This window comes from Mobula birostris, chromosome 6 (genome assembly GCF_030028105.1).
Source record: "Mobula birostris isolate sMobBir1 chromosome 6, sMobBir1.hap1, whole genome shotgun sequence".
In the NCBI taxonomy this organism is placed as follows: Eukaryota; Metazoa; Chordata; class Chondrichthyes; order Myliobatiformes; family Myliobatidae; genus Mobula; species Mobula birostris.
Genome location: NC_092375.1, coordinates 115428750 through 115498200, shown reverse-complemented (window position 1 = coordinate 115498200; position 69451 = coordinate 115428750). Strand labels below are relative to the sequence as shown.

General features: G+C 47.4%; 1 protein-coding gene and 2 non-coding genes across 3 annotated transcripts; all 3 read left to right on the top strand.

The window, feature by feature from the left end:
- The first annotated feature begins 9576 nt into the window (after positions 1–9576).
- Positions 9577–43358, top strand: arpc2 (actin related protein 2/3 complex, subunit 2). Its single transcript, XM_072261087.1, has 10 exons — positions 9577–9793; positions 12277–12311; positions 14324–14436; positions 20995–21040; positions 25624–25810; positions 26972–27065; positions 31288–31414; positions 33781–33881; positions 35574–35674; positions 42969–43358. The coding sequence occupies exons 1-10, from the start codon at positions 9720–9722 to the stop codon at positions 42991–42993; spliced, it is 903 nt and encodes a 300-aa protein (XP_072117188.1). The 5' UTR covers positions 9577–9719; the 3' UTR covers positions 42994–43358.
- LOC140199914 (small nucleolar RNA SNORD89) lies at positions 42477–42586 on the top strand. The gene has a single exon (XR_011886528.1). It is a non-coding gene; the product is annotated as a small nucleolar RNA SNORD89 (small nucleolar RNA).
- A 13638-nt stretch (positions 43359–56996) lies between the features above and the next one.
- Positions 56997–57106, top strand: LOC140199915 (small nucleolar RNA SNORD89). The gene has a single exon (XR_011886529.1). It is a non-coding gene; the product is annotated as a small nucleolar RNA SNORD89 (small nucleolar RNA).
- The last annotated feature ends 12345 nt before the right edge of the window (positions 57107–69451 follow it).

The window sequence follows — 69451 nt, the reverse complement described above, 5'->3', positions numbered from 1 at the left end:
GGGCTGCCCTCGAGACGTCCTCTGACTGTGTAGATTGATGCAAATTTTTTTATTTCAATATATACTTTATTCAAAAATAAAAAATTATATACAATAAACCATTCAATGACTCTCAATCCTTTACATACGTTCCCCTTATGGTCTCTACATATCCATACTTTTGGCCACCCAGTGTCACTCCATTGATTCACCTTACCACATCATTGTTGAGGGGTATACTCCCCGCCACCCGACCCCTCCCACTCCCACGGGAGAAGAACCCTAAACCATTGTCCTTCCCCACTGGGCCCTTGCCATGGCTGCACCGAGTTTCAGTTCGTCCCTCAGCACGTACTCCTGCAGCCGAGAATGTGCCAGTTGGCATCATTCTCCCACAGACATCTCCATGTGCTGGTAGATCATTAAGTTTCGGGCTGACCGAAGAGCGTCTTTCACTGAGTTGATGATCTGCCAGCAGCACCGGATGCTGGTCTCCGTGTGCGTCCCCGGGAACAGCCCATAGATCAGAAAGTCCTCTGTTACACAGCTGCTGGGGATGAAATGTGACACTAGCCCGTCCATCCTCCTCCACACCCTCTCTGTGAACTGACAGTGTGCAAAGAGGTGGGTCACAGACCCCCCCACACTGCAGTCCTCCAGAGGGCAGTGGGGTGTGGAGACAATGTTCTGGGCATACAGAAGGATCTGACTGGGAGGGCCCCTCTCACCACCAGGACTGATGCAAATGATGCATGTAACATGGTTTGCTGTACATGTGGTAAATAAAGCTAATCTTTACCTTTCTGTCTCTGAAGCCATATGCCTAGGTCTTTCCCCTCTCACCTTAAACCTATGCCCTCTAGTTTCAGGGGAAAAGACTGAAGAGTGGGAGGTGATGCATTCTGGGAGCACAAGAAAGAATAGGGCCTACACAATGAGGCCTAGGGAGAATTGAGGAACAGTGGGGCCTCAGTGTACACATCCAAGAATCTCTGAAGACTGCAGCACAGATTCAGATTCATTTATTTCTCACAGTGCATCACCGGCACCAACCTACCTGCCATCAAGGAGATATACTGTATACAGAAAGGTGCCAGAAAAAGGCCAGTAACATCATGAAAGACCCCACCCACCCCGCTCACGGACTGTTCATCCCACTCCCATCAGGGAGGGGACTACGTAATCATCCACGCCTGGACCACCAGACTCAAAAACAGTTACTTCCCCCAAGTGGTAAGGCTGATCAACACCTCCACCCACTAACCCTGCACCCCCACACCACTACTACTTTATCATTTCCTGCCAGAGTCAGTTTATATACGCAGGATATTTGTGTACACAGGGCCCTTGGTATTACTAAGCATCACACCCATCCATCCAGCATTCTCCTCTTTCAGTTAGTCCTGACAAAGGGTCTTGGCCCGAAACGTCGACTGTACCTCTTCCTATAGGTGCTGCCTGGCCTGCTGCGTTCCACCAGCATTTTGTATGTGTTGCATCCAGCATCCCCTTTGACTTTCTGCCATTGGGCAGGAGACTCTTAAGCATAAAAACAAGAGTGGTCAGGATGGGAATCAGTTCCTTCCCTCAGGCCACTAGGCATCTGAACTCCACTCGGCATCGCGAAGCGTCCCTGGTTAATCTGTTCTGTACCTTACAATATTTAATTTATGCACTTTAGTTTGTTTCTTTATGTGTAATCTAGCTGTCAATTTCATCCTCACTTCCCTAAATTATTGTGTGTTATGTGTACTACTGTGCTTTACACCCTGGTCTGGAGAAACTTTTCATTTGACGGTGTACATGATTATAGTAAAATGACTCAATATATAAATGCTCCCATGCCTAGCATCACTTTATGTACATACCATCAGATTGTGTATACAAGCTAATCTTATGTATTTATGTATATTGTGTGTTTTTATTATTGCGTTAACCAAGGAGGAGGAGCAGAAGATGGCAGCGTGACGGCAGTGTGTGCAGCCACTTCGGTGGTGATGTCTGTTATCTGTCAAGCAGGGGACCGTGCACAATTCTCATTTGATGGAGAGCACGGAGGAACATCTGGAAAACATCTGAAATGCCCGCTTCGCTGCCGCTGTTACTGTGTGGTAACCAGAATTTCCGGAGCTGAAGGCCCAAATCCTCGGCTTTGCGTGTTTCAGCGGCTGGGGAGAGGTCGAAGGCGCTCGGGAGGCTGTATCGGAGGGGCTGGTCAGAAGCTCAAAGTTTTCAGACGGATGGACTCAGGGTCGGCTGGGGTCGGCTGCTTCCAAGGTATCGGCAAGTTGACGGTGCCTGGAGGTTTACGGCAGGGAGTTTCTCCCTTTTGTCGCCTGCTTTCGGGGACTCGGGAGTCGATCGACTCGGGGACTTTGAGACTATTTTTATCATGCCCATGGTTTGTTCTTTATCAAATTATGGTATTGTTTTGCACTGCTGTAACTATATGTTATAATTATGTGGTTTTGTCAGTGTTAGTCTTTGGTCTGTCCTGTTTTCTGTGATATCACTCCGGAGAAACATTGTATCATTTCTTAATGCATGTACGCATTTCTAAATGACAATAAAAGAGGACCGAGTGTTCTCATAATTTAATCTAATCTAATCTAATCTAATTTTATTGTGCTGCATTGGATCCAAAATAAAAACATTTATTTTGTTCTCCATTACACTTGTGTACTGGAAATGATAGTAAACAATCGTGGATCTTGGATGTATATTGAAACAATACAGCGAAATGTATGTGTGCAGTATACAATCCTGGGATTCGTCTTTCCCACAGACAGCCACGAAACAGAGAAACACGTGGAACCCGTTCAAGGATAACATCAAATACCCAAAACGCAAAAAAAAGAACAAATTGCACAAGCAGCAAAAAACAAGCAAACAACACACAGAATACTAAACACCAAACCGCAGAGTTTTCGAAACAGACTAGGAATGTTCAGCTCAGTTCAGTTCAGTTTAGCGCTGTGTTTTCCTTGACTGCAAGCCACAGACCACTCCGCCCTGTTCAAAATCGCACAAAAGAGCAACAAAAAAGGAATAACCAGAAACACATGACGTGTAGAGTGTTCTAAAACTGAGTCCAATCCACGAATCTTGCCCAAGACCCAAGACTCCTGAAACTTCCTCCGGGAGCAGAGAGCAGAAGGAAGTGGGAGACCGATCAAACGCAGGCAGACAGCACTGTGTGCCCACTCACCCTCTGCTCTTATCCTCATAGATCTCAATCTTACTCAATGCTTTAATTAGTGCTAACAACCAACACAACCTGAGGATGTGCCGGGACCAGCCTGCACGTTCCGGTCACAACATGCGGGAGTCCAAAACTAGGAGGCATAAGTTACTGGAGAAAGATTTAAACAAGTCCTGAGGGGCAACCTTTCACCCTGGAGGAGGTGAGTATATGGAACAAGCTGGCAGAGGCAGTGGTTAAGGTAGGCAGAAGAGTAAATTGGTAAACACAAGAGATTCTGTAGATGCTGGAAGTATTGAGCAACGCACACAAAATGGTGGAGGAACTCAGCAGGTCAGGCAGGATCTATGGAGGGGAATAAACAGTCAACATTTCAGGCAAGGATTGGTAATTTTCTTAAGTTGGCAAATTGGTTTATTATTGTCACATGTACCAAAGTACGGAGAAAAAGCTTTGTTCTGCATACCATCCATACAGATCATTTCATCACATCAGTGCATCAAGGTAGTACAGGCAAAATCAATAGCAATGCAGAATAAAGTGCAACAGTTATGGAGAAAGGGCAGTGCAGGCAGACAATAAGGTGCAAGGTCATAATGAGGTAGTCAATGGTCCATCTTGTAGTATGTACTGTATATATCACATTATACTACCCCGAGATTCATTTTCTTTCAGGCATTCACAGTAGAACAAAGAAATACAATCAAATCAATGAAAAACTTTCCACAAATAACCAATGTGCAAAAGAAGACAAACTTGATGTTTTCCTTGAACGGGTTCCATGTGTTTCTCTGTTTTGTGGCTGTATGCGGGAAGACAAATGTCTGGGTTGTATACTGTCTATATAAAGGAAAGGAAAGGAAATTGCCTTTTAAACTCACGAGAGAGTATAGGCCGTCAACTTTTCTGCTGTTAATGTTTCTGTAGCAGGAAATTTCTTTTTTATGAGGTCGAGTTGCTAGCTCGACACCCAACCCAGCACGGATGGAAAGCATGCCAGTGGGGCTGGCTGGATTCGGACTCAGGAGCCTTCACTCCGCAGTCCGACATTGATGCCACTACACCACCAGCCAGTCAACTGCCTATATACTTAGATAATAACAGAAGACAAAATGTGCAAATACAGAAAACAATAAGTAAATATTTACTCATGTCCTGTAGTTTATCCGCACCAGGCTTTGAGGAGAATGATCCCAAGTTCAAATCCAGCCAGGTCTTTGCATGCTTTCCCTCCGTGCTGGGCTGAGTGTCAAGCTAGCAACTCAGCCTCGTACAAAACAGACAGATGCTAAAGAGTTGTAGAGCCCATGAAAGTGAGTCTGCAGGTTATAGAATCAGTTCAGAGTTGAGGTGAGTGAAGTTATCCACGCTGGTTCAGGAACCTGATGGTTGGAGGGTGATAACTGTTCCTGAACCTGATGGTATGGGACCTAAGGCTCCTGTACTTCCTATTGGAGGATCTCAGCCCAAAACGTCAACTGTTTATTCCTTTCCATAGATGCTGCCTGGCCTGCTGTCTTCCTCCAGCATCTTGCGTGTGTAGCCCCCCCGGTAAGCCTCAGGCTCACTCAACTCGCTGTTGTCTAGGGGAAACAGCCTTCAGCCCCGCCAAACTGGGTAATGAAGTTTGTGTGGATGCTGTGTGATTGTACCCCACCATGCCAAATAACAGCCAATACACCATATATGATTAAATTATTACAATTTATAGATATTACTGGAACTATATAATTAATAGAGATAAAATATAAAAGGAAAGTAAAAGGCGCCAAACTTATTAAAGATCAACCTCTTCGTGCACAAATAGTTGGAGCTCTAGTAATGATCCTCTTTTCACCATTCGATCCTCTCTGACCACCTCGACCCACCACCTGGGACCAACCATGGTGGTCGACCAGAGGCTCCACGAGTCTATCTTCATCTCTTCTCCTCGCCGAAGACCCTGTTCCTCGGACTCTGGCTCGGGGTCCACCCCATCGGCCAGCTCACAGCATCGCGTCCACTCTCTCTCTCCCCATCGCGCCTTCTGCCCAAAAACCCGCACATCGCAATAGCTTACAGACACACAAGAGAGAATAACATCTATCCCAATTGGTTCGTTTCATCCTCTTATCAATAATATAACCTAAACAAGCTGCTAGCGAGAGAACGTTTTCAGCAGTTAACATAACAAAGAAGCCATTTTAATTAGCCTACACAGTAACATAAAAGAAGAAACCCCTTACACGTGTAATTCTGGATTTCCAGCATCTGCAGAAGCTCTTGTGTTCCTGTCCCTTCTTCGTCCTTATCTTAATGTGTGGCAACACTTGCAGCTGCCCCCAGTATATCTTTGGTTGTGTTGGTTGTGAACACAAACGGCGTATTTCACTGAATGTTTCAGTGTACAGAAAAATAATCTAAATCTGAATCTGAGGAAATGACTTGCCATCCAATTTATCTGTGCCTTTCAAAACCTCAACACCTCTCTCAACAATTCCACAAGTTGAATGCTTTGAATAATTCATATTGCTCTTTCCTCCCTCTGCCATTCACCCCACGGAACTCATGGTAACAGTTTGGTTGCTCAGTAACCGCTGGCTGTGTGTCTGTTCCACAGCTGCCTGTTGCTCAACGGCATCTGGTATAGCCTGCATTTTGCCACCTGTCCAGCAGAGGCCACTAAAGAGACATGGCCAGGAAATCCGGATCATGCTAACGTGTATGCGGAGTGTTCAATGCTCTGGGCTTGTACTCGCTAGAGTTTAGAAGAATAAGGACCGGCGGGGGTGGAGGGGGGGGGGCGGGTGCGGTGGCAGGGTGGCGGGGGGGGGAAAGAATCACATTGAAACCTATAGAATATTGAAAGGTCTAGATAGATTGGATGTGGAGAGGATGCTTCAAGTAGTGGGTGACTAGGACCACAGGACCGAGCCTCAGAATAGAACAGAGATGGGAAGGAGTTTCTTTAGGCAGTGGGTGATGAACCCGTGGAATTCATTGCCACAGGCGGCTGTGCAGGCCAAGTCTTTGGGTATACTTAAAGTGGAAGTTGATAGGTACTTGATTAGTAAGAGTGTCAAATTTCAGGGAGAAGGTGGAAGAATGGGGTTGACAGGCAAAATAAATCAGCCCTGATGGAATGGCAGAGCAGATTTAATGGGCCAAATGGCCTAATTCTGCTCATGAGTCTTTTGGACTTACGGGCCTCTTTGAAGGCAGATTCACAAGATAAATTAGTAAATTGTAAACTGTAAAAGGTATAGTGAATAGCTTGTCCTGTGTACTGCTCATACAGATCAGATCTTTGGACAGTGTATTGAAGAAGAAGATAAGAACTAGGAGCAGGAGTCGGCCATCTGGCCCTTCAAGCCTGTTCCGTCATTCAATAAGATCATGGCTGATTTGGCCGTGGACTCAACTCCACCTACCTGCCTTTTCCCTATAACCCTTAACTCACCTGCTATGCAAAAATCTAACTGTGTCCTAAATATATTTAACGAGGTGGCCTCTCCTGCTTCCCTGGGCAGAGAATTCCACAGACTCACTATTCTCTGAGAAAAGCCATTTCTCCTCATCACCATCCTAAATCTACTCCCCTGAAACTTGAGGCTATGTCCCATAGTTCTAATCTCACCTATCAATGGAAACAACTTTCATGCCTCTATCGTGTCTATCCCTTTCATAATTGTATATATTTTCTTATGATCCCCTCTCATTCTCCTGAATTCCAGTCAGATGGCAGTGCACTTGGTTGCAACAACCTCTCCAGGTCCAAAAAATGGTGCAAATGCTTCTCTTAAACATTTTTCTTGTGGTCACAGGACACGGGATATTGGTGATACAAAACGCTGCACAGACCAGGCCCTCATACCGTGGCTTTGCCCATGACAGCCACTGAGTGGAGGAGGTGCCAGGGATGAGATGGGAGATAGCAGAGGCGCAGCAGGAGGGATGGAATCCATGCTGGGTTGAGGGTGGGTCCCTGCAAGCCAGCTTTCCCATCAGGGCTTCTCTCAAGTGTTTGCTCCCTGGAAGGCAAGCGGTTGACACTGCGTGTGATGAAGAACTGCGGCGTGCTTGTTCTTGCAGAAATGTGGCTCTCCCATGCACCATCAATCTTCAAGTCATTGCAACATTGCATGCAGGGAGTCGCGCTAGTTTTATTTTGTGATGGTACTGTATACCACATGTGCTGTGTGTGACTGTATGTACTGTGTTTTGTTCCTTGGCCCCGGAGGAATGCTGCTTCATTTAGCTAAATACATGTGGTGGTTGAATGAAAATTAAACTTGAACTTGAAATCCTAGGGTTAAGTACCAGATGTGACGAGAATACACATAGATTACGATGTAGCTGTCTTGGGCTGGCACCAGTGGGATCAGCAGTTGGTCTGCCACCTGTCTTCAGGAGAGAGAGAGATAAGGAAAACAATGGAGCAGCATTTGGAGATGTTAATGAAGGGAAAGAGAGCTGTCAAGATCGGCTCCCCCTTTGAACCCTGAACTGTTTGAAGTGATGGACAGGCGATACCCCAGCAGGGGGATAAAAAGGGACAGGTTCGCTAAGGCAGGACACACACGACACCCGAGGTAACGAGACCCTGGAAGCGGTGCATCTCTCACAAGTCGGTGGGAAGTGCTGGGCCATAGACGCACAGGGTGGAAAGGCACTATCGGCGGGAACCTGGTGTGTGTCCACCCTTGCCTGGGTGCCAGGTTCACCGCAGGGAAACGATCGTATCTGGAAACGGAGGGGTCAGGGTCGGTGAACTCAGATGACATCACAAACGACTCACCCGAAAGCTGACTGCGAAGGTCTGTGTGGAAGCCTTGCATATTCATTCGTTTTGCTCTCTTTCTCCTTCCCCCCCACTGTCCATCGCCACGGCAACGATTACTGTGAACTGAACTGAACTAAATTGAACTGAACTTTGCGTCACTTTGAAACTGGTCATTTACCCCTAGACAACGATAGAGCTTGATTGATCCTGTTATCTGAATTCTGTGTACATGTATGTTTATCATTGCTGACCTGTTGCATTCATTATCCTTTTGATTAGAGTACTGTGTTGCTTGTTTCTTTAATAAAACTTTCTTAGTTCTAGTAATCCAGACTCCAACTGAGTGATCCATTTCTGCTGGTTTGGCAACCCAGTTACGGGGTACGTAACACAGAAAACTCAGTCTTGGAGAGGTTGGCAAATGACATCATCTCCAGAATCAACCTAGTGAATCTCCTCTGAACTGTCTGTTTCATCAAGTAAGAAAGCCAGAACTGCATGCAATACTCCAGTGCAAGGGAAAACAATAACAGATGCAGCATAAAGTGTTACTGTTACAGAGAAAGTGCAATACAGGCAGACAATAAGGTAGATTGTGAAGTCAAGAAACCATCGTATTGAACAGTACTAGGGAATCATAACGGTACAAACATGAGGAAATCTGCAGATGCTGGAATTTCAAGCAACACACATGTGAATCATAACAGTGATTTTGTGCCTTGTGCCCAATGAGAGAGGGGAGAAAAGAGAGTGTCCAGGGTGTGTGGGGTCTCTGATTATAGTCATAGTCAGTCATACTTTATTGATCCCCGGGGAAATTGGTTTTCGTTACAGTTGCACCATAAATAATTAAATAGTAATAAAACCATAAATAATTAAATAGTAATATATAGATTATGCCAGGAAATAAGTCCAGGCAGCCTATTGGCTCAGGGTGTCTGACCCTCCAAGGGAGGAGTTGTAAAGTTTGATAGCCACAGGCAGGAATGACTTCCTATGACGCTCTGTGTTGCATCTCGGTGGAATGAGTCTCTGGCTGAATGTACTCCTGTGCCCAACCAGTACATTATGTAGTGCATGGGAGACATTGACCAAGATGGCATGCAACTTGGACAGCATCCTCTTTTCAGACACCACCGTCAGATTATGTTCTCTGCTTTACTTAGCCAGCAAGAAATGTACACAGTTTCCATGGAGGACAACTTCCATGGAGGAGAGGCTGGTTTCTGTAACGTGCTGAGCTGCGTCCACTGCCCTTTGTGGTTTCTTGTGGGCACATGCAGACCAAACGACGACCTCCAGGGGTCAGGCGAGAGTGACCAATTGTCCTCGACACTTGATCGGATGTAGTATGAAACAACGTGTTAGGAAGGAGGACAGGGAGAGAGGGAGCCTTGGCAAACTTAGAGCCAGTTTGTTTCACGACACATGCTGGTGATAATAAACGCTTCTGATTCTGATTTTCGGGGGAAGCAATCGAAGTCAGATCTCACACAGAAGAATTTGGTCATTGGTGAATCTCCCAGCGCTTAGTCTTCCATGGCGTTTAGTTCTCCCAGGATGCAACGCGGAAATGACTAGGCTCTATGCCCCAACCAGCGTCACGTGACAGGAAGGCGGTGCGTCAGGCGCGGGAGGGGCATTTGCCTTTGAGCTTCGGAGCCGGAAGTGATTTGCGGCCTGTGTCCAGGGTCTGGAATTTGTGGACTCTACAAGATCCCGAAGCCCTGTGGCCGGCCCCAGTAACGAGTTCCGAACCTCAGCAGTACCGGCACCATGATCCTGCTGGAGATCAACAATCGTATTGTGGAGGAGACGCTCACCCTGAAACTGGAGAACGCTCTGGCCGGGTACCTGCGGGAGGGGGAGAGGGAGGGAGAAGGAGAGGCCTGAGGGAAGAAGGTGAATTCTGAGAGAGGGCGGAGGAAGGGAGCCCTGTGGAAGGGAGGAGAAAGGGAGTCCGGGGGGGGGGGGAGGGAAAAAAGGGAGCCTGGAGAGAAGGGAGGGAGGAAGAGACGGAAGCCCCGACTAAGGGTAGGGAAGAAGAGGGAGAGGAAGTAAGGTGGGGAGGAATTCCTGAGGGGGGGTGTAGAGGGGTAACTGTGGATGGAATGAGGGCGAGGGAGGAAGGAGCCCTGGGGAGAGATGGAAGCCCTGAGCAAGGGTCGGGAGGAAGGGTGGTGTTGAGGTGATTGGGAGGGAGGGAGAGTAGGGACAAAGAGAGTTCAGAGGGTGAGGAGGAGGAGGGAGGGAGGGAGGGATGTAGAGGGCAAGGAAGGGGGAGGGGGATGGGAGAAAGTGAGCCCTGAGGGTGTGAAGAAGGAAGGGAGGAGATGCTTTCCTGAGGGTGCAGTGAGGGAAGGAGGGGGTGGGAGAGAGAGAGAGAGGAGGGAAGAAGGGAGAGACGGAAGCCAGGGGTGAGGAAGGGGTCCCTCAGGTGGAAAGACACGGGGAGGGTGGGAGCCCTAGGGGTAGAGGTAGATATGGGTGGGGAGAGACGGAGGGAGTGAGTGAGCCCTGGGTATTGTGACTGTGGTTGGGTGCACATCTCACATTGCTCCCAGCACTGTGTGCTCCAGCCTGCTGGGGGCCAGGTATCAATCCCGTAGGTCTCAAGAGCCAGGGGTAGGGTGGATCTGCAGGCCTTGGAAGGAAGTGCTGGTGTGTGCACAACAAGATCCCACTGCCGCACGCTGTCCTATCAGCTGAAGTATAAACTTTGGCCCCAGGACTCAAGGTCCCGTTCCTCCCTTCATAAACACGGGATCCATCAGAGTCGGGTTTAATATCACTGGCAAATGTCAAATTTGTTCTTTGGTGGCAGCAGAGCATTGCAATATATCATTTAAAGAAACAACTAAATTAGAATAAGTATGTATTAAAAAAATTGAATGTGGAAAACAAATAGTGAGGTTCATTGTCCATTCAGAAATCTGGTGACCAAGGGGGAAAGAAACTATTCCTGAATCATTGAATGTGTGCCTTCAGGCTCCTGTACCTCCTCCCTGATGGTAGCAATGAGAAGAGGGCACGTTCTGGGTGATGGGGGCCCTTATTGATGGATGCGGCCCTTTTGAAGGTGTCCTCGATGCTGGGGAGTCTTGTGCCTGTGATGGAGCTGGCTGAGTTTACAACTCAGCAGCTTTTTCCGATCCTGTGTAGCAGGCCCTCCGTTCCTGACTGAATTAGTAGCTGAACCCATGGCTTTTCTAGTCTCATTCCAATGACCTCCCCTCTGCTGAGGTCAGCCCTTCCTGGTTGCTTACACCACCGTAGCAACCAGGCTGGTGTTAATACTGTGGTGGTTTTGCATTTATGCAAAGCACATTGTTACTCCACTGCTGGATGAAGCTTTGTTCACATAACTTATTCGGCCCTTCCTGCACTTACCCCTCCCAGCCTCAAGCAACAACAATGAGAGCCCCTTTCCCACACACATATAGACATACACACGCCTTGAAAACAGGGAAGTGAGGGTAAGGATATTCCAAGAAAATGACCAGATGCCAGCGGAACTCAGTGGGTTAGGCAGTATCGACGGAGGCAGCGGGTGGAGATTTTGGGTTGAGGTTCAGCTGCAGGCCTAAGAGTAGAGGGAAGTTAGGCAACATCAAGAGAGAGGTGGGGGGGGACAGTGATGGGCAAATGGAACAGGAGGGAAGCAATGGAAAGGTGAAATAGTTTTTCAAAGTAGTACTGCTGAAATTTAACACACACAAAATGCTGGAAGAACTTTGTAGGTCAGGCAGTATCTGTGGAGAGGAATAAACATTCAATGTTTCAGGATGAGACGGGAAAGGAAGGGGACAGAAGTCGGAACAGGGGCTGGTGGGAGGGAAGAGGAGTCGAATCTGGCAGGTGATAGGTGGAAGAGGTGAAGGACTGGAAAAGAAGGAATCTGATTAAAGAGGAGAGTGGACCATGGGGGAAGGGGCATTTGGGGCAGGTGAGCAGAAGAAATGAGCAGTGGGCCTGAGTGGGTTAATAGAAGAAGGCGGGGAGGAAATTACCAGAGGTTGGAGAATTCAATGTGTATGCATTCGGTTTGGAGGCTACCCAAACAGGATATGAGGTGATGCTCCTTCGACTCGAGAGTGACCTCATCGTTGCCAAGAGAAGGCTATAGACCGACATGTCAGAATGGAGATTGGAATTAAAATGGTTGGCCACTGGGAAATCCTGCCCGGTTTTGGTCCACGTGTACCACATCAAATAAAGGCAAAGTAGTGTCAACATTATCGTCTTTACACAGCCCATTTTTGTGTTTGGGGAAAAGTGGCTTTTCTCACTGAGGAATTTCCTGTCCTGACTGTGTCTCTGTTATTCCTTCCAGCAATAAACCGGACACAGTGGAGGTCACTTTTGCAGGTAAGCTGTGACTTGTGGAACTTCATTAACAAGATCTGTAGACTGACCCAAACAGCAGCTCCATTGACAAGGATGCATGCCTGGCTGCTCCTTCCTCCTGCACACTTTCCATTTTACTGAGTGCACTGACAACAGGCAGTGACTGGTGTGGCTAGTCATCGCCTGTAAAGGTTTGGGCGTAGTCATCGCCTGTAAAGGTTTGGGCGTAGTCATTGCCTGCAAAGGTTTGGGCGTAGTCATTGCCTGCAAAGGCTGTTCAGTGTTTTGCCTGTAGTGGGTGTTCTTTTAGATGCCTGACCCTTTTCGTTTTGTCTCCCGCTCCTTAAATATTTTCTAAAGATGAGCTTTATTTGTCACATGTTCATTGAAACCATGAGATGTGCCTTTTTGCATCGACAACCGACACAGTCTGAGAATGTTGTGAGGGCAGCCCACAACTCTCACCATGCTTCTGGTGCCAACGTAGCGTGCCCACAACTAACTGGCCCTGACCTGTACGTCTCTGGAAGGTGGGAGGAAACCGGAGCACTGGGAGAAACCCACATGGTCACTGGGAGAAAGTGTAAACTCCTTACAGACAGCAGTGGGAATTGAACCCCGATTATGTTAGACGAACTGTTACGTTACCCATGCCACCTCCTACCGTGAAGAACATGGTCACTGACCCCTGTATCCGCAGACCCCAAGTGACCGAGCAGGACACCTTAGCTTGCATCTCATCTGCTAACAAATTTAGTTTCAATTGATTAAAGAGGGCATTAAAACACTGGGGCCAGTGACCAGAAGTATGAGATTGTATCTGGTGTCTGCTACTTTATTAGGTGACTCCAAGCCTGTCCTTGCTGACTCTGAAATACTGTAGAAGCCACTCTACTGAAAGAGTAATTCATGATGGATAGCACCCTGTGACCCCCTTTAGTTTCCTCCAGTTTAACAGAGAAGGAAATAAAGATTAGCTTTATTTGTCACATGTACATTGAAACGCGTCATTTGCAACAATCAGCACAGTTTGACAATGTGCAAGTGTCGCCGGGTTTCCAGTGCCATCATGGCATGCCCACAACTTACCAACCCTAACCTGTACGTCTTTGAGATGTGGGAGAGAAACAGTATTGGAGGTAATCCACTCCTTCACAGGGAGAATGTGCAGACAGTGGCGGGAATCGAACTGTGATCTGTGATCATTGGCACTGTAAAGCATTGCCTATGGATTAGTAGGTTAACTGGTCACATGGGTGTGATCGGGCCGTATGGGCTCATTGGGACAATTACGGACCCTAATGCCTGTTACTGTGCTGTATCTCTAAATAAAAGCTGGAATTGTCAGTGAATCAGTAATGAATTCCTCTGCTGTGACTGGGGGACAGGCAAGGGGGTGGGTCTGTAACCTGATCAGTAACAGTTATTTGCTCCTCAACCATCTGGGATCACTTCACTCAGTCTCACTCACCCCAACACTGAACGGTTCCCATAACCTTCAAGCAACCCACGTAGAAGTTGCTGGTGAACGCAGCAGGCCAGGCAGCATCTCTAGGAAGAGGTACAGTTGACGTTTCGGGCCAAGACGTCATTAGTCCTGACAAAGGGTCTCAGCCCGAAACGTCGACTGTACCTCTTCCTAGAGATGCTGCCTGGCCTGCTGTGTTCACCAGCAACTTTTATGTGTGTTGCTTGAAATTCCATCATCTGCAGATTTCCGCGTGTTTGCATCCCACAACCTTCATCTCATTTCTTCTGTTGCTTATTCATTATTGGTATTTTTGTTTATTTTTCTTTCATTTTGTATTTGCACAGTTTGTTGTCTTTGGTACATTGGTTGTTTCGTCCACTCTGTGTGCAGTTTTCCATAGATCTTATTGTTTCTTTACATTTACTGTGAATGCCCGCAAGAAAATGAAGCTTAAGGTTGTAATTGGTACTTTGATAATAAATATTCTTTGAACTTTGAATCTTGATTGCCAAGCAGTGAGGCGATGTTCCTTTCTGACCTCCCGGCCTGTTTCTGCCTTCAGATTTCGATGGGGTTCTCTACCACATTTCCAACCCAAACGGGGACAAGACTAAGGTGATGGTCAGCATCGCCCTGAAGTTCTACAAGGAGCTGCAGGATCATGGGGCAGATGAGGTAAATGAGTCTCGGGGAATTCCCACCTACCGGACCGTCAGAGACTTAGATAGGGTAGACGGAACCAGAATGTGTCCTGATATACGGTCTCAGCCCGTAATGTCAACTGGTTATCCCCCTCCATAGACGCTACCTGACCTGTTGAATTCTTCCAGCATTTTCCATGTGTGTTGCTCTGGAATTCCAACATCTCTTGTGTGTAGATAGAATCTTTATGTCCTATTGGCCTAGACAGAGTGAAGGTGGAGAGGGTGTTTGCAATAGTGGGGGAGTCTGGGACCAGAGAGCACAGCCTCAGAATAGAAGGACATCCCTTTAAAACAGAGATGAGAAGGAATTTCTTTAACATAACAGATTCTGCAGATTTCTGCCGGAAATCCAGAGCAACAGACACAAAATGCGGAAGGCACTCATCAGGCAGCATCTGTGGAGACAGATAAACAGCGACACTTTGGGCCGAGACTCTTCATCAGGACTTCTATAGCCAGAGGTGGTGAATTTGTGGAATTCATTGCCACAGATGGCTGTAGAAGCCAAGTCATTTAAAGTAGAGGTTGATAGGTTCTTGTTAGAACATCAAAGGTTATGGGGAAAAGGCTGAAGAATGGGGTTGAATCAGTCATGATCGAATGGTGGAGAAGACTTGATGGGCTTGAATGGTCTCATTCTGCTCTTTGGTCTTATGGGATGGGCATGTCTGCACCAGGAAAACACATTACCACCAACTTACACAGCTTCTTAGTCTTTAGTTAAAACAGTAGAGTTTGGGTTATTTGGCTGACTGGATAGGGGAGATTTTTTTTCCTTCCCCAAAAGAAAATTTGTGTCCCTGTTGGATCCGAGCCCGGGATCCATTGCAGCATCAGTCTGTGTGGTAAACGCTGAGTTCCTTGTCCAACTCGTGAAGGTCCAGTGAACTGCTTCACCATGAAAGTCCTATAGTCCCATGGCGCCAAAACGAGCCCTACAATCATAGAACATAGACACAGTACAGGCCCTTTCAGCACACAGTGTTGTGCCAACCCTTTAACCTACTGTAATATCAACCTAACCCTTCCCTCCTACTTAGCTTTCCATTTTCCTTTCATCCGTGTGCCTACCTAAGTCTCATAATTGTCCTAATGTATTTGCCTCTACCAGCAACCCTGGCAGGGCATTCCACATACCCACTGCTCTCTGTGTAAAACAAAAAGAGCCAACCCCTTACATCTCCTCTATACTTTCCTCCAATCATCATAAAATTACGTGTAACCAGGTGACCGTCGGATCTCATTCAGTACCGTTAAAAGTACCAGATTTTGTAGCCTGGGGAAAACTACACGCTCTGGACAACCAAGACTTTTTCGGGTTTTAATTCCTTTATCAGTTTTCGATGGTTAAGTGCCAGTAGAGGGTCGTGAAACAAAACGAACAAATTTATACTTTATTATCGCCAAACAATTAGTACTAGAACGTATAATCATCACAGCGATATTTGAATCTGCACTTCACACTCCCTGGATTACAAATATTAAATAGTAAAAATAGTTGAAATGAGTAAATATTAAAAATTTAAATTATAAATCATAAATAGAAAAATGGGAAGTAAGGTAGTGCAAAAAAACCGAGAGGCAGGTCTGGATGTTTGGAGGGTACGGCCCAGATCTGGGTCAGGATCCGTTCAGCAGTCTTATCCCAGTGGGAAAAAAGCTGTTCCCAAATCTGGCCGTACGAGTCTTCAAGCTCCTGAACCTTCTCCCAGAGGGAAGAGGGACAAAAAGTCTGTTGGCTGGGTGGGTCGTGTCCTTAATTATCCTGGCAGCACTTCTCCGACAGTGTGCGGTGTAAAGTGAGTCCAAGGACGGAAGATTGGTTTGTGTGATGTGCTGCGCCGTGTTCACGATCTTCTGCAGCATTTTTCGGTCTTAGGACAACTTCCATACCAGGTTGTGATGCACCCTCGAAGAATGCTTTCTACGGTGCATCTATAAAACTTAGGGTTTTAGGGGACAGGTCAAATTTCTTTAGTTTTCTCAGGAAGTAAAGGCGCTGGTGGGCCTTCTTGACAGTGAACTCTGCTTGGTTGGACCAAGTCAGGTCATTTGTGATATTGATAATTTACAACCAGTTCTTGCCGTTACAATCTCAGTTTAACTTTCGATCCACACCCTTGTGTGTGAACAGAATTGCATATGCAGTGTAAAAATACCAGAACTAATACGGTAATGGCAGTCCTGAAGGAACACAATACAAACAACATTAGAATCCCACCCACCTTGCATCTTAAACATAACAGTGAAAAATGTGAGCGAATACGTCTCATCTAAGACGTACACACGTGCTGAACTTCCGAACAGAGACTAAACATTCACGTTACGCGGTTACGTGCACAGTCAGTCCCGATACAATAAAGTTAGACAAAAGGTACACTTTGGCACAACTTTTACAAGGTATTGCCAGGTAGTTAAATTACAGGAAGACTGACCTACTTGGCTGGTGAGGAACTTTGCCCAAGCCACGCGATCCAGCGTTGAGTCACTTACTCGAGAAAATCTTTCCTCACCATGCCCAGCCTCGGGAGGGAAGCACCCAGTTCCAACACCCTACCATGTCTTCAGCAGAAAGCAAAATGGTCTCCCCACTATCCCGTGCATGCGTAATGACATCACCGTCTCCCTTAAAGGCACAGACAACTATCCTAGCATTACCCGGATGAATGCCTAGGTACACTTTTAACAATACTGAATAAGATCCGACGGTCACCCGGTTACATATGTTCACTTGTGTTCAAATTTGAAAGTAAATTACTTACCATCATGAGATTTATTTTCTTGTGGGCATTCACTGTAAATACCAAAAAAAACAAGCAAAATAATAACAATAAATAAAAAAGCAATATCTATCAAGAACATAAAATGAAGAATCCTTGAGAGTGAGTCCATAGCTCGTGGCACAGTTCAGATTTGGGGGTGAGTGAATTTGAATGAAGTCAGCTCCTCTGGTTCAACAGCCTGATGGTTGAGGGGTAATAACCATTGCTGAACCTGGTGGTGTGGGTCCTGAGACTCCTGTACCTCCTTCCTGACGGCAGCAGTGAGAAGAGAGCATGGCTGGAAGGTGGGGGTCCCTGATGATGGATGCTGCTTCCCTGTGACGGCGCTCCGCATAGATGTGCTCAATGTACATGTTAGCCATTCTGCTCTGGAAAAGCTGAGAAGACAAGTGAGGGTTTAAATTACTTAACCTTGTCCACCGCCATCGCTTCTATCATTGATAGTCTCTTTAGAAACACAGGGGCAGCCAATGTGTTTTGGAGACAGTGCAGAGGAGAGTCACCAGGTTGATTCCAGAAATGAGGGTGTTAGCCTATGAGGGGAGATTGAGTTGCCTGGGACTATACTCGCTGGAATTCGGAAGAATGAGAGGAGAACGTTAAAATAAGAATTTTAAGATTAATGTTTTTAAAATTAGCTTTATTTGTGACATGTACATCAAAATAGACAGTGAAAGGTGTCAGATCAAATTATGCTTCTGGCACCAACATAGCATGGCCACAACTTACGAACCCTAACCCTACGTCTTTGGAAAGTGGGAAGAAACCGGAGCACCCGGAGGAAACCCACACAGTCTCAGGGAGAACATGCAAACTCCTTACAGACAGCAACAGTGAACTCCCAGATCAGAATGGAGTGATCATCGTGTTGCACTGGTCTCGCTCCGCTTCCAAAGGACACCCCACCCACTCTATCCAGAATGCCTTTCGTCTTGCAAGGGGGCAGCCTTCACTAGGAAGAACAATTCCTGTTGGAGTACAGGTGGCCCGACCCAGTCTGCACAGGGCTTGTCAGTCTGATAGCCACATCTGGTGAATATAGGGTATGCCTTTAGTCAGGTGGAGGGGGCTGGTACTCAATGCTGGGGAGAGTGGGGATGCTGCCAGTCGCTGCTGTGTAGGGAGCTCCCCGGTGGAGGGTCGGAAATGGTTAACATGGTTAGCGCAGTGCTCCAAGGCACCAACGACAAGGTTCAATTTCTGACGCTGTCTGTAAGGAGTATGTATATTCTCCCCATGACTGCATGGGTTCTCTCCGGGTGCTCCGGTTTCCTCCCCCGTCCCAAAGACCTACGGGTTGGGGTTAGTAAGTTGTGGCCATGCTCTGTTAGCGCAGGAAGCAGGGCAGCACTTGTGGGCTGCCCCCAGCACATCTTTGGACTGTTGGCCATTGATGCAGATGATTCATTTTAATGTATGTTTCGATGTACATGTGACAAATAAAGCTAATCTTTTATAACAGTGGGAGAAAAGTTGTCCTTGAGCCTGGTGGTATGTGCTTTCAAGCTTTTATATTTTCTCCCTGATGAAAGGGGGAGAAGCGAGAATGTCTGGGGTGTATTTCAGTGTCTATCTGACAAAGCTAACCTTCTATTGTGAGCCTCAGCTACGAGAGAGGAAGGTTCGTGGAGCATTGTCTGGGTGTGCAGTGTGCAACGAGTCACAGCGTGTGGTTAATGTGGTCGGGATTGCAGTCTCAACAGATCCTTTTATGGTATTTCACTCTGCACATCACAAAGCAGGAAGCGCTGGCTCGGTTTCTAAATCAGCCTTCCCAGTACAGTTCCTCCTTCACCCCCACTGTCTGCCCAGTTCCTGCACTCCTGCACTCAGACCATCAGTGATAGAAGGGGAGGCAGTCCCTTCGGACCCTGCACTGTCATTCAATAACATCATGGCTGACAAAGACCATACCCTTCCCATCCACGTACTTATGCATATTTCTCTTAAATCAGGGGCTCTCAACGGTATTACTCCATGGCATAAAAGTTAAGAGCTATGTTACAATCAAACCTGCATCCACAACTTCTGCTGGCATGTCATTCCACACTCACACCTTCCACCTCCGAGTGAGGAAGTTCTTAAGTATTTTATCTTTCACTCTTAACCTATGACATCTGGTCTGAGTCTCACCCAATCTCAGTGAGAAAGGGCTGCTTGCCCTATCTATACCCCTCGTAATTTTGTTTATCTCTATCAAATTTCCACTCATTCTCCTATGCCCCAAGGAAAAAAGTCTCTGGAAAAGAGTACACAATCAATGTTTTTGGCCAAAACCCTTCAACAGAAATCCTGATGAAGGGTCTGGGCAAAATGTTCAGTGTTTTCTCTTTTCTGGAGATGCTGCCCAGTCTGCTGAGTTCCTCCAGCATTTTGTTTGTGTTTGCTTTGGATTTCAAGCGTCCACAGATTTTCTCATGTTTGTGACATATATGTATATACACATGGTTGCTCTCAATCATAGGTATGTTCTTCCTTTGGAAAGAAGCCAGACTTGTGCACAGTATTCCAGGTGCAAATTCACCAGGGTTTATTGTAGTTACTTATGGCTTTAATCCAATCCTGTAACATACTGTTGTCTTCCTGCATCTGCTCAGTAACTATCAATTGTGTACAAGGACACCCATGTCCCTCTGAAAACCAACACCATGCACTCTGCTTTTCTGTTTCTTTCCACCAAAGCGGTAAATTCAAAGTTAATTCCTTATCAAAATACGTATACGTTACCCTATACTACCAAATAGTTACTATATAGAGTATACGACCAGCACCCTTTTCCCAGGGTGGAAATGGCTAATACGAGAGGGGATAATTTTAAGGTGATTGTATGTCAGAGGTAAATGTTGTACACAGAGTGGTGGGTGTGTTGAACGCCCTGCCAGGGATGGCGATAGAGGCAGATACATTAAGGATATTTAAGAAACTTAGGTAGGCACACGGACGGAAGAAAAATGAAGATCTATATGGGAGTTAAAGGTTAGACTGTTCTGAGTAGGTTAAAAGATCAGCACAACGTTATGGGTCGAAGGCCCTGTACTGGTCTGTGTTACTTCCTCAGAGTCCTGTTACCACTTCCTTAATGATAGACTTCGATCAATCTAACCCCTCCCTCCAACATAACCCTTCATTTTTCTTTCATCCTTGTGCCTACCTAAGATACATTCTTAAATAGCCCTCGTATATCTGCCTCTGTAACCACTTCTGGCAGGGTGTTCCACACACCCGCCACACTGTTTTAAAAAAAAATTTACCTCTGACATCTACCCTATACGTTCCACCAATCACTTTAAAATTATGCGCCCTACTATTAGCAGTTTCCACTCGGGGTTAAGTTTCTGGATATGCACTCAATCAATGCCTCTTGTATGCCTCTCATGCTCTTTCGCTCCAGAGAGAAAGGCCCCAGTTCGCTCAGCCTATCCTCATAAGACATGCTCTGTTATCTAGGTAGCATCTGGTAAATCTCCTCTGCACCCTAGGTACACCTTAGATACTGAATAAAGTGTTGTGTACACTATCCCATCAAAAGCTCCCAGGTTAGGAATAACCTGGGTCAATCTAAGCTGCTTCTCATTTCATCCGGGAGTGGAGAATACATGATGCAGGAGATTTGGGTTTTTTTTCACATTGTACAAATCTTATGCTGTATTTTGGAGTTGTATATTTGGGCCTTGATATTAATTTTATAGACTTTTATCACATAAAATTCTCCCGTTGGTCATTAACTTTCTGTTCTATCCCTGCAGTTACTGAAGCGAGTATATGGCTCTTACCTTGTCCCTCCTGAACCAGGTAACCTGCTTCCTTTGACCGGAATCTCCTTGGGCTGGAACACTTCAGAGTTAACATCTTCTGAAAACCATTATTATAGAAAAGTCCCTGGGCCCAAGTGGGACGCATCCCAGGTTACTGCGGGAAGTGGGGGAAGAGATTGACAATGATTTTTGCATCCTCACTGACCAAAGGAGTGGTACTGTAGGACTGGAGGGTGGCAAATGTTGTTCCAATGTTCTAGAAAGATGATAGAAATAATCTTGGGAATTATAGACCAGTGAATCTTATTTTAGAGGTTGGCAAACTAATGGGGAGGAGTCTTAGGGATAGGATTAGTGAATATTTGGAGAAACATTGTCTTATTCAGGATAGGCTGCAGGGCTTTGTGAGGATCAGGTGGTGCCTCACAAGCTTGACTGAGTTCTTCAAGAAAGTGGTAAAACAAGTTGTTGATGGTAGAGCAGTGCACGTGGATTTTAGTAAAGCCTTTGACATCCAGTCAAGATGGCACTGAGTTGCGGGGTCTCTGTTGGGATCATGGCTCAGACTTGGCTGTTATTTTAAGTTTGTAGGGATGGCTTTTGGGACAAGGGGGAGTTGGGTGCTGGTTAGGGTTTAGGGATGTGGAGGAGTTAGAGGTCTGGTCTCTGCTCTGCACTCAAGTTCAGCGATGTGGACGGCTGACACGGATGTTTGGTTGCCTCAGGTTGGTGGGTCCTAGGATCGGATGTCCGTGCAAGCTGTAGGCACGAGGGCCGGTGAGTTGGTGTGCGCAGAGTTTGGGCTTGGAGTTGAGGGTCTTGTCAACGTCTAGTCCGCGCGTCAATGCCAAAGGTTAAAGCCTGTAGGTCGATCGGAAGTCCTGAAATCAAAACATGATGGCTGGGGGCTAGAGGCTTGAACAGGAATTGGTTGACTGTCCTTGTGGGATGGGAGGAAAGGGGCTTCATTTGGTGTCTTGTTGTGTGATATGTTCTGTTCCAGTGAGCATTGTGGGTATCCTGTGTTGGTGTCGGAACGTATGGCGACATTTAGGGCCTGTCCACAGCACATCCTTAGGGATATTGGTTGTAACACAAATGACACCTTTCACTGTATGTTTCGATGTCATGTGATAAATAAATGAATCAGACAAGTTCCTAAAGGAAGGCTCATTCAGACAGTCAGGAGACTTGGTACCCAGGGAAAGCCGGCTGATGGATTCAGAATTGGCTTGCTCACAGAAGGCAGATAGAGATTAGTAGATGGAGCATATTCTGCCTGGAGGTCGGTGACCGCAGGGATCTGTTCTGTTCTGGGACCCCTGCTCCTTGTGATTTTTATAAGTGAATTGGATGAGGAAGTGGAAGGTGGGTTAGTTAAGTTTGCAGACGACATGGAAGTTGGAGTGATGTTGGTGTAGAAGGTCCCATGCAGAGCGGTCTCCGAGCCAAGCTATTATCCATGCAGGTTGGGTGATTTCTGTGGTGCATCGATAAAAATTGGTATTGTTTAACTGGTTTGTTATTGACACATGTATCGAGGCACAGGAGAAAAGCTTTGCTTTGCATGCCAGCCACACAGATCATTGCAGTGAGGTAGTACAAGGTAAAATAGTATTAGAATGCACAGTGCAGTGCAGGGAAACAATAGGGTGCAAAGTCATAACGAGGTAGACCAGGAGGTCAAGAGTCCATCCTATCGTAGATTTTTTAAAGATTACTTTTTTTTGCCTCATGAACATTGAAACAAACAGTGAAATGCCCCATTGGCATCAACGACCAACACAACTGGCAAGTGTTGTATGCTTTCAAGCGTCTTGACTTACTGACCCTTATTAATCTATACGTCTTTGGAATGTGGGAGAAAACTCGGGTCACAGGGACAACAAAGTCCTTACAGAGAGTGGCAAGTATTGAAACCCAGTCACTGGCACAGTAAAGTTATGCTAACCGCTGCCTACGCATGGTACTAGTTCGGCAGTCATATTACAGTGGGAGTAGAAGCAGGTGGTACAGGCTTTCAGGCCCTTGTGCCTGCTGCCCGATGGGAGAGGAGAGAAGATGGAATGTGTAGGGTGAGTGGGTGGGTAGGGTCCTTGATTCTGTTGGCTGATTTACTGAGGCAGTGAGAAGTGCATACAGAGTCTCTGGAGGGGGAGGCTGGTTTCTGTGATGTGCTGAGCTGGGGTTCAACAAATCAATCAAGCACCCCCCCCCCACAGAGGAATGATTGACACTGGGGAGGGGAAATGACCTTTAACTGCAGTGGTGACCTTTGAACCAAACCTATTCAACGCAGACTTTAACCTGTAGTTGTGCCGGGGGGGGGAGGCGGGCGGGCGGTGTGGGCCTGCCCTGCATTACGGTGACTCAGAGGTGCCAACTGAGTCTGATCAGATCATTCATACATGACTGTGTATACAGCTGTTGCTCCTTTTGTGTCCTGTTTGCATTTCGGGCGTGGAACTCTGTAATGGGAGTACTGCAAAGCGTCTAATTAAATGGGATTATTTCATATGTTGTCATTCATCTCATCTCTGTCTATATGAGAACACCTGTTTGCTGACAGACCAGTTCCAGGGGTGAGGACGATACCTGTTGGAGTACAGGTGCCCCACCCAGAGTATGCAGGGTTGTCGGTGTGATGGCCACACCTGGTGGACATAGAGCCTGCCCCAGTATCAGTGTTCCACCTGTGCCTTTCATCAGGGGGCTTGTACTGGGGAGTTGGGGAGAATGGAGGTGTTATCAGTTGCAGCCTCGTAGGCAGCTCCCGCTTGAGGGACAGTCTTTGTTAATATGAGCGTCATGGTAGTGTAGCAGTTAGCGTAACACTCTTGAGCCAGCAATCAGAGTTCGATTCCTGCCACTGTCTGTAGGAAGTTTGTACATTCTCCCCGTGACTGCGTGGGTTTCCTCCGGGTGCTCTGGTTTCCTCCTACATTCCAAAGACGTACAGGCTAGGGTTGGTGAGTTGTGAGCATGCTATGTTGGCAACGGAAGCATGGGGACACTTGCGGGCTGCCCCTGGCACATTGCCGTACTGTGTTGGTTGTTGATGCAAGTGACACATTTCACTGTCGTTTGCCATGACGAAGTTGATCTTTAAATATTTGTCCATAACCTGCAGCCTTTCTGATGGTACCGCCAACAGATGATCTTCCTTACTGAGTGAGGCTGCCTGCCCTGTGAGCCATCACAAAAACCAGAAATGGGGTGTTTGTTAGATGGAGCAACGAATCAAATACTGGAGGAACTCAGTGGGTCAGGCAGCATCTGTGGGCGTGTGAAACAATTGTTGACATCTCTGGTCGAAACCCCCACCATCCAGGCCATGCCCTCTTCTCACTACCATCATTGGACAGGAGATACAGGAGCCTTTGGTCCCACACCACCAGGTTACAAAGTGGACAACTTCACTTATCTTAACTCTAAACTGATTCTGCAACCTACAGACTCACTCTCAAGGACTCTACAGCCTGACAGCTTATGTTCTTGGTATCATTTTTTATTTGCACAGTTTGTCTTATTTCGCAGATTGGTTGTTTGTCAGCCTTTGTTTATAGAACATACGACACTATAGCACAGTACAGACTCTTTTGACCGTGATATACCAACTTTTTAAGCTACTCTAAGATCAATCTAACTTCCCTCCTACATCGCCCTCCATTTTTCTGTCATCCATGTGCCTATCTAAGAGTTTATTAAAATGTCCCCAATGAACCTGCTTCCACCACCATGCCTGGCAGGGTGTCCCATGTTTATCTATCAAGTTTTTTTTTAATTGTATTTTTCTTCTGTATATGCCTGCAAGAAAATGAATCTCAGCTAGTATAGGGTAACGTGTATGTAATTTGATAATAAATTTACCTTGAACTTTGTGGATTTCGAGGTCATGTAGTCAAACAGCAAGGAAACAAGCCTTTCAGCCCAACTTGTCCATGCTGACCAAGCTGTCTGATGCAGGGTTTCGGCCTGGAACGTCAACAGTTCCTGTCCACTCCCTCACCACCCCTGCACAAATGGTGTTCAACCCACTGAGTCCCTCCAGCGAAGTGTTTCTTACTACAGACACCAGCATCTGCAGTCTCTTGTTAATTAATGTATTTGAGATACAGCACAGTAACAGGAACTTCAGGCCCAGTGAGGCCATACTGCCCATTATATTCTTGTGACCAATTAACCTACTAACCCACATGTCTTTGAATCTGGAACGAAACCGGACACTGAACCCGTGTACACTACCTCACTATTTTCTTGTTTTCTCTCTTGCACTACTTATAATTTAATATATTTTTTTATTGAAATCTTGTTTTTTTTTAAATCAGGTGTAGTATGTATTGCAATGTAGTGCTGCCACAAAACAGCATATTTCATGACATGGCAGTGATAAGAAAGTGGATAGGAAAAGATTAGAGGGTTATGGGCCAAATGTTAGCAAATGGAACTAGCTCAGATGGATGGGGTTTTTGGTCAGCATGGTTGAGTTGGGCTGAAGGGCCTGTTTGTGGGTGACTATAAAATAGAAAAGCAGATGTGCTGGTCGTAGGTAGAGCATGGTTCTGGTCTCCAGCTGTGCGTGGTGACTGCTCTGAGCTGTTTCTGTCTTCCCCTCCACAGGGTACAACGTATCTCTGCTGTTCGACCTGGAGAACATCCCTTCAAACAAGGCAGAGCTGATCCACCAGGCCGGCATGCTGAAGAGGAACTGTTTTGCCTCTGTCTTCGAGAAATACTTTAACTTCCAGGCAGAGGGCAAGGAGGGAGAGAAGCGTGCCCTGATTCATTACCGTGACGACGAGACCCTGTGAGTGAACGTAGAATGTCATAGCACAAAGCAACACACACAAAGTGCTGGAGGAACACAGGTCAGGCAGCATCTATGGAGGGGGAGCAAATAGTTCACATTTCAGGCTGAGAAAGCACTGGAAAGGAAGGAGGCAGAAGCCAGAATAAGAAATTGAGGGGACGGGGAGGAGTGCAAGCTGGCAGATGACAGGTGGGGGAGGGAGATAGGTAAAAAGGCTGAAGAAGGAGTTTGATAGTGGACGGTAGACCACTGGAGAAAGGGAAGGAGGAAGGACAATGGAGGGAGGTGATGGGCAGGTGAGATGAGAAGTCGTAAGACAGCAGTATCTATGGAAGGCTGTAAGCAAGTTAATCAACAGGTTAACACAGGAATAAACTCTCCTGTGCTTGCATTTACTCTACCTATACCCCTCAAATTTTATATACCTCTATCAAATCTCCCCTCATTCTCCAGGGAATAAAGTCATGCATTTCCTGTAACTCGGTTCCTCAATCTCAGCAACATCCTTATAGATTTTCTCTTGGGTTTCATGATTGCCATATTTCCTGATCACATTCAGTGATTCTGGATCAGCCCTTCAAGCGATTCTACCCTCCTACCCTTCTCCCACTGGTTATCACCTTTCCACCTAACCCCCATGACCTCTAGTTCCAGTCTCAGTCAAACTCAGTGGAAAAAGCCTTCTTGCATTTACCCTATCTATACCCCTCATAATTTTGTACACCTCTATCAAATCTCCCTTCCTTCTCCTACACTCTGGGAAATAAAGTTTTAACCTATTCAACTTTTCCCTCTAACTCAAGTGCTCAAGTCCCGACAAAATCCTTGTAAATTTTCTCAGCACTCTTTCAGTCTTATTATAGCTTTCCTATAGGTAGTGACCAGAATTGCACACAGTGCTCCAAACCTTTGACTTCTAATTTTCATCTCACCCTACCTCAGCCTGCTTGCATTAACCCTAAGTATACCCCTGGTAGTTTTGTATGTAATTTGTATGTTTGTATTGAATTACTCAGTGTAACCACTGCTTCTGCACCTCGGTGATGTGAAGCAGCTCCACACCCCCTGACTGGTCCTGCTGTCAGGTGTGCTCTCACCACCACTCAGCCCGTTCTGCCGTTATACAGTGATTTGACTAGTGCCTCACTCGTCTTCCAGCTACGTGGAAGCCAAAAAGGACCGAGTGACGGTGGTCTTCAGCACGGTTTTCAAGGACGATGACGACGTTGTGATTGGAAAGGTCTTTATGCAGGTAAGCCACGCAACGTTTGCTTCACTTTGGAAGGTCAACTTTGAAGGCAGAGTACAGAGTTAATGGCAGTAGTCTTAGCAATGTGGAGGAACAGAGGGACCTTGGGACCACGTGCATAGGTCCCTCAAAATTGACTGAGTTGTTAAGAAGGAATATGGTGTGATGGCTTTCATTAGTTTGGGAGGGGGGGAATGATTCAAGGGCTACAACGTAGTTTTGAAGCTCTATAAATATTGGAATATTGTATCCAGTTGCGGTCACTATAGGAAGGATGTGGAAGCATTAGAGAGGGTGCAAAGGAGATTTACCAGGAAGCTGCCGGGTTAGAGAGCATATTTTATGAGGCTAGGTTGAGCAAGCTAGGGTTTTTCATTGTCCTTTTCTCCAAAGAGGGAGGTGGCTTGACAGAAGTTGACAAGATGATGGAGGCATTGATCGAGTGGTCAACCAGAGACTTTTTCCCAGGCGGAAATGGTTAATACATGTAAATATAATTCGTTTATGTTAATACATAATGTCATTAGGCTGACACGTTCGCATGGCAACTAGCATAATGCTGTACAGTGCCAATGGTTGGGAGTTAAATTCCCACCGCTGACCCTAAGGAGTTTGGACATTGTCCTGTTGATCATGTGGGTTTCTTCCAGGTGCTCTGGTTTCCTCCCACATTCCAAAGTCATACGGGTTAGGGTTAGTAAGTTGTGGGCACATTATGTTAACGCTGGTAGCACGGCAACACTTGTGGGCTGCCCCAGCACATCCTCGGACTGTGTTGGTCGATGACACATTTCACTGTCTGTTTCAGTGTAAGTATGACAAATAAAGCCAGTCTTTATAGAAACATAGAAAATAGGTGCAGGAGTAGGCCATTCAGCCCTTCGAGCCAGCACCGCCATTCAGTATGATCATGGCTGATCATCCAACTCAGAACCCTGTACCAGCCTTCCCTCCATACCCCCTGATCTTTTTAGCCACAAGGACCATATCTAGCGCCTATGGTAGTGTAGCGGTTAGCGTAACACTGTTTGTACGTTCTCCCCATGACCACATGGGTTTCCTCCTTTTCCAGGGTGGAAAAGTCTAATACAAAGGGCATACTTTACAGTGATTAGAGGAAAGTATAGGAGGGATGTCGGAGCTAGTTTTTATACACAGAGGGTGGCAGGTGAGTGGAACACACTGCCAGGGGTGGTGGCAGAGGTAGATACATTAGTGACATTTAAGGAACTCTTAGATAAGGACATGTGACAAATAAAGCTAATCTTTAGGGTAGGCACGGTAGTGTAGCAGTTAGTGTTACATTGTTACAGCACTAGCAACCCAGGTTCAATTTGCCACTGTCTGTAAGGAGTTTGTACGTTCTCCCCGTGACCGCATGGGTTTCCTCCGGTTACTCTGGTTTTCTCCCTCAGTCCAAAGGCATACAGGTTAATAGGCTAATTGGTCACATGGGTATAATTAGACAGTGCTGGCTGGTTGGACCAAAATTGCCTGTTACTGTGCTGTATCTCTAAATAAATAAATATAAAATAAAGCAAAGTGAGTTTAAGGTAAGCGATTGGAGAAGAGTAGAAGGGGGATGTCAGAGGTAAGTTTTTCACAGAGAGTAAAACTCACTGCCTGGGGTGGTGGTAGAAGCAGGGACATGAGGGACATCTAAAAAATCTCTTAGATGTGCACGTGAATGATAGAAAAATGGAGGACTATGTGGGAGGGAAGGGTTAGATTGTAAGTTTGACACAATATCATGGGCCAAGGGGCCTGTACTGTGCTATACTGTTCTCTGTTTTAATATAAGTTATTGTGAAGAGTGTGCAAAGTGAGAGATTAGTGCAAAAGACACAATCAGAGGTATGTCCATAGAGGTGCTGGAGGTTTTCAGGCCAGTTCACATCCCCGTTTCCGCAGCTGTTTGATGTGGGTGGAAACCATGGCACCCAGTCCCACATCACAAATTCCAACAGTCAGCACCCAAGATCAGAATTGAACCGGGTTCTAAGATGCACTAAGTACGCCTTGTTTCATGCTTGTTGCACCCTCCCACACAGCCCAGGATAGATGTAGACTTACCGTGTTCACCCATTGATGTGATTAAACCCCCATCTGTTCACCATCAGCTTCCCCTACTAGCTGTAACCAGATATCTCTCAATCAATCAATGTTGTTCTGTTGGGCTGTGAGCCAGGTTGGTTCCGTAACCGTGAACGCAGATTGTCAAATGTTTAATCAGTGGTAGATAATTGGGTGAAAGTCATTTCATTTCCATAGCCTTTGTTCTGTATCTGTGTTTTGTTAACCTCTGCACGCAGAGCAGTGTGCCTTCTACCCGAACACAGTACAGTCATCGAAACAGGTCCTTCAGCCCATCTCTCCATGTCAAACTGTTCATCTGCCTAGTCCATCGACCTGCACCCAGGCCATTGCCCTCCATACCCTTCCCCATTCATATACTTATCCAAATTTTTCTTAACTATTGAAATCGAACCCGCATCCACCACTTCCACTGGCAGCTCGTTCTACACCACCCTCTGTGTGAAGTTCACCACCACGTTCCCCTTAAATATTTTACCTTTCACCTTTAACCCGTGACCTCTAGTTCTGGTCTCACCCAACCTCAGTGGAAAAAGCCTGCCTGCATCTGTGGAGCGTTATTATTACCTTATTAAAAACTTTCCTCGTTACTTGCAGCATCTGTTAACCCTTAGTTTCACGTGGCTGCAGCTTGTGATCCCTTTGTCGCACACTTTTATAGTCCAGCTCCATTTACAGTTTGCCTTCCGTCCACTCCCACTTTGCCACAGAATATTCCCATCTGCCAGCCCATAACCTACTCACTGAACCGATCGAACATTGGTTGTGTTTGCCTTTTTTTCATTTTGTATTTTCACCATTTGTCTCTTGCACATCTAGATTAGATTCAACTTTATTGTCATCGTTCCGAGTACAGATACAAAGCCAATGAAATGCATTTAGCATCTGACCAGAAATGCAAAGAATAGTGTTATTTGCAAAACAACTGCGAATAAAATAAGTGCTACAGCACACAAATATAAAAGTACTGAGACAGTACAATATGGGTACAATACTGCTTAGCGCTGTGATGTGAGGTTCAGCAGTGTCACAGCCTCAGGGAAGAAGCTCTCCCTGTGCCTGCTGGTGCGGGAGCGGAGGCTCCTGTAGCACCTACCGGATGGGAGGAGAGTAAAAAGTCCATGGTTAGGGTGAGATGCATCCCTGATAATGCTTTTCGCCCTATTGTTTGTCCGTCTTTATGTGGGTTCTTCACTGAGTCTATTGTGTTTCTTTGTTCTAGTTGAAGTTCAGTTATCATTCAACCATGCCCATGAATACAGCCAAATGAAACAGCGTTCTTCCGAACCCAAGGTGCAAAACACAGTAGCAACAGTCACACACAACACGAGGCACCTATAGCACATAAATATGATAGCAGAAAAGCATAGTCACACAAAAAAATATATACCCAAGTCCCTAAATGTCATGGCCTATAGAATGATGGCGCATGTCCACTGTGCCTCTGCTTGCTCCCACATCGCCTCCGGTGTTTAAGTACTTTGATAATAAATTTACTTTGAATTTTGAAGCATATTTGTTGCTATCGTGAACTCATTATATCAACAAATGAAGTTGTACTCATTTGCTTCAGCCAACTCGTTCAAGGAGAATGTAAGTGATTGGGGTTCCATCACTAATCCCTTGGCATCCTACTAGTTGCAAATTTTAAATCCAAATATGACCTCTTTATCCTGCACAGCACATCCAAAATACTGGAGGAACTCAGCATCTATGGGGAGGAAAAAACTAATGACGTTTCGGGCTGAGACCCTACAGCAGGACTGCAAAGGAATGAGGAGGAAGCCAGGATAAGGTGGTGGAGGGAAGGAGTAAAGTTGGCAGGTGATAGGTGAGGGGACGGGTGGGTGGCTAAGGGGGGGAGGAGTGGGAAGGAGGAATGAGAAGCTGACAAAGGAATTTGATAGGAGAGGACAGTGGACCCAAAGGCTTTTATTGTCACAACATAGGAGCAGAATTATTCCATTTGATTCGTTGAGTCTGCTTTGCCATTCTATCAATGAATTCCACATATATATTATTGTAATTTATGATGTTATTTTATGCATTGCTCTCTACTGCTATCCAAAACAAAAAAAAATGATGATGTATACCAGTGATAATAAACCTGATTGTGTTTCCAATTCTGCAGGAGTTCAAGGAGGGTCGGAGGGCAAGCCACACTGCCCCCCAGGTTCTGTTCAGCCACCGGGAACCTCCCCTGGAACTGAAGGATACCAATGCAGCTGTGGGTGACAACATCGGCTATATCACCTTCGGTAAGTGGCTGCTCCCTGCCGCCTCTCCAAGGATCTTCCTGCATCAGGGGTGTGGTGGGAGGCCTGAGCAAGGGGGAATTAATGATGTGAGGTTCACAGGGAGAACAATTAAATGAGCAGGAACAAAAATCAGTAAAAGAGGATATTCTTTTATTAGATTACTTCCCTCAGCGATCTGCATGCTTCTTAAATTCACTACCTTTAAATCGTGTCTCTGACAAGTGTATTGTGGAGTTGTAGTGCCATACAGCACAGAAACAGGCCCTTTGGCCCAACTAGTCCATGCTGTTGATTAAAGGTAGTCCCATATGGCCCTCTAAGCTCTGCCTATCCATGTACCTATCCAAATGTACTTTAAATGTTGCTATTGTACCTGCCTCAACCACTTCCTTTGGCAGCTCGTTCCATACTCTCACCACACTCAGTGTGGAGGAAGTTGTCCTTCAGGTTCCTGTTAAGCCTCTCCCCTCTCCCTTTAAACCTGTGCCCTCTCGTTCTTGATTCCTCAGCCCTAGGTAAAAGACTGTGCATTCTGTGTATGCCCCTTGTAATTTAATACATCTCTATAAGATCATCCTTCGTTGCCCTACACTCCAAAGAAAGACCTTGCCTGTCCAACCTCTCCTTATGACTCGGGCTCTCTAGTCCCTGCATCATTCTCATCAATCTTCTCGTTCTTTCCAGCCCAATGACCTCGTTTCTATAAGAGGGCGAGCAAAACTGCACACAATAGACCAGTTGTGGTCTCATACAGCTGCAATATTACTACATTCCCACCACACACACACACACACACACACACACACACACACACACACACACACACACAATCAATGCTGGAGTAACTCAGCAGGTCAGGCAGCGTTTTCTGAGAGGAATAAACAGTCGACATTTTGGGATAAGGCCCTTCACTGGGACTGGAAAGGAAGAGGAAAGGAGTCATAATGAGAAGGTTGGGAGTGCGATCTGACAGGTGATAGGTGAAACCAAGTGAGGGAGGAGGAGGGCTGAAGTTAGAAACTGGGAGGTGATAGGTGGAAGAGGTAAAGGGCTGAAGAAGGAGGAAGGAATCTGATAGAGCACTGTGGACTCTGTGAGAAGGAAAGGGAAGAGGAGAATCAGAGGAGAGTTTTTAGGCAGGTGAGGAGAAGTCAGTCAGCGTCTGGGGAGAGGGAAATGGTTAATGTTCCAAGTCGAAGCCCTTTCAGATGAATGTTTTAGTTGGACTCGGGCTGTGTACTGATGGAAAATAAATCAGCCATGATGGAATGGGGGAGCAGAGTCGATGGGCTGAATGGCATAATTCTGTTCCTATGTCTCGTGGTCTTATTGTCCAAGGTGAGAAGGGTAAAGTTTATAGAAGATTTATGAAGCAAGTTTTTAGGCAGAGGCTGTTAAGTACCTGGAACAAGCTGTCAGAATCAAGTTTAGCATCACTGGCATTTGTTGTGAAATTTCTTGTTATGCAGCAGCAGTACATGATAAAACCTGTAAATTACTGTAAGGTGTATGTGTGTGTATATCTAGTTAAATGAATAGTGCAAAAAGAGAGGGGAAAAAAAGTAGAGGTAGTGCTCATGGGTTCAATACCCATTCAGAAATCTGATGGCAGAGGGGAAGAAGCTGTTCCTGAATGGTTGAGCGTGTGCCTTCAGGCTCCTGTACCTCCTCCCTGATGGTAGCAATGAGAAGAGGGCATGTCCCTGGTGGTGGGAGCCCTTAATGATGGATGCCACTTTTTTGAGGCATCACTCCTTGAAGATATTCTGGCTGCTGGGAGGCCACTGCCCATGATGGAGCTGACTGAGTTCACAACTTTCTGCATCTTATTTTGATCTGGTGCTGTGCCCCCCACCAAACCAGATGGTGATGCAGCCAATTGGAATGCTCTCTGCGGTACACCTGTAGAAATTTGCGAGTGTCTTTGGTGACATACCAATTCTCCTGAAACTGCTAATGAAATATCGCCACTGTCATGCCTTCTTTGTAGCTACATCGATATGTTGGGCCCAGGGTAGACACTCAAAGATGAGGACTGCTGTGTTCCCTTGTCTTATGCTTTTTAAAGTCCACAGTCACTTCTTTGGTCTCACAGACGCTGAGTGCAAGGTCGTTGTTGCGACACCACTCAATCAGCTGATCCATCTCACTCCTGTGTGCCTCCTCGTCACCTCATTCTGCTGGGGAGAAGGCAGGAGAATGGGGCTGAGAGGGGTAGTAAATCAGCCATGGTGGAATGTTGGAGCAGGCTCGATGGATTCAAGGCCTAATTCTGCTCGTTCTTATTATAGTCTGATAATCTCTGGGTTGGGAGCTGCCCTGCACTCTCCAAGCCACAACTAATGGTCATTTTTCTCTTTTACTAGTCCTGTTCCCTCGACACACCAATCCCAGCACCCGTGATAACACCATCAATCTGATTCATACCTTCAGGGATTACCTGCATTACCACATCAAGTGCTCCAAGGTGAGTGATGGGACAGCCATTGAGTTCCAGCCCCTACCCTAGGTGTAGTTACTCAACACGCACAGGAGGGACTCAGCAGGCAGGCAGTATCTGTGGAGGGAAATGAACTGTTAACGTTCTGGGCCGAGAACCTTTGTCTACCCTGATGATGGGTCTCAGTCCAAACATTAACTGTTCATTTCCCTCCATTGATGCTGCCTGACCTGCAGAGTTCCTCCAACATTTGTGTGTTGCTCTGGATTTACAGCATCTGCAGAGTCTCTCTTCTGGTATAGATGCTGCTATCTTCACAGGGACGGGTGGAAAGTTCTTATTTATGACTTTCCGCCATATTCAGTTAAGGTGAAAGATTAGCCTTATTTGTCATGTACAGTGAAATGAGTCATTTGTGTCGATGATCAACAAAAGGATGTGATGGGGGCAGCCCACAAGAATCATCACACCTTTGGTACCAACATAGCATGCCCACGACTTGTTAACCGGAACTGGAGTACCCAGAGGAAAGTCACACAGTCACATGGAAAACATACAAACTCTGTACAGACTGTAGTGGGATTTGAACCCCAGTCTTACGGCTTACACTGTGAAGCGTTACACTAGGGAGGGAACATCCCCCTCCCCCGTTACACTAACTACTACACTACTGTGCCAACCAAAGAACACCACTCAGATTTTCCATGCAGACTTTTCAGCAGAAGATTGCAGCATCGGCAGAATCTAGAATCTCTTGGTGTAGATGCTGATGTCTTCACAGAGATGGGTGGGAAGTTCTTCTTTATGGCCTGCTCCCTCATTTAGTTATTAATGCAAATGGACAAGGTAAGAGAAAAATGCAGAAATCTGGAAAGAAGGGACAATGCACAATGTACAGTGCACAATGGAACTGTGGGAACAGTAATTAGAGATGGATTAGTGTGTGGAGTCAGGACGGGCACAAGTTGAATTAATGTTACCTGCATGGAGAATTCATAATAACATAGGTTTTCGTGTGTTCAGTAGCATAGTGCTGGCGATTGGGGTTGAAATCCAGCTGCTGTCTGTAAGGAGTTTGTACGTTCTCCCCGTGGCTGCGTGGGTTTCCTGTGGGTGCTTCCGTTTCCTTCCTCCCACATCCCAAGGACGTATGTTGTGGGCATGCTATGTCGATGCTGGAAGCATGGCCACACTTAGGGCTGCACCCAGAATAGTCTTCAGACTGTGTTGATTGTTGACGCAAGTGGCGCATTTCACTGTGTTTTGATGTACACGTGCCAAAGCAAATCTTTAAAAAGAACATCACCCTTAATGGCTGCACAGCTTTACCGCGCCAGTGATTGCTGATTGGTGTTCAATTCTTGCCACTGTCTGTAAGGAGTTTATATGTTCTTGGCTCATTTCACCAACCGCATGCTGTGACTCGCTGCACACCACCTGCCCAGACAACACGCCCCAAACCTCCCTCTCTTGCAGTTGAGACTCACAATGGAATAGTAACTTATTTGTCACATGTACATCAAAACATGGTGAAATGCATCATTTGTGTCAACAACCAACACATTCTGAGGATGCAAGTGGCTCCTGGCACTGACCACGATGTCCTCGGAGGAGAGCGACTGGTTCCACGCTCCTCTTCAACACACCCCACCCACCACCCCGGCCCCCAAGCAGGTTGGTCTTATTGGAGGTCACTGATAAATCACCATGTGTTGACAGGCTTACATCCACACCCGTATGAGGGCCAAGACATCAGACTTCCTCAAGGTGCTGAACCGTGCACGCCCTGAGAGTGAGAAGAAGGAAATGAAGACTATGTCGTAAGTATAAAGGGAGAGGGCAAGGGTAGGGTCCACGTTTTCATGGTTCACAGGATAAAAACTGGGGGAAAAAGTTCAAGTCACCACCTTTGACACCTCTCCGAGGATGAGCCCCGCCAAATGTTGGGCAGTCCGCCTCCTCCCTGCTCTGACCAACATATACAAAAAATCTTCTGTGTTGCTCAAAATTTCTAGTATCTGCAGAATCAATTGTGGCGTATGGATGGAAGAATAATAGAGAGGGTTATATAGGAGGGGAAAGGTTAGATTGATCTTAAAGTTGGTTAAGAGGCTGGCACAACATGGTGGGTCAAAGTGCCTGTTGTTCCATATGCTTTGAAGACAGTGCAAAAGGCATTTAAGAAACTCTTAGGTAGCCTTCCAATTTTCTATCATCCATGTGCCTACGTATGAGGGAATGGTTAGGTTGATTTTGAGAGTAGGTTAAAGGGTCGAAACAACATTGTGGGCTAAACATCCTGTTGTGTGCTGTAGTGTTCTATGTTCTTTAGGCTTTGGAGGCAGTGCAGAAGACATTTAAGGAACTCTTAATGGCTGGTAGAAAATGGAGGGCTATGTAGGAGGGGCAAGTAAGAATGATCTTATAGTAGGTTAAAAGTTTGGCACATCGTGGGCCAAAGGGCTGTAATGTGCTGTCATAATTTGCTTCTTCCTAATTTGTGGCCTGTTTGAGGAAGGGGCTGGCTTCTGCATGCTTTGAGAGGGCTGTGGCTGGTCAGGGGAACTGAGAGCCTGAAGAAATAAAGATGCTGCAGTTCAGAGAAATGACGTGACTGAACTGACCCAGCTGGTCCACATGGCAGCTTCTGCTTTAAATAAAGTTTAAATGAGTCAGCTTGTCTTACATAGCTTGCTATTTACAAGGCTTTGCAATAATTGCTTTTAGATTTCATAGATACTATTACACTATTGAACAGTTTGATAATCTAGTCACCTATTAAGTTTGTATCTAATCATTAAGTGCTCCCTCCTTTATGTTGCATTGCAATCGGATGCATTAGGAGCCTGGCAGTTCCTAGGTGGCTGGTAGGAAAGTTATAAAACTGTGACTTGCCCAACACAACCCCGGGGGTGGGGGGGGAGGTAGGGGGCAAAGGAAACCACGAGTGGTGTCACCAGCACCATGCCCGTTCAGGCATGGGGTCGTACAGCATGTAATCAGGCCCTTCGGCCCATCACTACACCAACCACCTACTATCCCTGCAGCCCTAATCCCCTTTTTAAATTTATTTTATGTATTTATTGATATAGCATGGAAGAGGCCCTTCCGGCCCAGCACTCTGTGACACCCACCTACCTGCGTACTTAACCTTAGCCTAATCACAGGGCAATGATCAATTAACCTACTAGCTGGTGCGTCTTTGGATTGTGGGAGGAAACCCACGTGTTCACGAGAAGGATCGTACAAATTCCTTACAAATGACGTTGGAATTGAACTCCTATCTCTGTCATATTCCAATATCTCCCTGCAAAATTCTACCCCTCACCCATGCACTGGGGACAATTAACCTGTTGACCCTGCAAGTCTAGGGGATGGGGGGGGGGGATCCCAAACAGTCACATGGAAATTGTAGAAACTCCACACAGATAGCACCGGGGGTCAGGATCGAACTGGGAACTGTGAGGCAGTGGCTATCTATCACTACTGCTCTGAAGCCAGATTCAGTCCTTGCAGGGGGCAGAGAGAGTTAGAAGAGTAGGGTTCAGTGGAGCTGAGTGGGTGTGGGGGGCTGCGGTGGGAGGTGTCTGCCATTGTTTGTGTCCAGGGGCTCCCCTTGAATGTGCAAGAATGTTGCCAGGGTTTGAGGATTTGAGATCTAATGAAAGGTTGAATAAATTAGGACTTCACTGGAGTTTAGGAGAATGAGGGGAGATTTGATACAGGTGTACAAAATTGTGAGAGGTATAGATAGAGTAAATGCAAAAAGGCTTTTTCCAGAGTTTGGGTGTGACTGGAACTAGAAGTTAAAGGTGAAATATTTAAGGAGAACCTGGTGGGGGGGCTTCTTCACTAAGAGGGAGGTGAGAGTGAGTTCAATTTCAACATTTAAGAGAAGTTTAGATAAGTACATGCATGGAAGGAGTATAGTCCAGGTGTGGGTGAATGGGACTAGGCAGAAGAACAGCTTGGCATGGACTAGATGGGCCGACAGGCGTGTTTCTGTGCTGTAGTGCTCCTGGACTCTATAAAGGATTCAGGAGTGTGGGCTTTTGGCAGGCCACTCACTGAAGCTGGTGGGAGGGGGGAGGGGCGGGCTTGGCTGGGATTCTCTCCTCTCCCTGCGATCTGCAGGTCTCACAATCACCAGCAGAGCTGAAGCTACTGGGAGCAGTGTCTATCTGCCCATAAAGGAATGCAGGGCACATCCTTGCCTGAAGTTCAGGCAGGGTCTGCCATGTCCCCTCAGTGTGCAATTTCAAGCTGTGGCTAGGTGGGATGTGCCAATAATTTAACTGTATCCCTAAATCCATCCTTCTGGTCATTGGGGTATCGAGTGCCCAGCCAGACCCCTCCTTGCCCACTGTGAGATCCCCTCTGTTCATTATCAGTCCCTTGGCAGTGGATACAAACTGTCCCCTGACCCATGCAATCATGCTCTCTCCAGGGTATTGATTTCTTTTAATAGTACAGTAGATCTGGTTTGTACCTCCTGGAACCTTGCCAGCCTCTTTGCATCCGAATTTATTTCTGCTCCACGACTTCATCAAGAGCTTTGTATGTCATTTGAATTCTGCTTTGCATGTCTTGTGTGTTTACGCACAGCACTCAGAACCATCCCCACCACTATTGTACCCTGGTGTTGTACAGAGACAGACCTGCCCCTACCAGTACTGTACCCCAGTTATACTGTGACAGACCCACCCCACTGGTACCATACCCCTGTTTTAGAGACAGACCTGTCCCCACCAGTACTGTACCCCAGTGTTATACTGTGGCCGACCCGTTCCCACTGATACTGTGCCCTGGTGTTATAGAGACAGACCTGTCCCCATCGGTACTTTAGGCTGAAGTAATGTGGCAGGAATCATGTGCTTTGCTGTTAAACAACATTGTGGCTGTTCTATCTCGTCCTTTCCTGCCCCAGTCCTGTATCCAGAAATTTCTGAATATTTGTGGAATTTTGAGTCTTCACAGCGCAGAATTCTGACTGTTCACCTCCATACAAGTGACAAAATTCCCCGCATTTTCAGTCCAGAATCACCTCATTGTTATAGAGCAGTGAATCCTGGTTATGGACTCTTCCCTCAAGGAGCACATCTCCCTCCTCTTGAGCAACGCACACAAAATGCTGGAGAAACTCAGCAAGTCAGGCAGTCCTCTCCTATCCCCGCCCTCCCTTGTCAACCCTTTGGCACTCCCTGCTTATCACCTCCCAGCTTCTTACTGCATCCCCACCCACCCACCTTCACATTCACCTGGTCTACCTATCACCCTTCCCCTCCCCCTGCCGCCTTATACTGGTTTCTGCCCTCGTCCTCTCCTGTCCTGATGAAGAGTCTCGGCCTGAAACTTATGTATTTAATCCCCTCCATTGATGTTGCCTGACCTGAGTTCCTCCAGAGTTGTGTGTGTGTGTTGCCCTTTCCGTTTTCAGCATCTGCAGAATCCCATGTTAATGATGTCCTCTCTTTCAGCCCAGTTCACTGAGGTCATTCTGAATTCTGGAGGACAGAGGCCACACCTGCCCCACCACTCTCAGGGACCGGTCTGCTGAATCTTTCTGCACTCCCTCTGAGTTTCTCTGCGTACAGGGGCGGTCTCTCCTTGCTCTGTGTTGCTTTGTGTTACAGTCCTTTCATCTCCGCTTTTACCCCCCCAGGTGTTTCCGTGGCAGACTACCCTTCTGCTTTTTACAGAAAAGAGTCTTTGGCGATAGTCCAGTAGCCCCAGTGCGTAGGGAGTGGACAGGGAGCGCAGTGCAGTTTCGGAGAGTCGGGTCTGCTGATAGATACACGCGTGAGTGAAGCAGGGAGAGATGGTAGTGTCACATACCTCGTGACGGGTTAAAGAACCAGCAGAAATGGAAAACAGCTAGAGTCTGGTATTGGTGTTAACATAAGCTATTTTTATTAGTAACTACATAATACAGTCATATATAACCAGATAAATCAAACAAGTTAGCAGTGTTACATGTATATATGTGTGCAAATATAACTCCCAAACTATTGAGTTTGGGGGAAACAAGGCTTAGAGTCTTGAAATGGTAAAGTATAAAAGTTCAGTTCATCCATGGAATAGGTGATGAGAGAGAGATATTTGTCATCCAGGGTAAATGTTGAGGGAAGGCAATTACGTTGATATTCCACGACAGCAATACAAAATAACAATAATACTTGGTTTTATCTCCAAAGTTGTTCCACTCCACACACGAAATATCACCGACAGTGATTTTCAACGTATAACCTTTCAACACAAGTGGTACCACACCCGAATTCAGCTACGGGTCATTCCAAAGAGGTGGCCACAGGATACTCAAACAGAATCCACATATAGATTATCACCAACAGTAGCTTGTCACTAGGGGAACCAACCCCAAACACACAAACATGGTAGCCACTTATCCAGTTCCACGACATACGAAATAACTCCAACAGTGATTTGCCACAGGGGTGCCTTTCTTCAGTGAACTGCCACACCCAAACAGGGGTAACACACAAGTGGTATTCACAAAGGTACTCTCCTCAACAGAGAACCCACTCTACGTGACAGTCACACCTTCGTATTCGAATGGAACTCAAACTCACCCTTACGGGCTACTTAGAGAGTCCAAACAGTGACCTCTTTGTCACTAGGTTTCTTCTGCTCCAAACCTTCCTCTCCGCTCTGAAAACTTCCTTTAAAGTCATCGAATGTGAGCACAACAAGGGGACCGTTTTCTATGCTGGAGTTATCAACCCATGCAAGGGTTGAACACACCAATAACTCCCCACCGGTCACACCTTTTCCACACTGCGAGAGCCACTGATCGATCCTCAGAAAACCCACCTTTCTGTGGGCACAACAAAGCTGATCCAGTGTCCAAAATCGTGTCTGCACGTCTATCAGCTGACCTATTTATCTCACCGTGCTGAACACCAGCTGTCCATCAAGTAGCTCCTCCCTTCTCTCTGTAGGAACACAGAAGCTGGCAGTGTGCTTGCAAAAGTGTAAACATGCGGCAGAGAAACCATAACACCATCTCAAAGCAGTCTTCACCTCCCTGTCTCAATAACAAGGTGCTTGTGTTGAGCAACTCTCTCTCTCTCACTCTCTTTTTAAAGATATAGTCCATAAAAAATATGACCCCTAGGGGTACATAACAGTGGCCACCTTGGCAGTGTGGCGTTCCACCTGAGAGAGAGTTCAGCGTTGCAGTGGCATGCCAGCGGGTGCTCTGCTGCTGTCCTCCAGTGTGGAGCTAAGGAGGGGAGGGAATTAGATTCTCAGTCACTGCAAAGGAACAGTTCTGCAGACCCTGTTATTGAGAGCAGGGTCAGCCCTTTATACTGTGAGGGTCATTTTGAATCCCTCGACCTCTGGGGAGGGGAGAATGTGAATGAAGTCCGGCCAACGGTGTTTTGAGATGTGGAATACATGTTCAGAAGCTCTGGTAAGACCACATTTCATAGGAGCAGAGTGAAGCCATTTGGCCCATTGAGCTTGTTCTAGCATTCCATCATGGTTGATTTATTATCCCTCTCAACCCCATTCTCCTGCCTTCTCCCTGTCACCCTTACTGATCAAGAACTTATCAACTTCTGCTTTATGTATACCCAGTGACTTGGCCTTCACAGCCATTCATGGCAATGAATTCCACAGATTCACCACCCTCTAGCTAAAGAAATTCCTCCTCATCTCTGTTCTAAAGGATGTCCTTCTGTTCTGATCTCTGCCCTCTGGTTCTAGATTCACCCACAATAAGAAACATACTTGCCACATCCATTCCATATAGCTCTTCCACTATTTGGTAGGTTATAATGAGATTGTGTCTCATTTTTCAGAACTGCAGACATCAAGCACTCCTCATATGTTAACCCAGTCATTCTGCTGAACCTCCTGTGGACCCTCTCCAATGCTGGCACATCATTTCTAAGCTAAAAAGAGCCAAAACTGTTCACTATACTCCAAGTGCAGTCTGACCAGTGCCTTATAAAGCCTGAGAATTACATCCTTGCTTTTATATTCTATTCCTTTCAAAATGAATGGTGACATTGCAGTTGCCTTCCTCACCACCGACTCAAGCTGCAAGTTAACCTTCAGGGAATCCCTCATGAGGACCCCCAATACCTTTGCACCTCTGATTTCTGAATTTGCTCTCCATTTAGAGTATAGTCCAAGCCTTTACTCCTACCAAATTGCACAACCGTACACTTCCCTACACTATATTCCTTCTGCCACTTCTCTCCACTCAGTTTGTTTCTTGGGGAGAGTGTTCATTTCTGACTCTCTCGCTTGCCAGGGTGTGCTTTGGAGAAGGGTACATGCTGCGTGGTATGGGAAGGGTTGGTCGGTTTACTGATTACTGTTGGAACGGTGACAACGGTATACCTGAGTTAATCGAACAGCGGCTGTGGCTAACTCTGCCGCCTTCCCACTCTCCTGGGGCTGTGGGTCAGGTCCTGCTCCTCAGGGATGGGGAGGAAGTAGAGGTGGGAGAGGGGGTGGTGATGGGAGAAGGATGGGGTGGAAGATTGTGGGGAGGGCAGATGGTGGAGAGGAGAAGGAATGAGGATTGGGAACGATGTGGAGGGAAATGGTGGGAACGGGAGAGATAGAGGGGGGATCATGGCATCACCCGTGCCCGAGGGGTGATGACAATAAAAGGCCGAATTGCAGTGCATCCCCCAGCAGTTGGTTCTCGGTAGGGACACGATGACAGGAACCCCAGAGCGAGACTGTCTGACCTCGGGCACGGCGCAGAGTGATGTAGAGGAGCTCACCCACCCCATCCCCTACATTCTGCACCAATGCCAGGTCTAGGACAGAGTAGACACTCTGTGTGGGAGCAGGATGGGGGTGCAGTCTGTCAGGGGGCGATGGTGTGCAAGAGCTCACAGTTTTAAGGGGTGATGGGGGTCAGTAGGTTACAGGCGGAGGTGTTCGTTGATGCGTGGGAGGTCGAAGGAGTTGGGGAGGGTGTCTATGGAGTGTGGGAGGTCATGGGGAGTTGTCAGTGTGTGGGACCTTGCAGAGTAAGAGAGTAAGTGGGGGAGAGGGTGTCAGTGGTGTACAGGTGGTAGTGGGGAGAAGAGGGACCATTGTACTGTTCTGACTACCGCACTCTCTCCACAGGGGGAAGACTTTTACCGCCCGATAATAAACCTGGCGGCCACGGATGGATGGGGAGAGCCCAAAAGCCTCCCCAATCCCTCCCCCATAAACACACATAAAGAATCATCGCCGTGGTCAGCAGGACCTTCCCAGTGTATTCCCAGAAATATTCCCCACCTGCTGTCATTTTCCAAGCTTCCCTTGTGTTGAATTCCTACTTCCTGGGAACCTTCCCAATGGAAATAAAAGCCCTTTCACCTCTCCAATCCCTGTCCTTAACATTTCGCTGTTGCTTTCCATGGCCTGTAATACATCGATTCAGTATGTTCCTCCCAATCCCTGCCCTCGAACTATGCCGCTGCGCTGTCGGAGACAGTAGCGCTTCCAGAAAAATAAAGTTTTTATATGTCACCCTTGCTATCTGTATTTCATTTTGATCTTTTGGTCTTGTTATGTGTCTGACTTTTGTTTTAAGCACTCCAGATGTGAAGCATTAACACTGTAAATAAAAGCTGTATTTTAGAACATATAAGATATGGCATGCCTTTATTCGTTAAGGCATTGAATTAAAAAGTCAGGAAGTTATGTTGCAGCTTTATAGTTAGGCTGCATCTGGAGTATTGCATACAATTCTGGTTGCCCCATTACAGGAAGGATATCAGGGCTTTGGAGAGGGTTCTATAATGAAAGATGGGACAAGCTTGGGTTTTTTTCTCTGGAGTGGTGAAGGTTTATAAGATTATGAGAAGTCTAGATAGACTATCTTTTTCCAGGGGTTGAAATGCCTAATACCAGAGGGGATAACTTCAAAGGACATGTGAGGGGCAAGTTTTTTTTTAAAACGGTGGGTGCCTGGAATATATTGTCGGGGGTGGAGGTAGAGGCAAAAACTTTAGGGACGTTTAAGGGACATGTGAATGTGGTGCTTTGCTCAGAGAAAGTAAAGCTAAGTTTTATCTTTTCTTTATATCTGCTCAGCTAGGATAGTGAAATGCTTCTCTCGCGGTATGTGGCAAGACAGGAAGACATCCAGTATCCCTGACCAGTACAACTGCAAGAAGTGCATCCAGCTGCAGCTTCTAACAAACTGCATTAAGGAGTTGGAGCTGGAGCTGGAACTGGATGAACGTCAGATCATTCGAGAGGCTGAGGGGGCGATAGATAAGACATACAGAGAGGTAGTTACACCCTAGGTGCAGGACACAAGAAACTGGGTGACAGTCAAGAAGGGGAAAGGGGTTAAGGAGCAAGTTCAGAGTACGCCTGTGGCCATCCCCCTCAACAACAGGATTTGGATACTGTCTGGGGTAGGGGGATGACCTAGAAGGAAAGTCACGGGGGTTGGGTTGCTGGCATTGAGTCTGCCTCAGTGACTCAGAAAGGAAATGGGGGAAGGGCATGCTGTGGTGATAAGGGATTCGTTAGGGAAAAGGACAGGAGGTTTTGTGGGCAAAAACAAGATGCCCAGATGGTATGTTGCCTCCTGGGTACCAGGGTTTGGGATATTGGGGATTGAGTCCTCAGCATTCTTAAGTGGAGTGTGAACAGCCAGAAGTGTGTGTGGAACCAGAGGAGATAGCAGAGGTATTTAATGAGTACTTTGCTTCAGTACTCACTGTGTAAAAGGATCTTGATGATTGTAGAGATGACTTAAAGCGGGCTGAAAAGCTTGAGCATGTAGATATTAAGAAACAGGTTGTGCTGGAGCTTTTGGAAAGCATCAAGTTGGATATGTCACCAGGACCGGAAGAGATGTACCCCAGGCTACTGAGGGAGGAGATTGCTGAGCCTCTGGTGATGATCTTTGCATCATCAATGGTGACGGGAGAGGTTCTGGAGGATGGGATGTTTGCAGATGTTGTTCCCTTATTCAAGAAAGGGAGCAGAGATAGCCCAGGAAATTATAGACCAGTGAGTCTTGCTTTAGTGGTTGGTAAATTGGTGGAGATGATCCTGAGAGGCAGGATTTATGAACATTTGGAGAAGCATAATATGATTAGGAATAGTCAGCATAGCTTTGTCAAAGGCAGGCCGTGCCTTACAAGCCTGACTGAATTTTTTGAGGATGTGACTAACATTGATGAAGGTAGAGCAATAGATGTAGTGTATATGGATTTCAGCAAGGCATTTGACAAGGTACCCCATACAAAGCCTATTGAGAAAGTAAGGAGGCATGGGATCCAAGGGGAAGTTGCTTTGTTAATCCAAAACTGGCTTGCCCACAGAAGGCAAAGAGTGGTTGTGGACGGGTCATATTCTGCATGGAGGTAGGTGACCAGTGGTGTGCCTCGGGGATCTGCTCTGGGACCCCTACTCTTTGTGATTTATATAAATGCCCTGGATGAGGAAGTGGAAGGATGGGTTAGTAAATTTGCTGATGACGCAAAGGATTGGAGTGTTATGGACAGTGTGGAGGGCTGTCAGAGGTTGCAGCAGTTCATTGATAGGATGCAAAACTGGGCTGGGAAGTGCCAGATGGAGTTCAACCCAGATAAGTGTCAGGTGGTTCATTTTGGTAAGCCAAATATGATAACAATATAGTATTAATGGTTAGACTCATAGCAGTGTGGAGGATCAGAGGGATCTTGGGGTCTGAGTCCATAGGACACTCAAAGCTGCTGTGCAGGTTGACTGGTTAATAAGGCATACAGTGCATTGGCCTTCATCTGATGATGAGAGGCATTGATCATGTAGTCAGAGGCTTTTGACCAGGGCTGAATTGGCTAGCACGAGAGAGCACAGTTTTAAGGTGCTTGGAAGTAGGTACAGAGGAGGTGTCACGAGTAAGTTTTTATGCAGAGTGGTGAGTGTGTGGAATGGGCTGCTGGCGACAGTGGTGGAGGCAGATATGATAGGGTCTTTTAAGAGACTCCTGGACAGGTACATGGAGCTCAGAAAAATAGAGGTCTATGGGTAACCCTAGGTAATTTCTAAGGTAAGGACATGTTCGGCACAGCATTGTGGGCTGAAGGGCCTGTATTGTGCTGTAGGTTTAGTATGTTTCTAAGTGATGGTCCATGCAGGTACCAATAACATGGGTAGGATGAGTACTGAGGTTCTACATAGGGAGTTAGGTGCTAAGTTAAAGGGCAGAACCTCCAGGGTTGTGATCTCAGGATTGCTACTTGTGCCACATGCTAGTGAGATCATGTGGTTTAGTATGTGGCTAAGGAGTTGGTGTAGGAGGGAAGACGTAAAATTTTTGGATCATTGGGTTCTTCCAGCGAAGGTGGGACCTGTACGGAAGGGATGGTTTGCACCTGAACTGGAGGTGAACTAATATCCTAACACAAAGGTTTGTTAATGCTACACAGTGGGGTTCAAACTGGAGTTGCTAGGGACTGGGAACCAGAGTGCCAGAACAGTTAGCAGAGAGGTTGTGGAAGCATATGTTGGTAAGACCTCAAAGTTAGGAATCAAAACGTTGAGCATGGTGTGACAAAATTGAGAAGGGTGAATACAGGACTGTAGGGTTGTAGCTGAATGTGTGCAGTATCCGGAATAAGGTAGATGAACTTGCAGCACAGTTGCATATTGGCAGGTATGATGTAGGCATCATTGAATCATGGCTGAAAGATTATAGCTGGGAGCTTAATGTCTAAGGATGCATTGCATCAAAAGGATGGGCAGGAAGGTAGTGTTGCTCTTTCATTAGAAAAAGGTGACATAGGGTCAAAGGTGTTGAATCACTGTGGATAGAGCTAAGGAACTGCAAGGGTAAGAAGACCCTGATGGGAGGTGTGTACAGACCCCCAAACAGCAAGGATGTGGCCTACAAATTACAATGGGAGATAGAAAATGCATGGCACAAGAGCAATGTTACAATAGTTATGGACGACTTCAATATGCAGGTAGCTCGGGAAAATCATGTTGGTGCTGGATTACAGGGGGTGGGGGAATTTCTAGAGTGCTTGTGAGATGGCTTTTTAGAGCAGCTCGTGGTTGAGCCTCCTAGAGGATCAGCTATTCTGGGTTGGGTGCTGTGCAATGAACCAGAATTGATTAAAGAGTTCTAGGTAAAAGAACTTTTAGGACAGGTGATCATAATATGATCAAATTCACTCTGAAATTTGAGAAGGAGAAGCTAAAGTCAGACGTATCAGTATTACAGTGCGTGGAAGGTCATGTTTGACAAATCTTACTGAATTTTTTGAAGAGGTTACTAGGAAAGTTGACGAGGGTAAAGCAGTGGATGTTGTCGTATGGACTTCAGTAAGGCCTTTGACAAGGCTCCACACGGAAGGTTAGTTAGGAAGATTCAATCGTTAGGTATTAATATTGAAGTAGTAAAATGGAGTCAGCAGTGGCTGGATGGGAGACGCCAGACAGTAGTGGTGGGTAACTGTCAGATGGGAGGCCGGTGACTAGTGGTGTGCCTCAGGGATCTGTACTGGGTCCAATGTTGTTTGTCATATATATTAATGATCTGGATGATGGGGTGGTAAATTGGATGAGTAAGTATGCAGATGATACTAAGATAGGTGGAGTTGTGGATAATTAAGTAGGTTTTCAAAGCTTGCAGAGAGATTTAGGCCAGTTACAAGAGTGGGCTGAAAGATGGCAGATGGAGTTTAATGCTGATAAATGTGAGGTGCTACATTTTGGTAGGACTAATCAAGATAGGACATACATGGTAAATGGTAGGGCATTGAAGAATGCAGTAGAACAGAGGGATCTAGGAATAATGGTGCATAGTTCCCTGAAGGTGGAATCTCATGTGGATAGGGTGGTGAAGAAAGCTTTTGGTATGCTGGCCTTTATAAATCAGAGCATTGAGTATAGGAATTGGGATGTAATGTTGAAATTGTACAAGGCATTGGTGAGGCCAAATTTGGAGTATTGTGTACAGTTCTGGTCACCGAATTATAGGAAAGATGTCAACAAAATTGAGAGAGTACGGAGAAGATTTACTAGAAGGTTACCTGGGTTTCATATCCTAAGTTACAGAGAAAGGTTGAACAAGTTGGGTCTTTATTCTTTGGAGTGTAGGAGGTTGAGGGGGGACTTGTCAAATGTATTTAAAATTAGGGGGATAGATAGAGTTGACATGGATAGGCTTTTTCCATTAAGAGTGGGGGAGATTCAAACAAGAGGACATGAGTTGAGAGTTAAAGGGCAAAAGTTTAGGGGTAACATGAGGGGAAACTTCTTTACTCAGAGAGTGGTAGCTGTGTGGAACAAGCTTCCAGCAGAAGTGGTTGTGGCAGGTACGATGTTGTCACTTAAAGTTAAATTGGATAGATATATGGACAGGAAAGGAATGGAGGATTATGGGCTGAGTGCAGGTCAGTGGGACTAGGTGAGAGTAAGAATTCAGCATGGACTAGAAGGGCTGAGATGGCCTGTTTCCGTGCTGTAATTGTGATATGGTTATATGGTTACAGTGGAGTAAATAGAGTTACAGAGGCGTGAGAGAGGAGTTGGCCAAAATTGATTAGAAAGGAACACTGGCAGGGATGACAGCAGAGCAAATGGCTGACATTTCTGAAAGCAATTTGGAAGGTGCAGGGTATGTACATCCCAAAGAGGAAGAAGTATTCTAAAGGATAGAGGACACAACCATTGCTAACAAGAGAAGTCAAAGCCAAAGAGATGGCATATAATAAAGCAAAAATTAGTGGGAAGTTATTGGGAAGCTTTTAAGAACAAATGGAAGACAACTAAAAATGTCATTAAGAAAGTAAAGGTGGAATGCAAAAGTAAGCTAGCCAATAATATTAAAGAGGATACCAAAGGTTTCTTCAGATACATAACATGTAAAAGAGAGGTGAGAGTGGATATAGGACAGTTGTAAAATGATGCAGGAGAGGTAGTAATGGGGGGCAACAAAGTGGTGGATGAACTGAGTATTTTACATCAGTTTTCACCGTGGAAGACACTAGCAGTATGGTGGAAATTCCAGCTGTTGGGTGTGAAGTGTGTGGAGTTCCAATACTGGAGGGAAGGTTCTTGGGAAACTGAAAGGTCTAAAGATGTACACACTAGGGTTCTGAAAGAGGTGGCTGAAGAGATCGTGGAGGTATTAGTAATGATCTTTCAAGAATCACTTAGTTCCGGAAGACTGGAAATTTGTAAATGTCACTCCACTCTTCAAGAAGGGAAAAGGGCAGATGAAATGAAACTATAGGCCAGTTAGTCTGACCTCAGTGGTTGGGAAGACTTCGGAGTCAATTACTAAGATAAGGTCTCAGGATACTTGGAGGCACATAATAAAATATGGCATGGTTTCCTCAAGGGAAAATTTGCCTGATAAATCTGTTGGAATTCTTTGAAGAAATAGCAAGCAGGATGGACAAAGGAGAATTGGTTGATGGTTGTGTTCGTGGATTTTCAGAAGGCCTTTGACAGGGTGTCACACATGAGGCTGCTTAACAAGCTATGAGCCCATGGTATTACAGGAAAGATTTAGCATAGGTAAAGCAGTGGTTGATTGGCAGGAGACAAAGAGTGGGAATAAAGGGAGCTTTTTCTGGCTGGCTGCCAGTGACTAGGGGTCTGTGTTGGGACCGATTCTTTTTGCGTAATATGTCAATGATGGGATCGAAGGCGTTGTTGCAAAGTTTGCAGACAGTATGAAGATAGGTGGAGGAAGTTAGTTTCGACGAAGTAGAGAGGCTACAAAAGGACTTAGGTTAGGAGAATGGGCAAAGAAATGGCGGATGGAGTACAGTGTCGGGAAGTGTATGGTCATGCATTTTGATAGAAGAAATTAAAGAGTTGACTATTTTCTAAATGGAAAGAAAATACAAAAAAAACGGAAGTACAAAGGGATTTAGGAATCCTCGTGCAGGATCCCCTAAAGGTTAATTTTCAAGTTGAATCTGTGGTAAGGAAGGCAAATGCAATGTTAGCATTCATTTCAAGAGGACTAGGATATAAAAGCAAGGATGTAATATTGAAACTTTATAAAGAACTGGTGAGGTCTCACTTGGAGTATTGTGATCAGGTTTGGGCCCTTTACTTAGAAAGGATGTGATGACACCGGAGAGAGTCCAAAGGAGGTTCACAAAAATGATTCCAGGATTGAATGGCTTATCATATGAAGAGCGTCTGATGGCTCTGGACCTGTATTCACTAGAATTCAGAAGAATGAGTGGTGACCTCATTGAAACTTATTGAATGATGAAAGGCCTTGATAGTGTGGATGTGGAAGGAATGTTTCCTATGGTGGGAGAGTCTAAGACCAGAGGACACAGCTTCATAATAGAGGGGTTTCATTTTAGAATGAAGATGAGGAGGAAATTATTTAGCCTGAGAGTGGTGAATCTGTGGAATTCTTTGCAACAAGCAGCTGTGCAGGGCAAGTCTTTATGTATATTTTAGGCAGAGGTTGATAGATTCTTGATTGGTTAAGACATAAAGGGATATGGGGAGAAGGCAGGAGATTGGGGCTGAGAGGAAAATTGGATCAGCCATGATGAAATGGTAGAGCAGACATGATGGACCAGATGGCCTAATTCTGCTCCTATATCTTGTGGTCTACAATGAAATGATATGGACATTGTGTAGACAGAAGAGATAAGGTGTCCACTAGATTACTATTTTAACAGTATGGACAGGGCCCAGTTGGGCCAAAGAACCTCTTTCTCTGCTATGACGTAACTCTATGCTGAAGCAAGTTAATGGCAAAATTCTGAGCAGTATGGAGGATCAGAGGGATCTTGGGATCCACCTCCTTAGATCCCTTAAACTTGCCACTCAAGTTGATGGGTTGTTAAAAAGATTCAAAGTTCAAAGTACATTTATTATCAAAGTACTGTATCAATAAAAATGTGTGAAGCCTTTGTAATTACCTGCTTTTCTGCATTAATTACTCATAAAATGTGGTCTGATCTTCATCTAAGTCACAATAATAGACAAACACAATCTGTCTAACTAATGAAACACAAACAACTGTACTTTGCATGTCTTTATTGAACAGATTGTTTAATCATTCACAGTCCAGGCTGGAAAAAGTAAGTAAACCCTTGTATTTAATAACTGGTAGAACCTCTTTTAGCAGCAATAACCTCCAAGAAACATTGCCTGTAGCTGTTGATCAGACTTACACAATGAAGAGGAGGAATTTTAGACCACTCCTCCATACAAAACTGTTTCAGTTCATCAATATTTCTGTGTTACCTTGCGTGAACAGTTCTCTTCAGGTCATGCCATGGTATCTCAATTGGGTTAAGGTCTGGATTCTGACTTGGCCATTCTGAAACACAAATTTTCTTCATTTTAAACCATTCTATTGTTGATTTACTCTTGTGTTTTGGATCATTGTCTTGTATCATCCAACTTCTATTAAGCTTCAGGTGATGGACTGTAAAATGTCTTGATAAAATTTTGAATTTATTGTTCCCTCAATGATTGCAAGATGTCCAAGTCCTGAGGCAGCAAAGCAACCCCAAACCATGATGCTCCTTCTACAAAGCTTCAAAGTTGAGATGAGAGTTTGCTGTTGGTGTGCAGTGCCCTTTTCCCTCCAAACATAGTAGTGTGCATTTCTGACAAAAAGTTCAACTTTCCTCTCATCTGTCCATACAATAATGACCCAGAAGCATTGTGGAATATCCAGGTGTTCTTTTGCAAACTTGAGACGTGCAGCAATGTTTTGTTTTGGAGAGCAGTGGTTTCCTCTGTGGTGTTCTTCCATGAACACCATTCTTGTTCAGTATTATTATAGTGGATGCAAGAACAGAGACTTTAGCAAACTCTAGAGATTTCTGCAGGTCTTTGCTGTTACCCTTTGGGTTCTTTCTCACCTCCTTCAGCATTACATGTTGTGTTCTTGGTGTGATTCACCCATTCCTAGGGAAAATAGCAATAGTACTGAATTTCCTCCATTTGTAGACAATTTCTCTTACTGGTGACTGATGAACATTCAGGTCTTCAGAAATGATTTTATAGCCTTTTCCAACTTCATGCATCTCTGCAATTCTTCTAAGGTTCTCTGAAAGTTGTTTTGATCGAGGCATGGTGCACTAAACAGATCTTTCTTGAGAAGAGCAGGCTCTGTCAGTAACCTGACTTTCTGTGTTTTCTTATAGGGCAGGGCACCTCTACAACCCACACCTTTAATCTCATTTCATTGATTGGAACACTTGACTCCAAATAGCTATTGTAGAAGGCATTACCCCAGAGGCTCACATTCCTTTTTTTGAATATAGAGTGGTTGATTAAATGCTGTACTCAATATTGACGAGGAGCAGTACAATTGTTTGTGTGGTGTTAGTTTAGGCAGATTGTGTTTGTCTATTATTGACATAGATGAAGATCAGACCACATTTTATGAGTAATTAATGCAGAAAACCAGGTAATTTCAAAGAGTTCACAAACTTTTCCTCGCAACTGAATGTATGCAGTATATAATCCTGTCTCTGTCTCCCCAGAGACAGCCACGAAACCAAGAACCATGGAACCAACTTGATCAAAGAAAAACATCAAATATCAAAACCCCCTTCTCCCCAAGTGCAAATGGCAACAAAAAAAAGATCGAAAGCACAGAATATAAAATGCAAAAGACATTTTTCAGTTCAGCTCACTGTTCCAATATTTGTAGGCCACCTGATCCAAAAATCATGCAATAGCAATAACAAGAAAAAAGCGCAACCAGAACTAGAAATGGAACACATCTTAAAAACTAATTGTAGTCCAAATCTACAATCTATCTCAACTAAACCTTGCTCCAGCCCCATCTGCCTACATCACTGAGGGAGAGAAAAAGATCACTCATAGCCTCGTGGAATCCTCTCGAGACAGCAAAGTGCCAGATCGCTCGAATGGCCTGAAAACACACCGGCAGAATGTAGATGACAAGCTCTAACAGTAATAGAACGAAATCTGAAATAAAAAGAAGCGAAAGGTGTATGGTGTGTTGGCCTTCATTAGTTGAGGCATTGAGTTAAAGAGCCACGAGGTAATGTTGCGGCTCTATAAAACTAGTTAGACCACACTTGGAGTTTTGTGTTCAGTTTTGATCACCTCATAGGAAGAATGTGGAAACCTTAGAGAAGGTGCAGAGGAGATTACTGTTGGAACGGTAACAACGGTATACCTGAGTTAATCAAACAGCGGCTGTGGCTGACCCTCCCTCCTCCCCACTCTCCTGGGGCTGCGGGTCAGCTCCTGCCCCTCAAGGGTGGGGAGGGAGTAGAGGTGGGAACAGGGAGAGGGTTGGGATGGGGTGGAGCTGGAAGGAGGATAGAAACATAGAAAATAGGTGCAGGGGTAGGCCATTCGGCCCTTCGAGCCTGCACCGCCATTTATTATGATCATGGCTGATCATCCAACTCAGAACCCCGCCCCAGCCTTCCCTCCATACCCCCTGACCCCCGTAGCCACAAGGGCCATATCTAACTCCCTCTTAAATATAGCCAATGAACTGGCCTCAACTGTTTCCTGTGGCAGAGAATTCCACAGATTCACCACTCTCTGTGTGAAGAAGTTTTTCCTAATCTCAGTCCTAAAAGGCTTCCCCTCTATCCTCAAACTGTGGCCCCTCGTTCTGGACTTCCCCAACATCGGGAACAATCTTCCTGCATCAATCCCTTTAGGATTTTATACGTTTCAATCAGATCCCCCCTCAATCTTCTAAATTCCAACGAGTACAAGCCCAGTTCATCCAGTCTTTCTTCATATGAAAGTCCTGCCATCCCAGGAATCAATCTGGTGAACCTTCTTTGTACTCCCTCTATGGCAAGGATGTCTTTCCTCAGATTAGGGGACCAAAACTGCACACAATACTCCAGGTGTGGTCTCACCAAGGCCTTGTACAACTGCAGTAGTACCTCCATGCTCCTGTACTCAAATCCTCTCGCTATAAATGCCAGCATACCATTCGCCTTTTTCACCGCCTGCTGTACCTGCATGCCCACTTTCAATGACTGGTGTATAATGACACCCAGGTCTCATTGCACCTCCCCTTTTCCTAATCGGCCACCATTCAGATAATAATCTGTTTTCCTATTTTTGCCACCAAAGTGGATAACTTCACACTTATCCACGTTAAATTGCATCTGCCATGAATTTGCCCACTCATCCAACCTATCCAAGTCACCCTGCATCCTCTTAGCATCCTCCTCACAGCTAACACTGCCACCCAGCTTCGTGTCATCCGCAAACTTGGAGATGCTGCATTTAATTCCCTCATCCAAGTCATTAATATATATTGTAAACAACTGGGGTCCCAGCACTGAGCCTTGCGGTACCCCACTAGTCACCGCCTGCCATTCTGAAAAGGTCCCGTTTATTCCCACTCTTTGCTTCCTGTCTGCTAACCAATTCTCCACCCACACCAATACCTTACCCCCAATACCGTGTGCTTTAAGTTTGCACACTAATCTCCTGTGTGGGACCTTGTCAAAAGCCTTTTGAAAATCCAAATATACCACATCCACTGGTTCTCCCCTATCCACTCTACTAGTTACATCCTCAAAAAATTCTGTGAGATTCATCAGACATGATTTTCCTTTCACAAATCCATGCTGACTTTGTCCGATCATTTCACCGCTTTCCAAATGTGCTGTTATCATATCCTTGATAACTGACTCCAGCAGTTTCCCGTTAGGCTAACCGGTCTATAATTCCGCGGTTTCTCTCTCCCTCCTTTTTTAAAAAGTGGAGTTACATTAGCCACCCTCCAATCCTCAGGAACTAGTCCAGAATCTAACGAGTTTTGAAAAATTATCACTAATGCATCCACTATTTCTTGGGCTACTTCCTTAAGCACTCTAGGATGCAGACCATCTGGCCCTAGGGATTTATCTGCCTTCAATCCCTTCAATTTACCTAACACCACTTCCCTACTAACATGTATTTCGCTCAGTTCCTCCATCTCACTGGACCCTCTGTCCCCTACTATTTCTGGAAGATTATTTATGTCCTCCTTAGTGAAGACAGAACCAAAGTAATTATTCAATTGGTCTGCCATGTCCTTGCTCCCCATAATCAATTCACCTGTTTCTGTCTGCAGGGGACCTACATTTGTCTTTACCAGTCTTTTCCTTTTTACATATCTATAAAAGCTTTTACAGTCCGTTTTTATGTTCCCTGCCAGTTTTCTCTCATAATCTTTTTTCCCCTTCCTAATTAAGCCCTTTGTCCTCCTCTGCTGAACTCTGAATTTCTCCCAGTCCTCAGGTGAGCCACTTTCTCTGGCTAATTTGTATGCTTCTTCTTTGGAATTGATACTATCCCTAATTTCTCTTGTCAGCCACGGGTGCACTACCTTCCTTGATTTATTCTTTTTCCAAACTGGGATGAACAATTGTTGTAGTTCATCCATGCAACCTTTAAATGCTTGCCATTACATATCCACCGTCAATCCTTTAAGTGTCATTTGCCAGTCTATCTTAGCTAATTCACGTCTCATACCTTCAAAGTTACCCCTCTTTAAGTTCAGAACCTTTGTTTCTGAATTAATTATGTCACTCTCCATCTTAATGAAGAATTCCACCATATTATGGTCACTCTTACCCAAGGGGCCTCTCACGACAAGATTGCTAATTAACCCTTCCTCATTGCTCAAAACCCAGTCCAGAATAGCCTGCTCTCTAGTTGGTTCCTCAACATGTTGGTTCAAAAAACCATCCCGCATACATTCCAAGAAATCCTCTTCCTCAGCACCTTTACCAATTTGGTTCACCCAATCTACATGTAGATTGAAGTCACCCATTATAACTGCTGTTCCTTTATTGCACACATTTCTAATTTCCTGTTTAATACCATCTCCGACCTCACTACTACTGTTAGGTGGCCTGTACACAACTCCCACCAGCGTCTTCTGCCCCTTAGTATTATGCAGCTCTACCCATATCGATTCCACATCTTCCCGGTTTATGTCCTTCCTTTCTATTGCGTTAATCTCTTCTTTAACCAGCAACACCACCCCACCTCCCCTTCCTTCATGTCTATCCCTCCTGAATATTGAATATCCCTGAACGTTGAGCTCCCATCCCTGGTCACCCTGGAGCCATGTCTCTGTGATCCCAACTATATCATAATCATTAATAACAATCTGCACTTTCAATTCATCCACCTTATTACGAATGCTCCTTGCATTGACACACAAAGCCTTCAGGCACTCTTTTACAACTCTCTTAGCCCTTATACAATTATGCTGAAAAGCGGCGCTTTTTAATGCTTGCCCTGGATTTGTCGGCCTGCCACTTTTACTTTTCTCCTTAGTACTTTTTGCTTCTACCCTCACTTTACACCCCTCTGTCTCTCTGCACTGGTTCCCATCCCCCTGTTGTGAACTAACCTCCTCTCGCCTAGCCTCTTTAATTTGATTCCCACCCCCCAACCATTCTAGTTTAAAGTCACCTCAGTAGCCCCCGCTAATCTCCCTGCCAGGATATTGGTCCCCCTTGGATTCAAGTGTAACCCGTCCTTTTTGTACAGGTCACGCCTGCGCCAAAAGAGGTCCCAATGATCCAAAAACTTGAATCCCTGCCCCCTGCTCCAATCCCTCAGCCACGCATTTATCCTCCACCTCATCTCATTCCTACTCTCACTGTCGCGTGGCACAGGCAGTAATCCCGAGATTACTACCTTTGCGGTCCTTTTTCTCAACTCCCTTCCTAGCTCCCTATATTCTCCTTTCAGGACCTCATCCCTTTTCCTACCTATGTCATTGGTACCTATATGTACCATGACCTCTGTCTCCTCACCCTCCCACTTCAGGATATCTTGGACACGATCAGAAATATCCCGGACCCTGGCACCAGGGAGGCAAACTACCATCCGGGTCTCTGGACTGCGTCCACAGAATCGCCTATCTGACCCCCTTACTATCGAGTCCCCTATCACAACTGCCCTCCTCTTCCTTGCCCTACCCTTCTGAGCTACAGGGCCAGACTCTGTGCCAGAGGCACGGCCACTGTCACTTCCCCCAGGTAAGCTGTCCCCCCCAACAGTACTCAAACAGGAGGAGGGTTGCGAAGGGGTGAAAGAGAGGACTGGGATGGAGAGAGGGTGACAAGGGGAGAGGTGGGAAGGTGTGGGGAGGCAGAAGAGTTGGGGATTGGAAGGGGTGCAGAGGGAAGAGGGAGGAAGAGATGGTAGGCCGAGGAGTGATGACAATAAAAGGCCAGAATTGCAGTGCTCCCCGCAGCAGTCGAATCTCAGTGGGAGCACGGTGACAGAACTCCAGAGCAAGACTGTCTGACCTCAGGCCCAGCACGCAGTGTTCAGGGAACCCCACACATCCCCATGCATAACAGTGTCAGCGGGAAAACACCCCACCCTCACACACTCCATCCTCTATATGACGCACCAATGGCTGGTCTGGGACAGAGCAGACACTGTGTGTGTGGGAGCAGGATGGGGGCGATGGGTGGATGGAGTCAGTGGTGTGTGGGAGTTCATGGTGTTACGTAGAACAGTACAGTACAGAAACAGGCCATTCAGCCCACAATGCTGTGCCAAACCAGTTAAAAAGCAAATTATAAACACCCAAACACTAATCTCTCCTATCATGTCCATATCCCTCCATTTTCCTTACATTCATGTGCCTATCCAAATATCTCTTAAAAGAATCTATTGTATTTTCCTCTACCATCACACTCCAGGCATCCACGACTCTCTGAGTAAAAAACTTCTGAATCAAAACAGCTAATTCGCTGTGGACCCTATGCATCTTAATCTTCTGGATTAGCTTCCCGTGAGGGACTTTGTCAAATGCTTTACTAAAGTCCATGTAGACAACATCTACTGCTCTATCGTCATCAATCTCTCTCATCACGTTGTCAAAAAACTCAAGTCACGTTGGTAAGGCAAAACCTGCCACACACAAAGCCATGCTGGCTCTCCTTAATTAGGCCATGGGTTTTCAAGTGTTCATATATCCTATCCCTAAGAATTTTCTCCGCAATTTCTCTACAATTGACATGAGACTCACTGGTCCCTAGTTCCCAGGATTTTCCCTTGTTCCCTTCTTAAACAGAGGTACAACATTAGCCACTCGCCAGTCCTCTGGGACCTCATTTGTGACTAGAGAGGACATGAAGATACTGGTCAAGGGCTCAGCAATCTCATCTCTTGCCTCCTTCAATAACCTGGGGTAAATCCCATCAGGTCCTGGGGTCTTATCCACCTTAATATTCATTAGAAGACACAACACTTCCTCCTCCTTGACCTCCAAACAACTTCATATATTTATACACACAGCACTGATCTCCTCCCTCCATATCCTTGGTAAATATTGAAGCAAAACCTCACTCACATTCTCCTCATCCAAGCAAATATTCCCCTTTATCGTTGTGTAACCCTCCGGTTCGACCGACGGCGTTAGTCTAGGGAAGACAGTCTCTGGCTCCGCCAAATATGTGAAATCTGAGGTGCAAGACCTCTTGTTTGTGTGGATGCTATGTGATCTGTTCCCCCGTTACAAATCAGTATCAGGAAATAACAGACAGTACACCATAACGATTAAACGATTTAGCTTTATAATTCTTAATTTAACTAAAGAGTTAGTAAAGAAAAACAAAAAGAAAAGGGCCCATTTTAATGAAACAGTCTAATGTGCAGAAGTTGGAGCTCACGGTTTCCCTTCCGTTGGTCCTCTATCGATTTCCCCGGACTTCATCCACTCCTGACCTTATTCTAAGTCCACTCCATCTTGCTATCTATGACCTCTCCTTTCTGGCGACTTCTTTCTTCATCTCTTGCCAAACAAAAGGCCCAGATCACTTCGTCCTCAGGCACATCCCAAGAAAAGAACACTCCCTTCATTAAACGGCATACATTCCACAGCCCCCGTTACCTCTAGCCATAACCCAAACACTGCTACAGAAAAACCATTACGTTAGCAATGAAACCTTTCCCAGGGTGTTACATTCTCCCCCCACCAAATTTAGTCATGTCCTCATGACATTGAGATAATTTGCCAACCCTCCATGCAAAGCACGAAGTCCAGCCCAGGTGTGAAAAGCTGTGACATAGCTCCCCAAAGCAGTAAGGGCCACACTCTGTTCCCCAGTGCTACATAGACCAGCCTATACAGTGGTCTCTTGATTCTTTGAGACCTCTGTACCTCTCAAACTCTCAACCAATCTCTGTCTTTTACGTCATCAGAGCACTGCCACTCATCTAACAACTGAGAGGCCTGCTCTGCCCAAGTCACATACTCCTCTTCCCCGTCGCGGGTGGGCTTTATTCCAGAGATTATTCTTAGCTTCCAATAACTAGGACCCTCTGCCTGTGCACTGGGCCTCATATTCACCAGAGAGGTAAGGGCTGATACTAGCTCAGAATTCTCACTCTTCACTGGGGGACGGGAACTCATTGGACATTCCAAATCCAACTACTTCTTCCCGTCACTCCTCAGAAACGAGAGAACCCTGTCTTTGAAGTCTCCACCTCCAGCTACAGGAGATTCAACTCGCAATTCGGTCCACTCCACTACCCTCTCCTTTTTCCAGAATGTATGGACAACCCTCAGCGCACACCCCCCCCCACCTGGGGCCCATTAGTACCAAAAAGTTCCTCTGCCGTTACGTCAGCGCTATTCCGAACTAAAACAAGGTATGTGCCCGCCATTTTATCAAGCTTCCACCCCACAATCATAACTTTGTCAACAGCTCTAACAGTACTTAAAAGTTGAATTAACAAGTTTTATGGAGTACAAATTTCTACCCCATTCAACACGCACGCATTCGTTACCGGTAACCCCGTGGATGCACACCACCGCTCAACCCCGTCAGCAGTCATACTAGCACAGACTTAAACACACAACCCACTAGTTCAATGCACAGGGCAATCACACAGCATCCAACAAAATCAATCTCAGACGAGCCCCCATAATTGTAACCCTCAAGTTCGGTCAACGGCGTTAGTCTAGGGAAGACAGTCTCTGGCCCCACCAAGCGTGTGAAATCTGAGGTGCAAAACCTCTTGTTTGTGTGGATGCTGTGTGATCTGCTCCGCCATTGAAATCAATATCAGGAAATAATAGACAGCACGCCATAACGATTAAACGATTTAGCTTATAACTGTCAACTTGACTAAAGAGTTAGTAAAGAAAAACAAAAAGAAAAGGGCCCATTTTAATGAAACAGTCTAATGTGCACAAGTTGAAGCTCACGGTTTCCCTTCCGTCGGTCTATCGATTTCCCCAGGCTTCTTCGACTCCTGACCCCACTCTAAGTCCACTCCGTCCCGCTGTCTACGACCTCTCCTTTCTGGCATCTTCTCCCTTTGTCTCGCGCCAAGCAAAAGACCCAGATCACCTTGTACTCAGGCACATAACAAGGAAAAATTACTCCCTTCATTGGACGGTGCACATTCCAAGGCCCCCGTTATCTCCAGCCATAACCCAAACACTGCTGCTACAGAAAACCCATTACATTAGCCGTGAAATCTTTCCCAGGGTGATACACTTGAGTGGTTCCACCTTCTCCCTAGTAATCCTCTTACTCTTGATGTATGTATAGAATGCCTTGTGATTCACCTTAATCCTACCTGCCAAGGACTTTTCATGCCCCCTCATGTCTTTCCTAATTCCCTTCTTTAGTTCTTTTCTGGTTTCTTTATAACTCTAATGTGCTCTATTTGATCCTAACTTTCAAAGCTTTACATACTTTACCTTGTTCTTCTTGACTAAATTTATCACCTCTCTGGATATCTATGATTCTCTAATCTTTCCATCCTCATCCTTCCTTCTAACAGGAGCATACCTTTCCTGTACTCTGTGCAATTGATCTTTAAACACCCTCCACATGTCTGATGTGGACTTGCCAGAAAAAAGGTATTCCCAAGTAATGCTTCTTAGTTCCTCCCTAATGCCCTCACAATTTGCCCTACTCCAATTTAAAACTCTCCCAGAAGAACCTATCTTGAAAGTTAAGAAGATGTGGTCACTGTTCCCTAACTGTTCACCCACTGACAGGTCAGTCACCTGACCAGGCTCTTTACCCAACATCAGATCCAGGACAGCCCCTTCTCTCATTGGACCATCCACATATTGATTTAAGAAACCTTCCTGGATACACTTAACACATTCCACCCCATCCAAACCCCTTACACTGGGAAGGTCCCAGTTTATATTAGGGAAGTTGAAATCCCCCCACCCCCCATTACAACAATTTTTGCACATTTCTTTAACCTGATTACATCTCTGTTCCTCAATGTCCTGGTGTTTAGTCGGGGGGTGGGTAGGGTCTGCATTACAATCCCATCAATGTGATTGCACCCTTCCTGTTCCTGAGTTCCACCCAAATGGACTCAGTGTCTGACCCCTCCACTATGTCTGTCCTGAGTGCAGCTGTGATATTGCCCTCACTTAGTAGTGCACTTCGAACTGTCTGACCCATCATACCTGTTATTTCAAGACTTTACCTGACATCCACCATCTGTCTGATCCTTCCCTCACTGAGCTGGGACTCTGGTTCCCAGCCCCTCGCAAAACTAGTTTAAACTCTCCCAAGTAGCATCAGGAAATCTCCTGGCCAGGATACAGGTTCCCCTCCAGTTCAGGTGCAACCCATCCCTCTTCTACAGGTGCTCCTCTTCACCAGAAAAGGTTCTAATGATCCAAGAACTCGAAACCCTGTCCACTGCACCATCTTCTCAGCCACTTATTCATCCGTGTCATGACCCCATTCCTGCCGGCACTAGCCCATGGCATTGGGAGTAATCCGAAGATTACAACCTTGGAGGTCCTTTTCTTCAACCTCTCTCCTAACTCCATATGCTCACTGTGTTGGACCTCTTCCCCCTTTCTCCCTAAGATATTGGTGACAATATGCACCACAACCTCTGGCTGTTCACACTCCCCCTTGGGCATATCCTGAAGATGCTCCATAATGTCCTGGAACCTAGCATCCGGGAGGCAACACACAATCCCCGTGTCACTTTTGTAGCCACAGAATTTCCTTTCTGTCCCCCAAACTATCAAGTCCCCTATAGCTACCACATTTTACTCTTCCCCGTCGGGCCTCAGAGCTGGCCACAGCGTACCTGACTGGCTGCTGCGACTGTGTCCCCATGGGTCATTCCCCCCCCCCCAGCTACTACTGTGTCCCTATGGGTCATTCCACCCCCCCCCCAGCTACTACTGTGTCCCCATGGGTCATTCCACCCCCCCCCAGCTACTGCTGTGTCCCCAAGTGTCATTACCCCCCCCAGCTACTACTGTGTCCCCATGGCTCAGTCCCCCCCACCTACTACTGTGTCCCTATGGGTCATTCCACCCCCCCCCAGCTACTACTGTGTCCCCATGGGTCATTCCACCCACCCCCCCAGCTACTACTATGTCCCCATGGTTCGCTCCCCCCCAGCTACTACTGTGTCCCCATAGGTCATTTCCGCCCCCCCAGCCAGTACTGTGTCCCCATCGCTCATTCCCCCCCCCCAGCTACTACTGTGTCACCATGGGTCATTCCCCCCCCCCCAGCTACTACTGTGTCCCCATGGGTCATTCTACCCCTCCCCCAGCTACTACTGTGTCCCTATGGGTCATTCCACCCCCCCAGCTACTGTGTCCCCATGGGTCATTCCCCCCCCCCCCAGCTACTACTGTGTCCCTATGGGTCATTCCACCCCCCCCCCAGCTACTACTGTGTCCCCATGGGTCATTCCACCCCCCCCCCCAGCTACTACTGTGTCCCCAAGGGTCATTACCCCCCCCCAGCTACTACTGTGTCCCCATGGCTCAGTCCCCCCCACCTACTACTGTGTCCCCATGGGTCATTCCCCCCTCCCAGCTACTACTGTGCCCCCATGGGTCATTCCCTCCCCCAACTACTACTATGCCCCCATTGGTCATTCCCCCCCCCAGCTACTACTGTGTCCCCATGGTCATTCCCCCCCCCCAGCTACTACTGTGTCCCCATGGGTCATTCCCTACTCCCAGCCAGTACTGTGATCCCATGGGTCATTCACCCCCCAGCTACTACTGTGCCCCCATTGGTCATTCCCTCCCCCAACTACTACTGTGCCCCCATTGGTCATTCCCCCCCCCCCAGCTACTACTGTGCCCCCATTGGTCATTCCCTCCCCCAGCTACTACTGTGCCCCCATTGGTCATTCCCCCCCCAGCTACTACTGTGTCCCCATTGGTCATTCCCCCCCCCAGCTACTACTGTGCCCCCATTGGTCAATCCCTCCCCCAGCTACTACTGTGCCCCCATTCGTTATTCCCCCCCCCCAGCTACTACTATGTCCCCATTGGTTATTCCCCCCTCCCAGCTACTACTGTGCCCCCATGGGTCATTCTCCCCCCAGCTTCTACTGTGTCCCCATGGGTCATTCCCTCCCCCAGCTACTACTGTGTCCCCATGGTCATTCCACCCCCAGCTACTACTGTGTCCCCATGGGTCATTCCCTCCCCCAGCTACTACTGTGCCCCCATTGGTCATTCCCTCCCCCAACTACTACTGTGCCCCCATTGGTCATTCCCTCCCCCAGCTACTACTGTGTCCCCATTGGTCATTCCCGCCCCCCAGCTACTACTGTGTCCCCATGGGTCATTCCGTACTCCCAGCCAGTACTGTGATCCCATGGGTCATTCCCTCCCCCAACTACTACTGTGCCCCCATTGGTCATTCCCCCCCCCAGCTACTACTGTGTCCCCATGGGTCATTCCCTCCCCAGCTACGACTGTGCCCCCATTGGTCATTCCCTCCCCCAGCTACTACTGTGCCCCCATTGGTCATTCCCCCCCCCAGCTACTACTATGTCCCCATTGGTTATTCCCCCCTCCCAGCTACTACTGTGCCCCCATGGGTCATTCTCCCCCCAGCTACTACTGTGCCCCCATGGGTCATTCTCCCCCCAGCTTCTACTGTGTCCCCATGGGTCATTCCCTCCCCCCAGCTACTACTGTGTCCCCATTAGTCATTCCACCCCCAGCTACTACTGTGCCCCCATTGGTCATTCCTCCCCCAGTAACTACTGTGTCCCCACGGGTCATTCACCCCCCCGCTACTACTGTGTCCCCACGGGTCATTCCCCCCCCCCAGCTACTACTGTGTCCCCATGGTTCATTCCCCCCCCAGCTGCTACTGTGTCCCCATGCGTTATTCCCCCCCAGCTACTACTGTGTCCCCATGGTTCATTCACCACCCCCAGCTACTACTGTGTCCCCATGGGTCATTCCCCCCCAACTACTACTGTGTCCCCATGGTTCATTCCCCACTCCCAGCCAGTACTGTGTCCTCATGGGTCATTCCCCCCCCCAGCTTCTACTGTGTCCCCATGGGTCATTCCCCCCCCCAGCTACTACTGTGCCCCCATTGGTCATTCCCTCCCCCAACTACTACTGTGCCCCCATTGGTCATTCCCCCCCCCAGCTACTACTGTGTCCCCATGGGTCATTCCCCCCCCCAGCTACTACTGTGCCCCCATTGGTCATTCCCTCCCCCAGCTACTACTGTGCCCCCATTGGTCATTCCCTCCCCCAACTACTACTGTGCCCCCATTGGTCATTCCCCCCCCAGCTACTACTGTGTCCCCATGGGTCATTCCCTCCCCCAGCTACTACTTTGCCCCCATTGGTCATTCCCTCCCCCAACTACTACTGTGCCCCCATTGGTCATTCCCTCACCCAGCTTCTACTGTGCTGCCATTGGTCATTCCCCCCCCAGCAACTACTGCGTCCCCACGGGTCATTCACCCCCCCGCTACTACTGTGTCCCCACGGGTCATTCCCCCCCCCCCAGCTACTACTGTGTCCCCATGGTTCATTCCCCCCCCAGCTGCTACTGTGTCCCCATGCGTTATTCCCCCCCAGCTACTACTGTGTCCCCATGGTTCATTCCCCACCCCCAGCTACTACTGTGTCCCCATGGGTCATTCCCCCCCAACTACTACTGTGTCCCCATGGTTCATTCCCCACTCCCAGCCAGTACTGTGTCCTCATGGGTCATTCCCCCCCCCCCAGCTTCTACTGTGTCCCCATGGGTCATTCCCCCCCCCAGCTACTACTGTGCCCCCATTGGTCATTCCCTCCCCCAACTACTACTGTGCCCCCATTGGTCATTCCCCCCCCCCAGCTACTACTGTGTCCCCATGGGTCATTCCCCCCCCAGCTACTACTGTGCCCCCATTGGTCAATCCCTCCCCCAGCTACTACTGTGTCCCCATGGGTCATTCCCCCCCCCAGCCAGTACTGTGTCCCCATGGCTCATTCCCCCCCCCCAGCTACTACTGTGCCCCCATGGGTCATTCCCTCCCCCAGGTACTACTGTGTCCCCATTGGTCATTCCCCACCCCCAGCTACTACTGTGTCCCCATTGGTCATTCTCCCCCCCAGCTACTACTGTGTCCCCATCGGTCATTCCCTCCCCCAGCTACTACTGTGTCCCCATTGGTCATTCCCCCACCCCAGCCAGTACTGTGTCCCCATGGGTCATTCCCTCCCCCAGCTACTACTGTGTCCCCATGGGTCATTCCCTACTCCCAGCCAGTACTGTGATCCCATGGGTCATTCGCCCCCAGCTACTACTGTGCCCCCATTGGTCATTCCCTCCCCCAGCTACTACTGTGCCCCCATTGGTCATTCCCTCCCCCAACTACTACTGTGCCCCATTGGTCATTCCCCCCCCAGCTACTACTGTGTCCCCATGGGTCATTCCCTCCCCCAGCTACTACTGTGCCCCCATTGGTCATTCCCTCCCCCAACTACTACTGTGCCCCCATTGGTCATTCCCTCACCCAGCTTCTACTGTGCTGCCATTGGTCATTCCCCCCCCAGCTACTACTGTGTCCCCATTGGTCATTCCCTCCCCCAGCTACTACTGTGCCCCATTGGTCATTCCCCCCCCCAGCTACTACTATCTCCCCATGGGTCATTCCGTACTCCCAGCCAGTACTGTGATCCCATGGGTCATTCACCCCCCAGCTACTACTGTGCCCCCATTGGTCATTCCCTCCCCCAACTACTACTGTGCCCCCATTGGTCATTCCCCCCCCCCAGCTACTACTGTGTCCCCATGGGTCATTCCCTCCCCCAGCTACTACTGTGTCCCCATGGGTCATTCCCTACTCCCAGCCAGTACTGTGATCCCATGGGTCATTCGCCCCCCAGCTACTACTGTGCCCCCATTGGTCATTCCCTCCCCCAGCTACTACTGTGCCCCCATTGGTCATTCCCTCCCCCAACTACTACTGTGCCCCCATTGGTCATTCCCCCCAAGCTACTACTGTGTCCCCATGGGTCATTCCCTCCCCCAGCTACTACTGTGCCCCCATTGGTCATTCCCTCCCCCAACTACTACTGTGCCCCCATTGGTCATTCCCTCACCCAGCTTCTACTGTGCTGCAATTGGTCATTCCCCCCCAGCTACTACTGTGTCCCATTGGTCATTCCCTCCCCCAGCTACTACTGTGCCCCCATTGGTCATTCCCCCCCCAGCTACTACTATCTCCCCATGGGTCATTCCGTACTCCCACCCAGTACTGTGATCCCATGGGTCATTCACCCCCCAGCTACTACTGTGCCCCCATTGGTCATTCCCTCCCCCAACTACTACTGTGCCCCCATTGGTCATTCCCCCCCCAGCTACTACTGTGTCCCCCATGGTCATTCCCCCCCCCAGCTACTACTGTGCCCCCATTGGTCATTCCCCCCCCAGCTACTACTATGTCTCCATTGGTTATTCCCCCCTCCCAGCTACTACTGTGCCCCCATGCGTCATTCTCCCCCCAGCTTCTACTGTGTCCCCATGGGTCATTCCCTCCCCCCAGCTACTACTGTGTCCCCATTAGTCATTCCCCCCCCCAGCTACTACTGTGTCCCCATGGGTCATTCCCCCCCCAGTAACTACTGTGTCCCCATGGGTCATTCACCCCCCAGCTACTACTGCGTCCCCACGGGTCATTCACCCCCCCGCTACTACTGTGTCCCCACGGGTCATTCCCCCCCCCAGCTACTACTGTGTCCCCATGGTCCATTCCCCCCCCAGCTGCTACTGTGTCCCCATGCGTGATTCCCCCCCAGCTACTACTGTGTCCCCATGGTTCATTCCCCACCCCCAGCTACTACTGTGTCCCCATGGGTCATTCCCCCCAACTACTACTGTGTCCCCATGGTTCATTCCCCACTCCCAGCCAGTACTGTGTCCTCATGGGTCATTCCCCCCCACAGCTTCTACTGTGTCCCCATGGGTCATTCCCCCCCCAGCTACTACTGTGGCCCCCATTGGTCATTCCCTCCCCCAACTACTACTGTGCCCCCATTGGTCATTCCCCCCCCCCAGCTACTACTGTGTCCCCATGGGTCATTCCCCCCCCCAGCTACTACTGTGCCCCCATTGGTCAATCCCTCCCCAGCTACTACTGTGTCCCCATGGGTCATTCCCCCCCCCCCAGCCAGTACTGTGTCCCCATGGCTCATTCCCCCCCCCCAGCTACTACTGTGCCCCCATGGGTCATTCCCTCCCCCAGGTACTACTGTGTCCCCATTGGTCATTCCCCACCCCCAGCTACTACTGTGTCCCCATTGGTCATTCTCCACCCCAGCTACTACTGTGTCCCCATCGGTCATTCCCTCCCCCAGCTACTACTGTGTCCCCATTGGTCATTCCCTCCCCCAGCTACTACTGTGTCCCCATGGGTCATTCCCTACTCCCAGCCCGTACTGTGATCCCATGGGTCATTTGCCCCCCAGCTACTACTGTGCCCCCATTGGTCATTCCCTCCCCCAGCTACTACTGTGCCCCCATTGGTCATTCCCTCCCCAACTACTACTGTGCCCCCATTGGTCATTCCCTCACCCAGCTTCTACTGTGCTGCCATTGGTCATTCCCCCCCCAGCTACTACTGCGTCCCCACGGGTCATTCACCCCCCCCGCTACTACTGTGTCCCCACGGGTCATTCCCCCCCCCAGCTACTACTGTGTCCCCATGGTTCATTCCCCCCCCAGCTGCTACTGTGTCCCCATGCGTTATTCCCCCCCAGCTACCACTGTGTCCCCATGGTTCATTCCCCACCCCCAGCTACTACTATGTCCCCATGGGTCATTCCCCCCCAACTACTACTGTGCCCCCATTGGTCATTCCCCCCCCAGCTACTACTGTGTCCCCATGGTCATTCCCCACCCCAGCTACTACTGTGCCCCCATTGGTCATTCCCCCCCCCAGCTACTACTATGTCCCCATTGGTTATTCCCCCCTCCAGCTACTACTGTGCCCCCATGGGTCATTCTCCCTCCAGCTTCTACTGTGTCCCCATGGGTCATTCCTCCCCCCAGCTACTACTGTGTCCCCATTAGTCATTCCCCCCCCCAGCTACTACTGTGTCCCCATGGGTCATTCCCCCCCAGTAACTACTGTGTCCCCATGGGTCATTCACCCCCCAGCTACTACTGCGTCCCCACGGGTCATTCACCCCCCCGCTACTACTGTGTCCCCACGGGTCATTCCCCCCCCCCAGCTACTACTGTGTCCCCATGGTTCATTCCCCCCCCAGCTGCTACTGTGTCCCCATGCGTTATTCCCCCCCAGCTACTACTGTGTCCCCATGGTTCATTCCCACCCCCAGCTACTACTGTGTCCCCATGGGTCATTCCCCCCCAACTACTACTGTGTCCCCATGGTTCATTCCCCACTCCCAGCCAGTACTGTGTCCTCATGGGTCATTCCCCCCCCCCAGCTTCTACTGTGTCCCCATGGGTCATCCCCCCCCCCAGCTACTACTGTGCCCCCATTGGTCATTCCCTCCCCCAACTACTACTGTGCCCCATTGGTCATTCCCCCCCCCAGCTACTACCTGTGTCCCCATGGTCATTCCCCCCCCCAGCTACTACTGTGCCCCCATTGGTCAATCACTCCCCCAGCCACTACTGTGTCCCCATGGGTCATTCCCCCCCCCCCAGCCAGTACTGTGTCCCCATGGCTCATCCCCCCCCCCAGCTACTACAGTGCCCCCATGGGTCATTCCCTCCCCCAGGTACTACTGTGTCCCCATTGGTCATTCCCACCCCCAGCTACTACTGTGTCCCCATTGGTCATTCTCCCCCCCAGCTACTACTGTGTCCCCATCGGTCATTCCCTCCCCCAGCTACTACTGTGTCCCCATTGGTCATTCCCCCCCCCCAGCCAGTACTGTGTCCCCATGGGTCATTCCCTCCCCCAGCTACTACTGTGTCCCCATGGGTCATTCCCTACTCCCAGCCAGTACTGTGATCCCATGGGTCATTCGCCCCCCAGCTACTACTGTGCCCCCATTGGTCATTCCCTCCCCCAGCTACTACTGTGCCCCCATTGGTCATTCCCTCCCCCAACTACTACTGTGCCCCCATTGGTCATTCCCCCCCAACTACTACTGTGCCCCCATTGGTCATTCCCTCACCCAGCTTCTACTGTGCTGCCATTGGTCATTCCCCCCCCAGCTACTACTGCGTCCCCACGGGTCATTCACCCCCCCGCTACTACTGTGTCCCCACGGGTCATTCCCCCCCCCCAGCTACTACTGTGTCCCCATGGTTCATTCCCCCCCCAGCTGCTACTGTGTCCCCATGCGTTATTCCCCCCCAGCTGCTACTGTGTCCCCATGGTTCATTCCCCACCCCCAGCTACTA

Bases quoted from the DNA above. Each gene is read 5' to 3' on its own strand.
- arpc2 (XM_072261087.1), top strand. From the start codon at position 9,720: ATGATCCTGCTGGAGATCAACAATCGTATTGTGGAGGAGACGCTCACC. The intron at 27,066-31,287 runs GTAAGCCACGCA...CCAATTCTGCAG, and splicing joins TTGGAAAGGTCTTTATGCAG to GAGTTCAAGGAGGGTCGGAG. The intron at 33,882-35,573 runs GTGAGTGATGGG...ATGTGTTGACAG, and splicing joins ACCACATCAAGTGCTCCAAG to GCTTACATCCACACCCGTAT.